Genomic DNA, 72,089 nt, shown 5'->3' with positions numbered 1-72,089 from the left:
TGAAACTTCCAGAGCCTAGCAGGCTTTAACTGCTGCAGCTCTACTTCTCAGAGCAAGAAATCATGAAACTTCTTTTATTTGTGTCTCAAAGAGCAAGGATTTATTATAATGCAGAACTTCTATATTTTTGTAATAGCTCTCCGCCCATCTTTCCCACAGAAAAGGGTTGCATTTCTGTAGGATTTCTTTCTACATTTTGCTTGAAAAGAGGCTTGACTGTTGGGGCACAGGTGGGTGCTGTGGGGGCACAACACTTTCCAGCTGGGGCTGGCATGCAGATCTCACTGGTGTGGTGGCTTTCAGGGCTTTAAAAATTTAAAAGAAGGAGAAACCCAGCTAATCGCATGCAAGAAGCACAGGCTTAAGATCAGGCACCAGTTATAACTTGCTTGTTAATTCACGTTCTCAGAGGAAAGTCCTTTTATCTGGATAAGCTGTACTTAACTGCTCCACTTCATAGAACTGGGAATTGAGAAGCTCTCCCCACTGGCGAGGCACTGACATAGGCTCGCTAGCTTTCATGTGCTTCAGACCATCTTTCATTTATTCTCACTTGGCTGGTCTGAGCTACCTGATCCACGTGAAGGCCAAGAGTAATGCAAGCATCTGACAGAGTGCTTCCCATATGGTAAGGCTACACCTCTTTCTGCAGGCTTGCTTCTTCAAACGTGCAAATTCAGAGCAGTGAAGTTGAAATGAAATAGGCACTGTTGAAACTTTGCTTTGCTTTGACTTTGCTTTCCAATGTGCCTAGATTTTCCAGTTTGAATAACCTCTTGAAATGGCAGTCCAGCCCTCAAAGACAAAAATCGGTGGTGCTGGCTAGCTCTCCTGAGAGGCAGAGCAGCAGGAAACCAGTCCCTATGGTCTTACCACAGTCATCTGGGCATCGTACCCCATTTGAGTGGAGCATCCCTAGGCTCTCGTGGCCATCAGCAGGGGAGGCGGTGAGCTCGGATTCCTCAGCATGTCTTGGTCCTGCTCAAGCCACAGTTTGAGAAGCTGAGCGAGCACCAGGAAAAACTGGAAACAAGCCGATGTATAAGTCCTTCACTTGATGCAGTGATGAACTAACCATAAAGCATGTTTCTTTGGTGATAATATCATACAAAATTAGGAACAGGAGCTTGAGACAGGTTTAAAATGATGAGGAGGAAACTGCAATTGTCCAACCAGAGCTGTTCTGCCCCAGTTCAGGAGGTGGGAGAGCTTTGCTGCTTCTGCTCTTCACTCGCTTTTGAGCGTGATGAAAGCCGGAATCACATACTGGGCATAAACAGCAAATATTTTTTAAAATGCCTGTCTGAGTCTGCATCCAATCACTTCTCCCTGTCCCAAGGCCTCCTAATTACAAAATTTTTTCTATGGCTGGAAAGCTGATACAGATGAACTGCTGCTGAGTGGATAATGGCAGATGTATTTGCCTCTGAGCTATTGGCAGCCAAATTATCACTTGACCCAAAGTACCTGAAAAGATCACGCCAAGTTTTCTCCTTACTTGCCTATGGATGCAACTTCTTTGTTGCAGAAAAATTTAATCAATGAAGGCAGCAGCACAAAATGTGCTGTGTGAGATCAGATCCAACCGCTGTCAGGAAGGGAGAGGCTATGGGAATCACTGCTTTTACAATATTGTGAATGCAAAATTTATTTTGGATCCACCCCAAATCAAAATATTTCTGAATTCTGCACAAATATAAAGACCTTCTTGAGTCAAGTTAAATATTGTATTTAACCCCCAAATTTCTTTTTAAATGCATTTTTTTGTCCATCAGAGCAACGGGCTGGACTTGCAACACTAGTATGGGGGGATGGAGTGTTGTATTCAGAGTGTGGTGGAAACAGTAGGAGGATGCAGACAGACTGAGGTTCTGACTTGGGGTAAAAAATAAATAAAAGAAGGAAATTTAAGTCACATTACGTCTCAGAAGCATGTCCTGACTGGCGGGAGTGCCTCCCCATCCTGTGTGGTTTTCTGACTGGCAGTTACACAAATTTTCTCAAGTTTTCTCTCAAGCAGTGAGTATTTCCCAGAATTCACAGATAATTCAGTCTGGCTGAAATGGAATTTTCATTGCCAAAATCTCGTTCCAAGCAAAGACATAATTCAGAAGTGATGCCGGGTACGAAGCAGAAGTCTGCCTGACTGTGCCATACAGAGGTAACGGAGCCCATAAAATGACTCCAAGGGGGATGTGATTTGTGCCTTCCCCCAGCCTTTGGATGCGATTAGCCATTGTCAGTCCTATAGTGTATTCATCTCAGAACTGCAGAACCTCTTTGTAACAAAGACAAATGTATATTGTATTTCTCCAACTAAAAAGAGATGAAGTAGGCAATTTATAATGTTGAATTGCAGCTTCAGCTGAGTTTGGTGGCTTGCAGAGCTTAATCTTCTTTATTTAAATTTTATTCAGTGTGGCTGCTTCATTCTGAGCAAATTTTTCAAATGACCCTCAGAAGATGGGGAACCATTTTCAGCCTTTGACAGATTTGATCTCTTATAATTTTTGAATGAGGGCTTTGGAGATGTAATTATTTTAATGCTTTTTTAATTTGAAAATTAAACTTGTATTTATTTTATCAATAAAAGGTCTAATGAGTTCCTCAGAGGGAAAGCTGTGCAAAGAAATAAGAGAAATGTACAGTAGAGAACACAGCCTTAGAGCTGGTTTGGGAGGAGCTGTCTTTGAGCCAACTCTAACATCAAGATTGTTGCCGTGTTCATTTTTGGAAGCCTCCTCCATTGATTTTTCATTTGTGTATTCATTAGACTGAAAGCCCACAAAGTGCAGTTGTTAATTACCATCAATGGTCTGGTTTTGAATTCTTTTCTTTTTCAGACTAAGTTGATAATTCAGCTAAATATCTGAATGGCTGAGGCTGGTTAATACTAGCCTGCTGCACTGCCTTTCATTTCTTTTCTTGAAGGCCTTTGTGAAGTGAAGCAAGGGCACGTGCACACATTACCCTCAGCTTTTCTTGGTGATGAGATGCCAGCTTCCCCATTGATGTCTATCATGTTTTTGTTGTGGGGCATTTGGGCACAACAGAATTGTTTTAACAGAAATTAACAATTATATACACCAAACCAGATTGAAAATAGTTGACTTGGGCAGTAGTTTAAAATGATCTCTCCTGCCCATGAATTAAAAAAGATTTCTACCATGGGGTATATGAGGACAGGGACGCAGCAGATACAGCTCTATTATGAGGGTTCCCATTCTTCAAAAGATGTAGTGTGACAAGAGGTCTCCCCCTACAAAAAGAAGGTGAAAGCTGATATAAAGTTATTTTAATGTCATGGCTTGCAGGTTTTTAATCACTATTGAATGGCAGTAATAGCTTGTGCTGGGAGTTATCTTCTTTTGTTTTTTTTTTCTTAAGATAGGGAGCTCCAAATGTGTAACAAAGCGTTTCGTGACAGAAGAAGCAACATGAAGGTAACCTGGTCTTCTCTGTCAGCCCACAAGACAAGACTTCACAAAGAAGGACTGGGAGTGAACAAGATTGAACCCAGTGCTGCACTCACAGCAACAGCTGTGGCTGCTCTCTAGGCACATCTCAAAGAGAACTGACCCTCACTTTGCATCAAAGACATCAGAGGCTGCAGACTCTCCCTGGGCAACGTGGCTCCAGCACATTCAAAAGGGGGGCTTTGTGGGAGACACCCCATCTCCACGGCTCACAATGGCTGCAGCCACCTTACAAGGCACTCTGCAAGGTGGGACGACACCTTTGTTCCCCGACCATCCTCCAACTCAAGACCTCATGTTTTGGCTGGAGGTCACTAATCTTCCTTCCCCCCTCCAGCTCTTAAATACTCCAGGTGCAACTTCCAGACTGCGGCAGGCTCTCCTCTTCCCCCTGCCATGCTGGCTGCTTTGTGGGGGTGGAAGAAACGGTTTCTGAATACGCAGAGCACTGAAAGATGCTCCTGGTTGAGACATATGACAAGCCTGTTGTTAGTGCGCTCTGCCATGTAATTACCCATATCTGGTTTTTTTAAAATGACTAGTTGAAAGTTTCACAAAATTAAAATAAAATTGGCTTGCTAATGAAAAGCAGAAAGATGCAAGAACTGTGACCTTGATAGAATTTTCCATTTTTAAATGTATCTGGTACAATGTATTTATGCCTAGTTGCAAGGAGTGCCTAGGGAAGGGTGCTATGAAGCTGCCAGGCATCAGCAACCAGATAAACCAGCATTTTGATATTTTGTGCTTATGTAGCCCACATCATCCAGAGATCATGAAACACCTCAGACTTCAAGCTACTCCTGTTCCATGGATTAAAAGAGAAAGGGGACAGCTATAGGTTCTCTGGTAACATGCTAAAAAATAGTGAAAGCATTTCTTTGCGTTATTTTATCATGCTTTAAATATGCATGGTGTTTTTTTCCCCCAACGATATGATAATTTAGGTAGCTTTCTGTACTGGCAGCCACAACACAAAAGGTATGGAGGAATTCACGATACTCCTTTTGTATAAAAGGAACCGTGCCTGAACATGTCAATGGTTATTTTTAATGTCTCAGCTCTGACACAGCACTTATCGAAAGACAACTCCTGCAGCACGCTCAGCACCCACACTCCCCCCGCCGGCTGCGGGTGCCGATGGAGGTGTGGGTCCTGTGGCAGCTGGTCTCAGGTGCGCCCACGGGTCCTTGCAGCTACCCAGCTGTGCCAGCCCCAGCGTCGCAGTCCCAGGCACCGGCTGGAGAGAGGAAAGAAAGGGAGGTTGGGATGGTCTGTCAGAGTGGGTTACACTGGGGTCAGTCACGGCAGGTTACGAGAGCCCACCTTTGGACTTCTAGTATTGTCCAAGTTTGTTAATATATTATTAGAAGAGTTTTAGACTTGTGTTGTTGGGCACATTATAGTCAGATTTTTTTTTTGTTCTGAACAGAAACGGAATCTCATAAAGCATTGTATTTTGCTAGCGTGGTTATTCTTCCAGCATGGGTCATTACCAAATCACTGCATTGCTGTCAACATGCCTGAAATATTTCACTTGCTTCAGTTACATTTCTCTCGAGCCCTGACTGGCTGTGTATGCCAGATAACCAAAGATGTGCCTGGAGCTTTGCTTTAAGAGCAGAGTTAAGACATATTGTGTAGGCTGAGGTGTTCTAGCTTCTGCATACTATTGCTCACGCCTTACAGTCCTTGGAGTCACCTTGCTGCCTTACTGTACAGATTTTTTTAAGTGCTGCAGTGCTGTTTGTTACTAAGTGGAGAACAAGACTGAAGACTGCTTTAAGGAGGAGATTGTTTCAGCTCTGGACTGGCAGAATCCAGACCCTATTTAGATTTTTCTTCTGGTCTCTTGTCTTCAACAGTAGTTATGCAGAAAGGAGCTGTTTACTTATTTTGTATGGCTCCCAAATGTCATTTAAGCATTATTAACAGGAGGGTTACTACCTCCCAAATTTCTAATTAAGGTCTTCCCTTCAGTCTATTAACAGTGCTTTTGTGGACATATTCTTTAATTAGTTCTGACTTTCTGACTCCAGTGCAAAGTAGTTTTTAACGACTGTCTGCAATGCCCACGAGTGGTGAGTCAACCTATTAAAAATTAAAAATCAATTTTAGTTTCACCATATAGAAGTTCACCAAATGAACCGAGTGCTATTTCATCTTATTTTCATTATCACAGTGGCTGAGCTTTACAAGCAGAGAGCAAAGACAGCCACCTCGCTGGGTTGCAGGCAAGAGAGGGGTTGGGCCTCTGTGGTCCTGCCAGAGCCTTGTCCCAAGCCAAGGAGGGGATGTGTAGTGGGAAGAGATGCAAGACGGGCACCACACACTTTGTAGGATGGGGATGCTGAAGGGCTTGGGTCTTGATGTATGCCCTGATGTGGGTGCCTACTTGGGTCCACCTGCCAGCAGCTCTGAGGGAAGGAGGCCCCAGATTCTGCCCCTCCCAGTTATGCTGCCCTGCAGAAGCATCCCATTCATTCACAGCCCTGGGAAAAATATGTCTTAGAGACTTAAGGCAGCAAAACCCTCAAGACAGCGGCTCACCCTGAAGCTCAGGCCATGTTTAGCTGGGTTCATATTTACCTTTTGAAAGCACACCCATGCCCTCAGTGCCTAGACATCAAGCCTGGGCCCAGTGTATGCTATGGTTCCTATCCTGGGCGTGACAGGTATGTGGGGTCACACTACATCAAATCCCAGCTAATGACTACCAGCCACCAAAAGCCACTCCCCTCCACCTCCTTCTGCTACCCTTGCACCCCTTCAGGGGGTTAAACTGGCAGAAAACTCCCATTATGCTGTCTGGGGACTTGGGCAGGGACATGGCTGAGCTCAGGCCAGGGCAAGAAGAGGAAGCTGGGGCCAAGGAGGACCACCATCATCCCTTGCAGTGGCTGCTAGTATTTCATTGGCTGTAATGTTGAGCAATGTGTGGACACCAGAGTGTCCAGAGGGGCTGGAGAAGGAAGGAAACCCTCCTAGGATGACTCCCCTAGCACATATGTGGAGGTTCACGTTCTAGATTTGCAGCTCTCAGATATGGAAAATTCTGAAGTACAAAGCCATGGCTGGGCTCTTCATTCGTGCTGCCACAACCGGTCACACACTGGTTCAGGAATCTGCTTAAAGCCACTCACAAGATCAAAGCCTTTCTTTGTAACCTGTTTGGACCAAAGATGGTCTCTTTTTATAAAATGCTTCACATCCCTGAGGCCATTGCAGACAGAGAAAATGGTTCCAGCCTACTGAAACATTCACGTGAAAACTTTGTTGGCTCAGTCTTGGTGTTCACTTTTGTGCTCAGGCTTGATTTTCTAAGTGCGCGCATAATTATTAATGTATTCATTAAAAGATTTTCCCGCAGTGTCAAACAACTCTAAATACATATCAGAACAGAGGGTCAATCCAACCAATATGTGTAAAAGGTACAAAAACATCCATGAAGAACAGGTCAAGAGCAGTCTAATTATGTGACGTATTTTGAAAGACATTCATTTCTCATTTGGGGGATATATTTTTAACTTTAAAAACCCCATAGTCCTTGTTGATTCTGCGTAAACCAGAACTAAGAATGAGTTAAGTTTTCATAGTTTAAAATATAAGGATTGTCTTGTGCATATCATTTAACACATACTAGAGCACATCAGACACTCTCTGAAAATAGTAAGCTATTCACAAATATTGACATTATTTGTCAAAATTTCATACTTTACTAGATAGTCTGCTGCAAGTAGAACAAAAAAGTATGGTCTGAATTGTTTTCTGGACCGTGGCAATATTTCCCAAGTATTTTTGATTTCAAGAAGTAGCATCTGAGTGGTAAAAGTTATGCACTACCGAATTATGAATTGCTGGGAAAGAAGGTTTAATTCCAGGACCTTTACTGTAATTTTGGCTGAATGCTTTTTCTAGGATCAGGGCCAGCAAGAAAGAGGACTTTCAGAGCTCGATTAATGGATTAAAAGAGGGTATAAAGAGGAACAGTTTAAATGCATTTGACATTGGAGACTATTTTGGGTGAAAGAGCCTGAAGCTGGGGCTGATGGGGTCTAAAGGAAAAAATACATACCACGAGGATAACTGAACAATGGGACAAGTTGTCCTGGCAGGTTGTGCAGTCGCCATCTATGGAGACTTCCAACACCCAACAGGTCAAAGCAACCTGATTTGAAGACAGTGCTGACCTTGCTCTGAGCAGAAGATTGGACTAGAGACCTCCCGAGGTCCCTTCCTGCCTGAGTGACTTGGTCCTTCAGAGTGAATGGTTCTACCACAGCCAAAAGTGGAAGTGGCCTCATAGCAAAAACCCCAAACCCAAACACCTGACAATGTCAGTTCAGAGTTCACCAAATCTGGCCAGCCGCTTCAAAACAATCAGAGCTTGTGACCAGGGCAGAGGTGGTTCATCCCTCACCAAGCAGGATCTGTGCATGGCAAGATGAGCACAAGCTCCCTGTCTGCAGTACCTACAAGCTCCATCACTAAATCCCCAGAAATAAAGTGGACCAGACCCTAGAGGTGACCCCATAACCAAAGGGACTCATTTAGAAGACCATTTCCCTCCCTCCGGTGGTGGCGAAGGGCCTCCAGAAGAGGTACAGAAGCAGAGGAGAGGGCTGGCAGGGCTGTCCTGGTGTCTGCACCTCCCTGGGAGCTGCTTCCCTTGGATGGAGGACCCAGCCCTGTGCTCAGGGCCTCTCATCTTGGCTCCAGCTCTGCCCCTTTTGCCTTCGTTTGCTTTCATGGTCCAGCACCTTCGCTGCTGGGGTCCCCTCTAAGATTTATGGGTGTGGAGGACCCCATACAGCAGATACCATCAAGGATTACCCTTGATGTCTGGGTCCTCAAGGACCTCTGTCTTCCTTACCCCAAAGGAACAGTGTCTTCATGTGCCGGCATGTGAATGCAACAACACACCCATGGTCCAGAGGTGGCTGAAATCATCAGTTACTGGGAGGTAATTTGGGCACCACTGCCTGCTCCCATCTTCTCAGCATCCCAAGGTTGCTTCCAGGGATGGGGATGGATGGGGCTCTGGTCTGACCCTGTGCAGGTCTTCTGCTCTTTGACACTGGTGAAGAACCACGAGGCATGCTGAGCGTTTGGACCTGGAGGCGCCGTGCTGCCCAGTCCATGAGGGATGACCACTGATGTCCCAATGGACACCAGCATCGCTGCAGCCAGGACTCAGCACAAATTAAACAAGCTCCTGTGAGGAAAGGGAAAAGCCCACCCACCACCTCTCCTGCTGCCTTCCAGCCTCTCGGCTTAGTGCTGCTGCTGGTTACTCAAGCACAGGTCGCAGGGAAGGTTTTATTTTGTCTCAAAAGAGAAACCCTAATTTCCTTGTGTCTCCAGCAGAACATCCCACCCGTTTTGCAAATCCTTTGACTCTATTAGTCATTTATGACTATCAGCAATGCTTTTCCAAGCCTCCCTTCACAGCTGGTAACTAGGAGGAAAAAAAAATTATTATGCCATAACAGAAACGGCTCGTGTTTCTAAATCACAAACATCAGCATTGTGTTATGCTAAGAGCTATCATCTTTATTTTTAAGATATTTAATCAATTAGGATGCTTTCAGATGCATTTTAGTCAGACCAGCTTGCTCTAACTTACCTCCCAATTCTGGTTGCCATGGCGTAACAATGATTTCTCTTTTAGCTAAAAATAAACCTTCAGCAACTAATGTATTAGCCACAAAAAAAAAAAAAAACAAAAACCAACCAAAAAAAAACCCCTACAAAACCAAAACACTATGAAAACAAAGCACCTCCCTATGCACCAATTCATGTTACCCCACACTGCTGCTGCCTGGGCATCCGTTGTGCAAGGCCCTGGACAGGCGCTCCCTGCCTCCCCTTTCCTATTGACACACTTTTATATCCAGGCTAATGAAAGGCAAGCAGCCAAATGCCTAAAACATTGCAAACATTTTTTAAATGGCATTAAAATCAAGTGCCATAAGAGAGACCGCCTGTCCTCAGTCAGGCAGAACGGCCTGTCCTCAAAGCCTCTGTAGCTCCTGGGCTCTGCCTGGAGATATCTCTTATTTTTTTCGTATAAGCCCAAGCATGGGAGAAAAACCTCCCTCCCCAAAGAGGCTGAGACAGCCGGGACAGAGGGTGCCTCTTGCCCGAGGGTGAGGCCAGAGCCAGCCCCAGTTTGCCCAGTGATGTGCCGCCTTGGCAGGGTGGCAGGGGATGGGGGAAGTCCCACAGCCGCCGGGTACAAGGCACTTCTTCCCTCCTGGGGAAAAATTGCTTCCATTGCATCTATATGTCTTGCTCAAAATTAAAGTGGTGTGTCACATATTTAACAATAATATTAAGTTAATGGAAACCAAAAGAGGAACAGGGTCACCTAGCAGCACCTCCACAAGATTTGTAAGTGTTAATTTAGAAGTGCGACAGGCTACAGCAACGCTCAGCTCATGAAAATTAATGTTGGTAAGTTCAGGGAGGTGTTTTCTTTCACATATGATTACAAAAAACTCTTCCCTTTCCTTACAGTCTCACTGTGGGCACTCTGCAACAGGAAGAGGACAAGTCTGGCCAGGTTTGTCCTGCCCTGCCCTGGTGCCTCTCAGCCCAAATGAGTTGGTAACCACCCCCCAGAGCCCTGGAAAGAAATGCTTCAACCACACAAATTCTAGCGTGCCTGCGCAAGGGCACGGAGGACAGCATGCAGCTTGTTCTGCTCCTTGCTACCAAAACGGCTGTCAGTCAGCCCCAGTGAACACAGGGCAAAGCGATAACACCGACATTTCTGAAGTTCAATTAGAGGAACGAGACCGAAGCAAAGAAATGACTTCTCGCCATGTCTTTGTGGAAGATGGCTGGGCTTTTACCCAAACTGTCTGTGTTTGCTGAGCCTCTACATTTACAGGTTCTCACACCCCTGTTTTCAGCAGCCAGTGAAGCTGATCCTTGCAGGGATCCTTGCCTGGATTTGTAAACTCAGTCTCTGAATAAAGGAGGGAAAGGAAGGACTCCTGCTCCCAAGGGCGACTGGGACTGCCTGGCTCCCATCCACAGACCAAGGCTCCCTGGCCTCATGTCTCTGTTAGACTGCTCTCATCAGCACCCTGCTGATAACTATATACATAATATATAAAAGTATTGCTATAATGCTGCTATCCTTTTTTTGTCGCTGCTTTAATAGCAGAAAGGTTAGTGGCTTTGTGAATGCTCGCTTGTGAACCTGCTTCCTCAGCTCTCACGGTGACAGCCCCAGCAGGTTAATGATGATGGTCCCATGGTTAAAGCCCCGCAGGTTTTGGGCAAGGAAAGCTCTGTCCTCCGAGGCATGTGTGTCAAGGTTGCGAAACTCAGCGGGTGCTTCCTGGCCTGCAGCAGAGGCATATGTTTGCAACATGCTTACGATGGGTGCCCAGTCCCCCTGCAATAAAAACAGATGGAGCATGGGAGTTTTCTGCAATAGGAAGTTCTCTTAATCCAGGAGGTGCCCTGGGGCTCACCACTGGTGTGAGAAGCTAGCGCAGTGGCTAACCGACCTGGTGGGCTCACTAGCTGAATTCCTTGTTTTACCTGTTGCTAATGCCAGCATTTTAGTTAAAAAAAAAAAACAACAACACACCTACCTGTGAGCAGGGTGAAGCATTACCAGAATTGAGCTGGCCTGAGATCCCACCCCAGATTTGTACCTTGTGTCCACACAGGCCAGGCCCTCACTCTCCTACTGTTCTTCCCAAAACACGATCCTCAGGCTTGGATCTTGGTTTTGGGTAGGAACTAAGGCATTTAGGCAGCTATCTGATTTCTACAGCCTTTGGGCATCTGTTGTTGCCCACTCAGCTCTCTTTTGAGAGAACAAGGCTCTGCTTTGTAGATGGATGGATGGATCAATGTCTTGAGCACTCATTCATCACACCATGGCTGGGGCAACATCAGCAGTTGTGACCTGGGAACCTGCAGGTCTGGAGAGGCTCTCCAGAGACACACTTGCTGTTCCTCCCTCCTCTGGCCCTCAGGCTGTGATGAACAGAGAAGGTTCATGCTGTCTCCTGTCCTTACTACTGACAGCAACCACCGCAAAGAAACCAACCTCATTAATGGTACTGATGGGCTTTTTGAACACTGCTTTACTATAGTTACGCTGTCCAGCCACCTCTTTCTCTTGTCTTACCATCACAGGTTTGAAGGAATGGAAGAGCACAGCAGACGCTTTCCACATGAGTCGTGCTGCTGGGCTCGCGGTGGAGAGACCCACTAAGTGAGCACGGACGATGGAGAAGACGGAGTGAGCAGTAAGGCCTGGGACCCTTACTGCATTTCTTGTGCCAGACCCATGCCAGTGACACCACACCTTGGAGGGATGGGCCATTTCACACAGCCTCTTCCTCCTCCAGAGTGCAGGAAGGGGGAGAAGACAGTCGGTCTGTCTGGAGGTCCAGGAGGTGGCAGAGGGGCTGCAGGTCCGTGGCTGCCTCCTCCCCGAGGGCCTGGTTCCTGCGGAGGGTAGGCACCAGCCCAACTGCAGGGAAATTTCTGGCAGGGCTTGTTAATCTTGAAATTGCTTTTGGGAAAGACAACGAAAAATGCAGATCCATTTTCTGCCCATACTCAGCAAAGCTGTCTGTGCTGGGCTTATGGAAACACTCCTCTGCCGCTCCACTTGAGCTTCTGTTTTGCTTTAGAGCTCACATTTTTTCCCTTTTGCTTCACAAGGTCAGCCTGCAGTTTAACAAGAGTTTTAAAATCCCCGTTGTGGTATTTAATGGTTTTCCCAGTGCATTTTCCCTATCTTTTATTCTGTCCCTCCCTTTACTCATCATATCCATATTTTTTTCTAGGGTATCTGTCTCCCATCAGTTACAGAAGCTCCTTCCCCCCTGAAATTATTTATTTCTAGTTCATCATCTTGGAAAACAACTGCTTTCCAGATTTTAGTAGGTGAGATACTTTCTTTTTGCAGCACCCCAAACCTGAGCTTCTGAGAACAAAAATCCTTCTGTTGATTATCAGCATTGTCATCGTTTGGGCTTTATTTATATTGTTTCTTTCTACCTTTCCCCACAAAGAGAGGCTAAACCAGCTCTGATGCACTGCCTGTCGCTACCATCAACTATCTGGCATCGTCATTAGTTTCACTGAAGCCAGAGGGATTTCGCTGCATTCAGCTAAATGCAGAGAACCGAGTGTGTGCATTTGCAGGCTTGAGAACAGAAGGAAAAAAAAAAGAATTACAATATCCAAAAACTTTTGATAATTAATGGGTATAGACTGACACCACGCTAATATAATCCCTGCGGAGGGTGAAGCAAATTGCTACTGGTCTGAAATGGGATCTCGCAAGCTAAAATAGCCCCATGCTGCCTCACTCCAAACTGCTCAGCATTTTTTGCTGCCATCTGACTAGTGGACCTAAAATAGCAAGGGTGCCTCAAAACACAGCATGTTTATGGCCAAAAAAAGCCCTCCTAGCTGTTTAGCAAGTACAAAGAGAATATGGGGTTAAAATCCAAGAAAAATTTTTACTTGAGTTTATCTCAAAAACCCATCCTGGTTGCTTCTTCAAGAAACGTGGCAGTGCGTAAAAAGAAGCTGTACGCTGGTGCACGCTCGGCACTCCCAGCGATAAGTGCATTACAAACATTACTTTAAGGTCAAAAAGATAGTAAATGTCTTGCATTGGCCTCATAAGGGCTTAAAAATCACAGGATTTTAATGGCCTTCTCCTCCCGTGAGCATCTCGCTTAGTCACTAAATCGTTTTCCTGCCTCTTGGATGTCAACCAGGAGTGGAAGAGAAATGCCCAAAGACTGTGTGCTGGTCCCCGTTTGAATGGGCAGCATGTGCCACTGCCCCCTTTGCAAGGGAAGAAGCGCTTCCAGATGACAGGTGAGTGTTTTAACATCACCATCAAGGCTGAGAGCCCAGCTCGCTCCTGGGCACGTTAAACATCTGCACAGCTGTACCCTTCAGCGCCTGGCCACAGGAATCACTGAACTGCACCTGCAAGTCGGCTCATCGCATGGCACTGCTGCCAAATCACCGCTGGAGGGACGTGTGGCAGCCAGGGGAGGGAAAGGTGAAGCATTTTCCATAGGTGTTCTCCATCAGGACTGCATGTTGGCAGGACAACTTTGGTCCCTTGGTCACTACGGGGCTGGTTGGACGGCAAGGATTCTGCTTGGAGGGGCTGGACATCACCCCAGGGCAGTCAGAGGCTGCCAGGCAGATACTGTACCTGTGGGAGAAATACCAAATTTTGGGCTATTTGCCAGTGGCCTAAAATACTCACTGTGTTTTATCTAGTTGCTCGTACTGTTCTTCTTCCTCTGGTTTCATTCAAATGCCTGTATTTCTGTTCAACACTGTAAGGGAGGTACTTTCTGTAAGGGAGATGCTTTCTTTAGCTTAGCACTATCCTTTGTAAAATCATATCCAGAATAGGTATCTAATGAGGTCAGCCAAAATACGAGTGTATTCATGTGCTTAGATGTCTATGACTCACCCTGACCATTCGTGATACAGCCCTTGCTAAGGGTGCGACTGCTTAAAACTACAGGTACCATGCGTTCTATCTATCCATAGGTAACTGTAAGCAAGCATATTCATATGTATGCATTTGTGTGTGTATATATATACACACAAAAAAACCCAACAGTGCATAAATCTGTATTTACATGAAAAAATGCATATGAAACTGGATATTGATAGTACCACAGTCAAACGGATTATAACTCGGCTGCAAAAGTACACATTGCTGTTTGGTGGTGAGTAGTTTGGCTATTGGTTAGTCACTTTGGTGCGTGCACATAGCTACTGAATTAAGAAAATTGCTGCTTTCCCTGCGTAAAAGTCTAAGTAAAAAGTACATAATGGGGGATGCTCTAATGACCTTGCACAGGAGAGCTGGTACCCAGGGCACCTGCCTCAGCCACACTTACTCTTCTGCACAAGCAAATATTATTTCTGAAGGACTGATGAGCTCCTGGGAGATGTCAGCCCTGCCTGTTCATCTTCCTCGGTCCTTTAGAGGTGGCAGAAGGGAAGGAGAGAGCCCTCTCCAGCAAAGCCCAGAGCTGCAGTTGCCATTGGTGTGGTTGGAAGGCAACGCAGGACACCTCAGCCAATTCGGAAACCTGAAAGAGAGCATCCAGCAGGTTAAGGAGGGCTCTTGGCTGCGACTTGCCAGGGCTTACCTATCCCAAGGAAATATGATGCCCCTGTGTCCCGTTATCAGGAGGTGGTGCTGGTGGGCACAGCTCTCCCAGAAGTAGCACTGGGGGCAGGTTTTCAGCTTTTTCCACCTCATATGGTGAGGAATCTGCTGTGGGGCAGAGCAGCCCTCCTGTATCCAGCCTGCTCACAGGGGATAGAAGTCTCCAAACTCCTTTGGTGGGAGTCCAAATTTCCAGCTTGTGACAGATTCCAAGATTTTTGACATTGTTTTCATTCCAGATTGAAGCAAGCTTGAAGTTTCCCCATGGACTACATCCATAGTGGAAAAAAAAATCTCTTCAGGGTGATAAAAAAATTGGTTTTAATTTAGAGCTAGGATCTTTTACATCACAAAAAGATTTTGGAATGATTATTTAGAAAATACACATCAGAAAATGTCTGTTTTTCTACACATCCCTATATTAAAAAAAAATATTTTAGAAGATAACATCTCAAGCTGCTCAAAATATTTAGGGTTTTATTCTCTCCCCCATTTAAAAAAAAATCAGAATGTTTTAATGGGATATTCTGGATTTATCATAATGCTTTCAGGCAGAAAATGCCAAATCAGAAAGATCCTAACTTGGTTTTGGTTCCTAGAGGCATCCCTTGGAGCTTGGTCCCACGGGATCCCCTGGTCACCCCTGTGGCAGCCAGCGCTGCCTCCTCCTGCTGCTCTGGGCACAGCGGGCAGCTACAGGAGCATCAGCAAGGAAAAAGTGGCTGCAGCCCCTCAGCCAAGTCCCACCTCAAGCCGCAGCTGCTCTTGCAGCTGCAAGGGAAGTAAATGCTGGCCTTGCTGCTCTCTGGGATGCTTGGGCTGGTCAGGCATGGAGCTGGGAGACAGTTTTTACAAGTCAAAAGCTAGTGGAAATGTCCTTATAACACAGGCACCTTGACGAGCAGCACCCTGGCTTTGGCAAGCGGTTCTGGTAAGCGGATGCGTACCCCCCTGAGCTTCTTGAGCTTGGGTGTAACAGGGGCTCTGCTGTTAAATTAAAGTAGCAAAAGTGCAAAAAGCCTTAGAGAAGGAGGGCAGCGAGTCTGAGAAACGCTGTGTCTGGAGCAAGGAAAGGAAGTGAGGGGATATGGGAAAGCAATCCCTCTGAGAGCCTCCCTCCAGCTGTCCAGATCTACACAAGGATCCATCGTGTGTGTTTACGGAGATGGAGATGTCTCTGTGGGGTTGGTTTTTTCCATTTTTTTTTTGATTTGAGATCATGGGTCAGTCCAGAAAAAATGGGGTTTGGAGAAAGAGCCACAGCAATACTTTCTAGTATTTTTACTTCCTTTCCCTTCATCTTACTCTAACTTGTCTTTATTAGTAGAATTAATGCAGGACTAAACCCTTAATTCTCTACATACTTATTAGCTACAGTATTGCTGTCCATGGGGTAATTATGGCAGGGCTAGGAGGGAGCCACAGAGCCCAGAAATAATTGACTAACATAGCAGCAGAAGATCGCACATTTCATTTTGGTGCGCACTTTGTTGAATGAGGGCCAACGTGTTTCGGCAGTGATGTGCAATGAAATGTGGGACAGTCGGGAGGATCAGCCCCACAGAAGCACTGGGACATACCGATACTCTCTGTACAGCTACACCAGGCTGTAAATATAATTTGCAGCCAAGGCTTTCTTGTGAAGAATTATAAGGCTTGGAAAATCTTCTGTTCAGACTGAGACTATCTTGGGTCATGACAAAAAAAAAACCCCGAAAATGCTTCCTGGCAGTCTGTGCAGCACTGGTGGGATGCAGGAGCTGGGGGTCCAGGCAGCAGCCACATCTCAGGGTTAGTGCAGGTTGACACTATTTCACCTCCTCCCCTTCTCCTGTCACTCCTGCCTGCCACCTCCTAGCACCAATGTTTGTGTGGCCTGGCAGTGCCATTGGGCTCACAGGACACCAACCAGGAAAAGTGTTTATAAAGCTGCCAAAGTCAAGTTAAGCAAAATTTCCATATTAAAACAATAAGTCTCCTTGAATGTTGCCTGCCAGTGGCCTCTGGAGAAGAAAAAAGAAAAATCACTCTTTACAGTAACAAGAAAAAATAAAAAAGAAAAATCACTCTTTACAGTAAAAAGGAAAGAGTTGCTGAAATTTATGCTAGGCTTGCATATAAAATCTATAGATTTTTTGTGCTGGCAAACACCAAGACTGGGTATATCAACAAAACTGTTTGAAGTTGAGTTACGGAGCATCAAAAATAAAAAAAGTCCCCGACCATGGAGCAGGGCTCAGTCCTTCCCCCATAAGCTTGAGACTATACAGTTGCCTGTTTATTACAAATGCAGGTCCAGGTTTCAAGTACCCTTGCTCTTCAGAAAAAGGAATTACCTTTGAGATGGGTGTTTGTATTTACAAGGTTTGAAGTAGTGCCTTTGCTTTCACCCAATAGCTCAAAATACCCATGTGCTTCCTGACCAAATTGCTTCATTTTTATGGATGCTGTTTTCTCCAAGCCCAGATTTACTGGAATAAAGGCGTTGCTTATTTGCACAAGGTGACGTACTTGGACCACAGTAAAGATGGTCAAAATGGCCTCTCTCATGGCCCTCAATTACTAGTCTCTGGCAATGCCAGGCTGCCATCCTGGAGCAAGGTGTGTGCCACCACCACCCTCCTGCCTTGTCACCAAGGCTTAGGAGTCCAGGGACAAGTAACAAGTTTCCTGTCATGTTTACAACAAGTGACCTGAAGTTATCCTGCAGGTCTATGGACACTGAGCCTGTAATGTTGCCATCTGGACGGCCTTTGGTTCGACTATACTGCATTTTAGCCTCACTTCCTGCCATGTCTTCAATTATTCGTTCACTCAAAATTTGTTTTACAGAATGAAGCTGGATTAATGATTGTGTAAACAGCTTGGATCACTCCCTCCCTCCCATTTCTCACACTAGCTGGATTCCTGTGTTATGGTATCTATCTCTGATTTGATAGATCAGAAATCCTTACTATCAGACTGGCAATTTCATGGGCCAGTTCCCTCAGCACTGGGGATGGAGATTATCTGGTCTTTCTAGCTGGAATATATTAAACTCTGAGTTTAGCTTCAATCTGTAGCAGGGTAATTTCCATTTCTCTGAACATTTCCATTAGTCATCCTGGCTCTGACCCTGCAGTCTAGATAATTATTCTTATTGAATTGCAGAGGCAAGCTAGTCTCTTATTTTTTGATACCTAAATAAAATGTTACTCCTTTTAACCTGAGCAGGAAGCTGAATGTCAGGATCTCACAGATAATTTTATTTCAGAGGGTAAATCAACAGGAGGAATCAAGTGGCTCTGATGCAGTTCTGTTTGCTTGCTTGCACGGATGTGCAAAGTCCAGAATGAAAGGCTCTGGTGGGTTCCTGGCTGCCTGGCTCATGCCCATATGGACAGCAATCCGTCTGCCAAGCCCAGGCAGGGCTTCCCACAGTACCAGAGGCTGCTGTCACTGGGGCCGCCCCACCCTACCAGCAGCCAACTGCAATGCCTCCGGTCCCATGGACTCAAACTCCCACGCAACATTTTGTTCATCTTTGAGAAAATTTGCTTATTAGCATCTTCTTTCAAGTCACTTAATTGAAAGGTTAAGCTGCTGGTTTCAGTAGCGGTTAAGCAATCTGACAACCTTAGTTTTTGTCTGATCCCTGCTTTGCTGAAAGAGTGGACCACCTCTTCTTGACCCAGTTGTACACAGCATTTGCACATTGTTAAGCACTTCTAGGCGGATGCAATGGCTACGGAGGGCTCTGTTATTTCTTTTTGTTTCTTTGTAAGGTCTAACCAGACCTGACTGGGGTAATTTCTCACATTAGCCACAGACAGTCTGATCTCAAATGCGTGGTTTTGTTCTTTTCCCGTTCCCTTTTTTCTTTCTTTGTCTCCACTCACAAGTCCCTTTGAGATGGTTATGTCTTGTTAAGCCCGGAGGCTTTTCATGCCCCTTTCCCTTGCTGCCTGGGGTATCATATCCTGGTGTCCTTCGGTGGGTTGGTCAGGATGGAGCACAGAAGGATGGCGGTGGTGGCAGCGATGCCTTCTCCAGCCTCCATCTGCCATGCCTCAACCTCTCCTGCCTGCCACAGCTGAGCCAACCTCACCAGCCTTTCACTTTCTGCCAAGCACTCTTCTTCACCATGTTGTCTGCCTGGTCCAGGGCCATGATGGAATGGTACAAACCCCTCTGTCGATATGATGGGAAAGGTGGCACACGGCAGGAGCAAGAGACATGGCAGGATACAACAGCCATGACAGTAGAAAGTGAAAGCCCCCTTCCCACAGTTGAGTAGTCAAGATCCCCATCCAGTTCACTTCATTGACTTGTTTCCTAAATACATGAAAACATTCTATTTTAAAGTAAACCATCTTGTTATAGTTCACTTTTGTTATCTTTCCATTAACTTAAACCAAATCTGCTCATGTCCACTTAGCTCAAGGTCATCTTCTCAAATGAATTTTTCTATAACCAGTTGCATGGCTAACAAAATAGGTTAAGGTAACGTCACCCTTGGTTGGCTCAATGGCAAGTGAGCTGTTGCATCCAAGGATGCCTGGGGCTGCTGATTATTAGTAGTATTACCTCCCAGTTAGTAACTATGAACTTTAAGTCTTTGCAATGATGTGACTCCCAAGAGCACCTCTTTCTGATGAAACTGCAAAGCTTTCTCCCACTTCTAAATCCACTACAAGGAGTGTGCGGCAGAGCTCTAGTACTAATTCACTGAGCCTCTTTAATGATCCCTAGTTCCTTAATTATCTCTTGCAAAATTAGCACATAATACCACACTCCTCTTTTTACTTCGGTTTCTCTGTTTCCATAACAGCTCACAGTTTGGTCACTTGTTTTTTTCTGTCTGTCTGTCTATCTATATATCCATATATCATCTTCTATCTCCCTGTTGTGGTCATTGCTGTTGCTCCACTGTTGTCTGTACAATACCCACATGTTCTTCCCACCATTAACTCACTGACCAGCTCCCCAGCAGGTATGCAAACACTGTGGTTGTGTCTCCCTGACCATGTCCACATTCCTACCCATAGCAGGACCATCACCCTCTGTGTTTCTGGCTACACTAAAGCTTTTTTCAAAAGTAGGATTTTTCTCTGTCCTTCCTTTTTTTATTCCTTTGTCCATTGTTATCTCTGCTTTTAAATTACTTGTCTGTCTGTGGTAAAACGAAGCACATGGCTTCCCTAAGTCTCGCCTAACCTCCTCCTCCAAGTTTTTTTGAAAACTCTTCTGTTTCTAGGCCTGCCAGCATTTATCCCACCAGACTGGTAGCTTAGGCGTCCAAGGGGAGGCCCTTAGCCAAAAGGAGTCCTGTTCTTAGAAATGTCTCCTATTGCAGCAAGAGTTTGGTGATGTCCAGTCTATGCCCTGCTGCCATGAGGGATGGCACATGGGTTTTCTTTTTTCTGGATCCCTGAGGAAGTGCAACAATTCTTTTTCAGTGTTATTATCAATAGCTTATAAGAATTGCTGATTATTTGGTATGAGCTAATCAAGTGGAAAAGTAGATTAACTGCATTAATTCACTTCCATTTATCTTCTATTGTTTAGTTCTTCAGCAGTTAGTTGCTGAACTTGAAGATAGCTTATTTCATCCTGTGAGCAAATCACTGTGTATTATCCACTGCTGGAGGTGCCTGTTGCTTTTCTGGTTTAAGGCTATTGAGAGAGGTGTAGAGGTACGGGGCACAGCATCTTAACTCATATGCTCTGGACCCTGGCTGTGGCTGGAAGTGTTGAGATCGCAGTGCCAATGACTCTTGTTGAGATCGCATGGACAGTTACATCTCTTGGGTTGACCAGTAATAACCCTGGCAGGGAAGAAGCGGTCCAGTGAGAGTAGGGGCAAACCCAATTGGTGTGATAATGTGAAAACAAGTCTTCAGGCCAGAAGGCTTTTGCAGCCATAGATTGAGCTGTTTGAGTAGTCACAGTCCCCGGTAGCTGACTGCTCCTCCCACTTGCTGGGGTTGTCACCATGACAGCAGGACCCCATCAGGAGGCATGTGAACACTCATCAAGTAACTGTGGCATTCCTTCTTTACACTAAAATCCTTGGGGATGTTGCACTGAAAGGGAGTAGGTGTGCTCACGCAATCCTTTCAAAGCTGCCTGTGCGGCTGCCCATCAAGGCACAATAATGAGCATCTGGGGTGGGATTCCCCCTCAAAATCTGGTCACCCAAATATGCACATCTAGGTGTGAGTCGCTAGAGGCGCACCAGGTATCATACCCCACTGTGGTTAATGGAGCCTGGAGAATGATTCAGATGATCAGATTTAGGTGTCCACTGGAAGGTGAGAGGAATAAATTTAGGAGTCCACCATCTGCAACTGAATCCCACTTTTGATGACTGATAAAACCTTCATCACCTGCAAAGGTTTTCCAAATGACTATGCCTATAAACCCAGGCACTTTGTAAATAGGTGGAGGCTTTTCTGCAAGTTCAAGCCAGCCAAAGCTAATGGTTACTCCCCCCCCCACACTTTCTCCATCTTTCCTTGGGCCAGAGAAGCTACTGATGCCTAGCCCCACTCCCCACCCCATGCCTCTCATGCTAGAGCTGGAGGAAGACCAGCGGCAGCTCCTCTCGTGACCCACATGTTGTGCCACAGCTGGGGCAGGTCAGCACAAAGGCTGGGTGGCAGACACAGTGGCTGGGAAAAAAATCACTATTTTCTTTCTTTTACTTGTGCTGTTCAGTATCTGGGGAGAGAGCATGTGTTGGGTTGGGGATGGCAGCTGTGTAAACTTGTGGTCCTGTCCCTTCCTCTGTTTGCCCGGGCAGAACAGCCTAGTGCTGCTTCTCCTTTTGTCCAGCTAAGCCACAAGGGAGGTACATTTTTCTTGCCATTACTGCCTCCTCCGATCCCTGCTTCAAAACCAGCTTTTTGAAACTCGGGAGGAAAAACATTCCCCTCCCTTCTGAGCACAGGTAGGTTTTACTTGTTGAGGCAAAGGTTTGCAGTGCTTCTCTTTCTGCACTGCAGTGCCAGCAAATATGTCTCACAGGAGAATTTACCCCTGAAACGGACATTCAGGCATCTATTTGCTTGGAGATATGAACACAGAGACTTTTATTTCCACAACTTAACCTGTTTAACCTTGTTTGACTACTAACAAATCCCATTTAAGTGCAGTTCTTTTTATTTTGGTTGCAGTTGCACAGAAAAAAAGTTTGTCAAGAGAGACGACTCTCTGCTTGTGCCAGAGCTTACTGAATAAAAATAGGCTTGGGGTTAGGGTTTCATATTTTTTTTCATTGCAGAGAAGGCCAAACCAGTCACAGGGATCCTCATTTCCATCACTGAGCCTGCAGATGATGCCCTCTGGGTGATGCTGACTGAGAGCACGGGGACCTCGCTGATGGGTGCAAACCATCCATTTCCCGACCACCTGGCAGTGATGCAGCAGTAGCACTGGGGAAGAGTCACAGCGGGAGGAGGTTGGTGTCTTTGGGCATGTTCATCAATCAGGCAGGTTGTCCCAAGGCCATGTGGGGACAAGGATAGCCAGGCGTGGCCTGTGCACTGCCCAGCTCATGCTGCTGCACCAGGTGCCAACCAGGGCCACGTGCCATGCATTCCCATGGGAGACATCCACCCTAAGGGGAAGTATGTGACTGGCGTGTTACCATTTTCATGTGTACGTTAAACAGCACTGATTGCAAATTAACAATCTTTTAGCCTGGATTAGAGTATTGTCATTGAATAACTGCACAGCGTGAAAATTGCCATTGATGGCAGGGCAATTTAAGGATGAAAATAAGCACCCTTCAAAGCAGGATATGCACAGCTATGTCTTCTGCAAGCAGATGGCTTTCCCAGGGTAGCCTGACCTGGGCAGATAACCACACCGAGCAAACGTGGGTCAAATGCTTTCAGCAGATGTTGGGGAAAACAGAGAAATGCTCAGGATTGTTTACCGAGCAGACACTTGGCAACATGGTCTGAGCACCCGTGCCCAGTCCCAGAGGCGTGCCGCACCGAGATGAGGTGCCCCGATGGCAGGAGCCAGGATTTGCCCCCAGGTGATGGGGGCGGCTGCATAAGTCATGGTGCTTCGGCCAGCTCTGTGCCATGAAACTGCTCTGGGAACTGGAGCTTGTGCTCCTGAAGGGTTGTGATGGGCTGGGACCAAGAGCTGGTCTGTGCTCCACATGGGCACCGAGTATTTCAGCAATACCTGTGGCTCTGTGCAGAGTACCTTAGGCAAAGGGGTTTGGGTGCAGTACATCCCTCAGAGCACCCATCACGCTCATGCAAGGCAAAAAAAGGGGGTGGAGGGTGGAGGCAGGGGAGAAAGGAAACAGCTGCCTCGTGTATGAAAAGATTTGCCAAGCCCCCATGGTTAGATTTAATAGCTGGGTGCAGCGAGCCCAGGAGAACAATGTAATTTATGTCATTACTGCTAAAAAGGCTGGTTTGATGGTGAAGGCTTCATCTGAGTTGCCTAAAACGTTTAACAAAGAGGAAAGTGAAAACAAACATGAACGTTGTAATAAAAATGATGAGGATTTTGGGGGGACTGCCAGGCACATTTTCCAGGGGTACAAAGTTCTCTCCTGAAAAGCAGCTCATTTTGTCTATTTTAATTCTAAGATATGAAGCTGGAGTTAGAGGTAGAAGAAAATAATTAGGTTTTGCTTTAACTACACAAGTTGCTGGAACAGTAGTTAAGTCACCCTGTTGTGCTTGAATAGCAGAAGCCACGGTGTGCTTTTTTTCATTCAGAATTAACTTCATTTTCTCGAAAAATGACTTCTTAAGCATCTTTTTAAAGTATTTTGGGGACGGGAATGGAAGGAGACAGAATGGGTCCAAAGGGAGGAGGTCACGGTGTTTGTGCTAAACCCAGCTTTTCTATCAGTACATTGAATACGACAATCCTGTCCTCACAGGGGTAAAAGCAATGTGTGTGGCCAACCCTGCTCTTTCTGTTTGTGTGTACAGTGCTATTTTTAATACATCATCTCGTCCACTCGTTCCAGAGTGGAACATGGTGGGGACACAAGTTTAAAAACGCAATCAGCAAAGCAGCCTCATAGCGAAAACCGAGCCAGCATCAGCTTCTGATTTACTGTTTGGGCTGAAGCACTTCTCTGGGGCATTTTTGCCCTGAGCAGCCGGTCAGCATGGGTTGCCATCCTAGCCAGTGTCCTCCTCCAGCATCGTTTAGGGTGGTGGTGCTTAAATTACTGATATCAGGAATTCACCACAAAGCTCCCCATCCTGCAAAGCAGGCTGTGCCTGCTTGTATTCACCCACCATTTGGCACCTGTGGGATCACTGGGAAAAGGCCAGGTGCTGCCAACCCCTTCCCTGCAGAGACAGGTACTCCTCACACCTCTCTCCACTCCCACCATAAAGCCCTTTTCCCTGGCACAGCCACGGACAACTGCCCAGGGGGACATTTGAGATGAAGGTCAGCCCACCTCGATGCAGCAAGGCTGATCTTTGCTTGCTATTAATCCCAGCCAACTGGGTAGCAACGATTTTGCAACAGAACTGCTACCAAACCCTTTGGATTATCTGCTCCAGTGCTTTGAGGGGCAGCTGGTAAAGCAAGTAGTAACAATCCAGAGAAATTACCTTTATTTGCCTGTAAGCATAGCATTGTAATGCGAGGCTCAAATGAACCTCTTTTTTTGGCACTCAAGGTCAGTGTTGCCTTTTGCATATGGCATATATTAGAGTAAGTCAGAGCCAGGCGTAGCATCTCTTTACCAAGAAGCTGTGTTTAAAACTTAGATGCATTTGCTGTTCTTGTCAGAGATCAGCTTATGGAACATGCTGGCAGTGAACTTTCCAGTCTCATGTGTGCGAATACTTGAATACTTTTAGATGACTTTCAAGAATACTTTATTTCACTTTTTCTTGCTTTAGACTTGTTCCTACACGCAGGAGATGACGGTCACCAATTTCCCATCAGCTTTAACAGTACAAGGTGAGGGATGTGCACCCCAGGAAATCCTACCCGATTTTGATGATGCTGTACAGCCCATTCCCCGCCCCTGCTTCCCCCTTGTTAATGTTCTTCCCCCAGCTAATGTTACATGGTGGTTTCTTATAGTGAAAAATATGCAAGCCAGAGCCACGGACTCTAAACATCTCTAATTTAAGGGTTTGCCAGTGATTTCCTGTGCCTTTCTTTGCACTGGCATGTGCTTTGTGGTCCCATTCCCCTCTGACTCGACAGCTGAGGAAACACAGAGGCAGGAGGGACATGTTGCAGGCAGGACATGCAGGCAGCAGTGCGGCTGCTGGGGCATAAGCATCTCAGGCCATTTGCAATGTGCCATTACACAAGACCTCCACAGTGGTGGGGCATTTTTATTAGGGTCCCCCAGGAAATCCCCGCCTGCCCTCTCTCTCAGCTGGTGGGCCCCTACCTGAGCATCGCCAAGGGCGCTGCCCAGCAGCAAGGACTGTGTGAAGACAGGCACAGCATGCGCAGACAGCACCGTGCCAACCTGCTCGCGAGAAACTTCTCTTTTAGTCAGTGGAACTGTGGTCCGTCCTCTGGCTGGCTCCTCCGTGGAGGTTTCCAACACGGAGATGGCTTTGGTGCTGGAGCCAGCTCGGAGCAGGCACTGCATGGAGATCTGACTCAGACGCACAGGTTGCCAGATACCCACCAGCTGGCAGCATACTTCGATCATTAATAATTGCAGGACTAAATGAAAAGCAGAAACCATGTTTCCAGAATAAGCCAGGGCTCTCAGCCTTACTGCCTCTGAAAACAAGTTGTTTTTCCTTAAAGGGTCCAGATCCAGCATGTATAGTGCTCCTGGAAGGACCTTTGCTCTCCTTCAGGTTCTGGTCGTCACATTTGTACCATACCTGTGCTGCCACTGTCGCTGGGTGAGGAGGTCACCAGAAAGGGTCAGGCGCTATTCCTGGCACCAACATATACAGGAACTTTGACTGACTCCACTGGACCATCCCAGCTGAGGCAGAGCATTTGATGCACTTTGCACTGTTTCCAGCAGTAGCTACTGAAATTTCAAGACATTGGTTTGAGCTGCTCTGGAGTATTATGGCCGTTGTTCTGCTTTTATTCCTTCCCATCACTATCCATTTAAGCGTTGTATCCATTTCAGCGCTCAGTTTCTTGACTGTGGTTATCACATGCATAAGCTCCACTGCCTTGTATTTATGTTGCTTTCAGATGTTTTCCCTTTGGTGTTGCTGCAAGAAGGTGCATGGACTCTGCTGGATCTATATTTTGCTGTACAACTCACCGATTGTCACATCTTCACCTCTTAGTCTCATTGTATTAGTCTCATCTCTAACTCGAACAATTCTCATTTTTTCACTGCTGACTGCAGAAGTTTTGCGTATCGCTAATCCCTCCCATTCTTGTCTCTGGCTCACTTTGCTGTTTCTGATGTGTGCTGTGAAACGGCACGCTAATCACGCTCTACAGTATATCAAGTGGGGGTACAATAAATTTATAACAAAGCTTAATAATTTGTCAGTTTTCAGATTTGCTGGTTTTTTTGAGGCCAGGTTATTGAACACAGTAAAATGCAATTATGCCTGGGTCAAAGTGACTTGAATTAGTCTAGGACATACGGTCTGTATATGATGAAAACTTTCAAATCATCCCTTTTCACGTGCATCTCGAAAAGGATTTCAACCCACTGTTGTGCTATGTATCTAGTTTTCCAGTTAACACCAGAGCCCCCCAGTCTTCCCCAGTATTTATGAAGTTAGCTGTATATTTTGCTACCAGCCAGTTCTGCCCCCGCACTGCTGTTCCAGGTCATTAACAGCTCTATTTTTCACTGTTGCCTGTTTGGAAGGAGAGCATACCTGATTCCTCACCTCCCGCTGCATTAAAGTGAATCATTTTTCCCTCCTCCTTTGTCTCCCGCCTGTATCAGTTGATAATCAGAAACATCTTTTGCCCGCTCTTGCCATTTCAGTGCCTTTAGTACCTTTACTAAGCAAGTGGGAATGACAGGCTTGACAGTGCCAGTGAGCTCTTCTGCTGGGTGGTTTTTGCAGACCACATCCCGGAGTTGTTTGTGCCGAAAAGGGCCCCGGCAGGGCACAGCACCTGGTTCTGAGCAGAGCGGGGAGCGGTGGGAAGATAAACTCCTTAGCAGGTTTCTACAGTGTAAGTAGGATGGCTTTTCATTGAAGCACTTGAGTGTATTCCCCATTCGGCACTAGCAGTACTATTTCCTGTGTTTACAGCTGGGCAAACAGTCCGACAGCCTGCCTTGAAGGCTTGGCGATCACACAATCTGTGTTCATGAATGTCCAGGGTAGCTCCATGTGGGAGATGCTCGATACTTCCCATCCCACAGCCCTGGAAGAGGCTCGCAGAGAGGAGGGCAGCCTGCAAAGGCGTATGGCACATTTGCTACCCAGGAAGACAACCAGCAGGAGGGTTCACAAAACTGGATTTCAAACGCCCGCAGAACAGGCACTGGAAGTGCATTTCAAATTCATGTCAAGCACAGGCAGAAGGAAGTTGCTTCTAAAAGCCATACTCAATCAGGGAATAGATATACCCTGCGACCTTGCATCCCATCAACACCGCCTCGGTGCCATGAATCTCAATTAGCACTGGCAACGCTCACAGCAAACGTTAAATAAGCATCTCCTGGGCTGGAACAACTCATTCAAAAGCTGTTGGGTGGGGGAAGGAGAGAGCACGTTGTCACTAAAACTTATCACCCGTTGCAATTGGAGAGAGTGACAGAGTCTGTGAGGGCTTCAGCGAAAGCTGCTTTTAGCTTGAAAATATGAGGAGAAAAGGAGCACAATGAAATACAAAGCCCGGCTCCCAGCACGCACTTAAGGACGCCCCTGCTGTATCTGTTTGAAGGAGGTCAAATGAGGGGGCCGTGCTTTGCTGCTTCCAGTTTATAATAATTATTGCCTGTGCAATAGGTGATGAGCACAGGTTTTGCAAGTGGCCTCAGAGGAGCTTGTACCCACTCTCTCACCTGAAAACCAAAGGTGTCTCTCTTCACTGAACAAGAAGAAAGCAAGGACACACCAGCAAAATTTGCAAAACCGACAGGGTCACTTGCTCAGGCTGCAGGCACAAGAGCTTCCCTGACCACAACCTTCATTTAACAAGTTACAGACAAAACTGTATTTGGCAGATGAGGCTTTCATCACAAGTGATGTGCCAGCGGAGGTGGCCAGAGGCCTCCGTACGTGCACTGGTTCTGCCACGGTGCTCGCCTGCACCGGACAGCTGGGACCTTGCAGCCCCTCGGGTTCCTCCCCTTTAACTCCCCCCCACCAGCTGCCATCGAACTGTGAGGGAAACCAACAGTGAAAACCCAGACACGTGCCATCTCCTCTGCTCAGGCTGGGCAGAAACCCTTCCGTGTCTCACCAGGCCTGGCTTGACAACATCCAAATTCTTTGATGGCCTCATCTGCAAAGACACTTCTGCATGTGCCTTCCTCCTCCTTGCCCAACCCAAAGGCATGTAGTTCTGAGACAAGATTAAATTTCTTCTTTTTTTTTTCCCTTGGAAGTAATTTCAGGCAAACTGATTTTACTAGGAGATGTCAGCTGGCCTCAGCCTTAAAATGTTTTGGTTTTTTTTTTTTTTTATTCTTTTACGGAAAAATTGTTTTTAGCAGCTCTAAGAAAGTGTTTCCCTACAGGTACATGCCAGTGGAAACTGCCTGCTTGAATCACCTCACAAAGACCCTTCGGAGCAGCTCTCAGACGCGGGCAATTTTGACGGTGAGAACAGGCATTTCAGCTATAGCTTTTGCTTTCCTCTTTAGGAAAGAAAGAGCATTTAGTGGGGTTTTTTTGGTGGATTTTGTCGTATTGCCATTGCTTCTGTGGGGGAAGTTCACACGCTGACTTCTCTCCTGTAGCCATTTTCTTACTGCTCCCTCTCCAGCTGCAAATGTCTCCATCAGTCAAAGCAGTTACTAGTATTACAAACTTTTTTCCATGTTTCTCCTGGGTTTTGCCTGACAGCCGAAGTCTGTGGAATCACTCTTCCCTCAGTCCGTTCAGGGTATCCCGTGCACTCATAAGCTGGAGTGCACCATTCTTGTCGCTTAAATAATTGGCTGTAGGAAGATTGGCATCCCTGGGTAAGGGCTGGTGAGTCCCTGAAGGGGCTCACTATTCATCACCATGCTGCCAAACAGACCAGCGAGCTTGCTTTTAAGTATGTGGCCTCCAAGATCAGGGTCACAACGCATCGCTCAGGTTTTTTTTTCCTTCTGCTCCACTACTTAAGGATCAGGGAAAGCATTCAGCATCTAGAACCAAGATATGTGCAAGAGACGAGTTCCCTCCTTGCTTCCTCCTTTCCCACCCACAGAGCCAGAACGTGAAGACCACCCCAGCCCCCCCCCCACTCCCCCCCACAAAAGAGCATCTTACGTTCCCTTTGACCATTACATTTGTGAGCAGAAATGTGCTGCTACACGCAAATGCATCTTTTGCAGTTTATAACAGCCCCCTTAAAAGAATTCTAGCCAATTTATTAAGCCTGACCTCCTGTTTCCCTGGCATCGCAAAGGCCGGCTCTATTCAGGCTGTCCCTTTCCAGAAGATTCCCCATTCAAGCGCTTGAAATGCTTTTTGTCTCTTGCACCATGTATAGCACTAAAAGGACTAGAGTTTATGTTTACCCAGACTATTTTTATAAGTACAAAACTTACAGAGCTATTTCTTACTTCATTGGGATTTTTCAAACAAGGGAAGAAGAAAGATTGAAGCTCTGAGTTTTTATAACAAATAAAGATAATACAAACTTCCTTTCCTCCCTGTTGCCTCACACTTTGTTTATGTTGATACGCTTAGAAGCAGCACAGTTCCGAAACCAATGGTTTTTCAAGTTCTTTTAGTTTCAGAGTTTAATTTTTATTGTCATTTTTCATTACTACAGGAGGGAATTTTGCTAAGACGCATGAGTTTGGGGATCTGTTATGCCGGGGAGTGTTCCTTTGGGCGAATAACTGTCTCTACGACTTCCTTTCTGTAAGCGTGAAATGAGGATGTAACGCATCCATTTTGCTCAAGAGTTTAAAGATCATTGCCTGAGAGCATGATATAACTATAGACTATAAACCCAACAAAGAGAAGCAAAAAAAATATCATGTTTTTTTAAACAAATTTCACTGCAAGTGTCTGTTAGCCCATTAAAACGAAAGGCTGATGATAGAGGTTATATGCGTGTCCAGACAAATTACTAATAAAGGGTCTGTTAAGTATCAGCAGAGAAAAGGATTTCTTATTCTCAGACATGAACATGACACGTGTACAAATGTGTCTCACTGATGCAGCAAAAACACAGCTGGGAAGGACGACCCATTTGAGACCCTGTGCCCCTGGGGTCCCAAGTTTAACCCAGCTGACGGAAAAGCCAGTGCTCACCTTTTCCATAGTCTTTTTACAATAATTGTGCAGAAGAAAGAAGTCAGAAAAATCAGTCTTATCTGGAAACTAACTTCATCTTAACCGAGGGTCAACTATTACCTTCTTAGAAACATTCAACTGATATTACCAGGCTATTTTATTTTTTACAGACTTTTAAGATAGGACTTTTAAGATAGGACATCAGCATCTGGCTGGTCCTGGAAGAACTTTTTAAACACTGTAATCACTAGATAAGGAGCCTTGCCAAGTTTCACTAGATTTTAATTTTACTCTTCTGTAGGAGCCTCACAAACTCTCTGGTCTCCATGACTCTGCCATTAACTACAGGGAAAACTCCTGTCCCATGCTGTCAGCTAGTTGCTTCAGTTGGCTATTAGGCTAGCTAACACCGAGTGTTTTACCAGTGACAGCAGTAAGTTGTGCCTGTTGAGGGGTGGGCAGGTAAGAAATACCCCATCCTTTGAAGAACCTCAGATGTGCTGGTAGAGAGACATTCAGAGAGAGGAAAAACATCCTACGCATTACCCTGGCACAAGGTTTCCTAGCACCTCCCATGCCTTCAGTGACTTGCAGGTGTCCAAGTCCTCTTCTCACACCCTGAACAACTCCACATAGAGCACTGACTTCTGCATCTCGCTTGATGTGTGCAGAGAGGGTCCCCCAGGACTGCAACATACCATTTCCAGCACCAGGACACAGCTCTGGCTTGGACACAGGGCAGGCATGCCAAGGGCCAGGGCCTGAGCCACCCTGCGAAGTGGCCCTGTCTGCAGCTTGACCGCATGTAGCAGCACATGGGTTTTGTTAAGGCTGTTGTCAGGAGGGAGCGCAGGAGGCACATCCTGGAGAAAGCCAGCTAGAAAAGCTCCCACAGTGCAGCATTATGGGCATTTCATAGCACTAGAGATGAACATAAGCAAGGTGTAGCGCTCTGGGGCACCAACCCACTTTGCTCTTGGTGCAACTCAGCAAAATTAATGCATCCAAGCATCCTAACAAATCTGACAGCACGATGCTGAATTACCCCGCTGATACACCTTTGGCAGCATGTTTATCTCGGCCAGTACACAGTTGCTTCATCAATCAGGCAATGGCCAGAGCTTTTATGGAGTCTGTCCACACAAAGTCAGGGCAATGGGAAGCCTGCTCTAAGGGGATTAAAGGGAATCTCTGCTTAATTAGTCTAAGAAGGCTGATCTCAAAGATTATTTCTTACACAGAGCAAAAAGAGCTACCAACTGATCTTTGGGTCAGTCAATTACTGCATGTATCAGATGATGTGACAGAAAACAGCACTGGTTAAGAATTTTGATCCAGAAGTAGTCTGGTAGCAGAGATATTTTGGGACCATACTGACACGGAGCTGGTCAGGAGGAAGCACAGGCCATACTCCTTTCACAAGGTGGCAGAGCAGTAACCTCTGAAATCACATCAGCCCGATGAGCCCAGCTTATCTGGAAACATCCTCCATGGTGGCTTCTCGAGGCAGAGCGAGTGCTTATGCTCTGGTTGCACAGTTCCTGACCAACACCTTGAAGAGAAGGATGCCACACCACCCCTCCTCCACAATGAACAACACTTGAAGGTTGTTTTTTTTAAAGGAAAATGCAGGTTTAAGAGTAACTACGTGATCAGTTAAAGTAGCTGTGTGCTTCTAAACATGCTAAGTCCCAGCTGCGGTCTGCAGGGACGCTTTGCTAAAGAAGGTGAATCTAGCAGCTGCTGCAGTGCTAATCCAGCTATCTCAGTGCTCGCAGCACCACTGCTGGAGCGTGCTGCTTGTCACCCAGCACGTGTATGATGTGGCAGGCACTGTTCATTCGAGCACTTCCTTACAGGGAGGCTTGTACAGGCAGAACAGTGAACTTCCATTTCTCTTGAACTTCTATTATTATTACTACCATCAAGCCCAGAGTGAGCACCTGCTTCCATTACCTTCTTTTTATACTTGATTAGAAATTTTTATGGATTATTTTGTTACGGCCATCCAAACTCAGTGAGCAGTCAGAACCACCACGCCCTCCCAAGTCTTCTCTTTTACCTTCTTTTTATTTGGATTTATAGGTTTCTGGACACATATAGGTAAGAAATGGTAGTTGAAACTTTCTTCATTGGCGTTACCAAGATGTGGAAACCTGAATTGGGCTTGGATTATTTTCTACTTGGTTTTTAAGCTTTAGACAAACATGCCAAAATTTGGAACAAGTGAAAGATTTTAATGAGGCGGCAGTATTACAAACTTTTTAAAAATTGGGTCTTCAAAATTTCTTGGAAAACTTTGCATTTATAAACAAGCAAACGAGGTTTATAGTTTTAGCAATACATAGTCTCTCTGTACATTTCTAAATCAGAATGTCTCCTGAGAGCAGGGGATAAGCGGCTTCTGCCGTGAACTATTGATTCAAGAACAGAGAGTGGCTGTTACGTGCAAAGCCAAGACAAGATTAAAAAAAAAAAAAGGACAGAAAGGGGGAAGAATCTCTCTTGTTCTATACAAAACATGTTGTTTTCCGTGTAGAAAAAAGCTGAACATGAGAACAGGATGCTTACCCAACGGCAGAGGTGACTTGCCTAGGGTGAAGAGCTGCATACCTTGATGAGCAGTAAATCTTCCCTTGTCACTATCCTTCCTCCACACTGACAAACATGAAGTTTTTACAAATATATGTTTCTGGACAAATCAAAGAGCTCTGAAACTGGAGCTACCCTCTCCTAATAGGGAGAAAACAATATGTTTATTACTCTTCCGACTTCTTGTAACCATCACCTGGAAAATGGGCATTTTGCTTTAGATCAGAGACAAAAGACCCCTCCCCGCTGTCATCTCATAGAACTTGTCTCCAGTTGGACGTTGTCTTCCTGGATTAAGGATGTCCACCCGATGGGTTAACTCTCACTTTAAAAGCAGAGATTAGGTATTATCTGAGTAAATTATTATGCACGTCACACATAGCATTCCCCTGCTGAAAAGGGGAATGAGCAGACAACACGGTGTAAATGCTTCATGGTCTCCACCTGTTCAAGTAAACACGTTCCCAGAAATAACCACAAATACCACCTTCATCAAGAAACGGTGCTTGAGTTCGCCTAGTAAAGAGGTGCCAACTCTTATGAAGACTTCTGGCAAATCTTGATCTTCACAGCTGTATCCTTCTCTGAAAAATTAGGCAGAACTAGAAGAGGTTTTGGTTATCTCTCTCCATCTTAAAACACAAAGTTAAATATGAAATCAGTACTGCATCTGACTCACTTTGAGGGCTGCCTTCACCAAAGCAAATTTACGATAGAGCCACACAGAGGAAAATGTAAACTCAGAGAGACTCACTGAACTAAAGCTCAGTTAAAGAAACACACAGGTCTTTTCAGAACCCTACCCCTTTAGAGCAGCATCAGATACGACTCTTGAGGCTCCGTGGAGAATTTGAGAGGTGTGTTAACTCACATTGCGTTGAGAGTCCTCATCCATTTACTTTCTATCAATAGGACACTTACGTGTCATCCGTTTTGCTTTGCAGAATCCCATCATCTTTGGATTAATAAATTACTTGTGTTCCTGTAATTAAAATCTCACACAGCAAATACTGTAAAGGTTAACTTATTATTGCCTTAAAGGGAGCAAGACTTCAAAGTAAAATTACACTAACACTTTTGGAAAGCTTTTCTAGTGTCACTGTGTTGGTCACAAGCCATCAAGCAGGTTGTGATGTTCATGCGTTCAGACCAGTCCTCTACTGCTGGTGTTCATGAAGTCTGCCTCTGAATCTGCTCCTAGAGGACTTCACAGTCAGCAAATTTGATTTCGACAAGATACGTTAAGATCTACAGTTGGAAATCTTCCCTGCTGAACAGTCTCATCCTACTCTTTCCCACTCCGTCAGCTCCTACCCAGTGCATACATATATGTGTGTGTATACACACACACACACACGCATGCACACAGACATGCATGAGGACCATACCTTGAAACCAGCAGTTACTATATATTAACTACAAAGGGCCAAAAGCATATCCAGCAGCAGTTGAAGAGTTTGGATGCAGACTTCTATCCCTCTTCACACTAGGTAAACCACTTTTTCCAGAGGCTTATAATTTGGCCAAGTTTAGACCCATGTGCTTAGATAGTGGGTTTTTAGGGCAATCTCCCAATGGTTCAAACCAGAAAGGTCTTACCAGAATGTTGTCAAGAACTTAGCACATGTAGAATGAGGCATCTTCTTTTGTTTTATCTTTAGAAACATCAAGAACAGAGGGTGAATAGTAAAAAGAAGCCAATGTAATAACCGAAAGAGCTGTAATCTAGAGTGCATTTTGCTGTAGGATGAAAGCATGTTTTGTTTTTCTAAATTGTGTTGTACAACCGGAAAGCTAAGGTGCCACGTCTCAAGTTTTTGGGGATAATGTCTTTTGGTTATTAAACTGTACAGGGATTGTAAAACAAGAAAAAAAATTCCAAGTATTCAAAATCTTTCCCTTCAACAACTCAAGAAGCAGCTTTATACTCCTTTCAGCTAAAAGAAACATCTCGTAGAAGGCTACTCTTAAGATCCATTTCTCTGATTTACCTAGTAACTTTAGCTAATAAGTGTTTTTGCATAGGAACACCCACAGTCTTGGTCTGTAGTAAAAGCTGTATTTCTCCCTTTTAACATAACACACTCTCAGTCTACCTACATATTTTTCTTGAACAATCTTTCAGTTTTATATTTGCACCTCTTTACCTAGATCCATCCTCATTCCCATTCCCCTCCACTCCTGCCATTAACCACCTCACTTTCCCATTCTTCAGTGAAAGTCTTATGCGGCTGTCTGACCTTGCAAACACTCCTTCGGAAGCGCAGGCAGGCATGTCATCCAGTTGCCTACATATGTGGTCAGTGCACTGTGAAAAATTTGAAATAAATTCTCAGCTATTTCATATTCAAGTCAAACCAAAACGTGCGAACTTGAAAGTATACAGAAAAACAGTTCCAGCAGAGTGGGATGAAGATTTGCTGTTAGGGATTCCAGTATTGCACGGTGCCTGGTTTGCAGCAGCATTGCTTTTCCTTCCACCCACTCGCAATCCAGCCTGTAAACGCAAGCTACCGTCTGAACGTCAGTGTGGGCTCTGCCTGGTCTGTGCCTCAGGGAAAGAGCTAGGGCAATGCCAGTTCCTGCTTCCAAGCCGGGTTGGTTTTGCTAGGCAAATCAGCACAAAACCGAGTAAAGCTTGTACGGGTACAACTCTGACTACAGTTAGGTAGCCCAGCCATTGAGATAGTACAACATTAAAGATTTCTTTTTTTTTTTGCCTCATGTGGTCCCTTAATATTTTGAAATGGCACTTTTACTCAAAAACTGACCATAAAAACACTAACTCGATTCTTTTTACCTCCAATGTAAGAAGAAAACAACTTGTGTCGCGTGTCTGATGGCCCAAGCCCAAATAAGTAACAGCCAGACCCGGAATCCAGATGTATTGGCATTAACTGACCTCCCCATGAAGAAAGATGAGAAACCTGCAGCTCAAAATGTCTGCAGATTCAGTGACTGCAATTAGCACAGAAAACCAGAAAAGGTCTTTCTGCAGGTTTTATGGCAAAACAGGAATGATGTATAAGACCACGACTGACTAGGGCACTAGTGCATCCAAACAGAGCCAGCGGAAACTAGAAATTTGTGTCTGTTAAGGGAACAATTGAATTGGTGACTGCAAAAGTAAGACTTGACTACATACCGAGTACGCTCATGTGAGCCAGACAGAGCAACAAACAGTTGTCAGCAACTGCAGAGTAATTCTTCCTGCTCAAAGAAGGATGCTGTTTCAATGGAGAAGAAAGCACAAGCCAACAGGTAAACAGCAAGGGAGAGGATGCTACTGAAGGTAACATGGGAGAGAAAATGTAGCCCGGTGACTCCCTGGTCAAGCAACAGTAGTGACCAAAGATTGGTGATCCAGTAAGACTGATACCCATAGAGGGCTGATAACAAGATACTTATTTCCAGTCAAAATATTTTACAAAGCTTTCTCAGAGAGTTGATGAGTTTCTTGCTGTAGCCACATACAAAAAAAAAAAAAAAAAAAAAAAGGAAGAGCTCAGAGAAAGCACTTGTTAAGAACACAACATTCAAGGTTTTCTAGTTGTTCAGTACTTGAGCACATCGCACACTGGCATTTTTTTTTTAACTGGTCAGAACAGGCCACTGAATTCCTGTTGTCCCTGTATAGGTATCTTCTCAGGCAAAACAAAAGGATATTACTAAATTAATGAGACTGCAAGAACATCAGCAAAAATTCCCCTGGAACTGGTTTACAGAATGAATGGGCAAATAAAAAACAAAATTAGCAGTATGTGTCAGCCTTCTATATTATCCATAGAACTAGGAGCTTTTAAGATGTGCCAGCCTCAGGCTTCTTGTTCCTTATGGCATGCAAGACATGATAACAAGAGACCACCAAGCACCCATCATTACTGAAAACAGGGTATTTTAGTGATACTGGCGTGACTAAAATGGAACTGCTGATCAGTGCCAATTAGCTAGAATAATCCTGTTAGCATTAGCTCAACTGTTCATTTATAAATCTCTGCAATGCTAATTGTATTTGAAGTTCTTTCTAACACTAACTCCTTTTGTATGGTGCTGAAAGCCTGCAGAACACTCATCAATTGAACAGCTGATACAACAAACAATCCTTTCTTTAACCCTTTGCAACTGCAATGTTATAAAAGTAGTTCTTCATATTAACTATATCATACATTGACCAAGTTTGTACATAATTTTGCTGTATTTTGCAATAAGCACGGTTCTCTTTCCATAGCAAGAGCCATATCTTATCAAATACTCAGTCTTACTGATTGTTGTCAACATATATCCCTCTCAGAAAAGTAAAACACCCCCCCACCCCCCTTTTGCTATGGTTCTTTATCAAGCTTATAACTTAAATCACAACAAGCATCCATCCATAACAGTTGAAGTGTATTTGCTTTTCACTTATTGCTATTTAATTTGCACCAGCAGAGCATTTTGGCAAGAAATACTTAGCTGAACCACAAATAGTTGACAGCGTTGTTTGAAATTACTGGGTAGCTTTTGTCAGCTTTGGATGAGCTTTTTGATCAAATCAAAATGGACAATACAGGAAATGCAAGGGAGATTTCATTAAATAAATTTATTTGTTAAAATAATTTAACTCCAAATACAACTGCTGAGTTTGCATTGAGTTCTATGTACAATTCTTGTTTTATTTGAAACATCAAGGTTTAAACAACTGACATTGTTACAAAACAAACTGTTGCCCCATTAAGTTGCCAGTTGTATTAGAGCTCAACAATTAACTGTGAAATACATTAATTCACCCCTATGAAACTCCAAATCAACAGCGTTAAGCCTGATTCCAGAACCCACTTCAGTCTTTCTTCAAACCCTGATCAAGAATTAACAGATGCACAACAATGCAGATAAAAGCCTCCTGCAGTTGTCAAACATTTGCTTTTGTTGTGGAGTTTCACAATTAAAGCCTAACCAGTGCTTTGAGGGCACACTGGTAAAAAAAAAAAAACAAAAACAAAAAATAAAAAATAAAAAAAACAAACATGCACAAAACCCCCCAACCAAATGGCTGACATTTTTAGGCAACATTCTATACAGGAAAGCAAATACCAGTAGTTTTCCCACAGAAAAGTAATGGCAACTGTAGCACTGGGGTTAGGGAGAGGCTATAGAACCAGAACAGAAAATGTCACCAAAACTTTTTTGATGCTCTGAAGGGGCAGGCGGGGGGACGGACGTGACAGGAAAAAAAAAAAAAAAAACTAACTAAAACAAAACCCAATGCAATTATGTTTAACACTCTTGATCTGATTCTGGTTTGTTTGCTTTGACTAGTTTTTGTGTATATTTTTAAGGGAAAGAGGAAACAGTTGCTCTCACTATCATAGCTTAAAAGAATAAAAGTTGCAACATTTTTAAAAAACAACAAAACTGGAGAAATGCTGTCTTTGTAGAAAAATACAAAGCTCTACAAGAACAGCCAAAGGAAAAGTGGGTCTTTGGAACAAATCATAATGTTTTAAGGCATGTTATAAGAAACTTTCAAATACTATAATTGGTAATCCTATCGGGGTACAAATGAAACAGTGACCCAAGACCAATGACTCCAGCAGGGTGGCCACGCAGCTGCTGCATAGCTCACTGACCTCCCCCTTTTCTGCTACCCCTATAATTTGAAAAATCTCTATCAAGTGCAACTGTCATTGATTCAAGCTCCACTATCTTCACATTAGTGGAAATACAAATAGTGCATAACTACTTCCTCAGAACTATACAATGAAAAACAACACTTACGCTTTCCCCCCCGCCATGTTGTGTGGTAGCATATTTACGGTTTAAGTTTTTTGAACATGTAAGAGTAATGAAGAAACAAGACTGGGAGATATTTTCATTAATATTTTGTGTTAAAAATTTTACTGTGCAATTTTTCCTGTATTAAAAGCCCATCTGTTTTATATTATGAACTTCATGTTAGGCTGTTCATGTTGTACCTTCATGCCGTTTTCTTGGCTGATGAACAATCTGCGAGGTAAGATTCTCAACATCTCTGTAAATAACATTGCATAACATGTACTTCCAACTCAGTTTCAAATTTGGGTTTGGTTTGGGGTTTTTTGGTTTGGTGGTTTGGTTTTTTTTTTTTTTTTTGAGTGCTTATGCAGCGTATCTCACACTGACAAGCTCTTTTACAGATAGGTTGTACTGCTCAATAAACCATTTCCCAATCTAGATATTTTGAACATTGAAATATCATTAATTCAACATCTCGCATCTGGCCTAAGCATGGTGGCTGACACTCTGGGCGGGCGGGGGGGAAGAGAACATTCATACCATCTAGTTTAGGCATAAAAGTTGTGTGACTTGGAGGACCAAAGTTAAAAGCCTGACTTTGCTATATATAGTCAATGGAAAGAGGTAGGTGCCTCTAGGAGGGCAATTCAGAGCACCCAAAACGGGCATTCAGATGCCAGAAATAAATGGTGTGCCTATCTCCTTAAGAGAACAAAGTACAGTAACGAAAGCTCTGCAAGGTAGGTGGGAAACGGGCTACATTTACGTTCTAGTAAGGCTTAATGTTTTGCGACATCTAATGCCCTTTGATACACATTGGTTGTGGAAAGGTCTTGAAAGATTAAGGGCAGAGATGGCCAGTTCTCTTCCATTAATGTGATTTCCTTTAGTTATCAACCACTGAACTATAATTCAAAGTGTTAAGGATATTTATGTATGAAAATCTGCAAAGCATTTTGTACTCAAGTTTTGTTTGTAGCAGATGAGAGCGTTTTTAGGAAGTTCTGCGGATGGAGGCAAAACTCTCGAACCTAACTCCAATTACAGCATTTCTAAGGGCCATATACACACACACATACACGCTCACCACACACACACACACCCCCCAGCACCCCTGTTTTCACTCATTTAAACACAAGGAACTACACTGTTACTGCACAAGATTGAAAAACTAATAATTAAACGCATGGTGTTATTTAGACCACAGGCTCAGTGACTCTATTTTTATGGCCAATTTTACCTATAAAAGATCCAGCTCAAGACAATCTCTCCAGCATTTAAAATCTAAACATTGTGATTGAAAACTCTTCTATACTTTGATTGTAAGACTTCGGAATAGGTATTTCTGTGCCATTAGTCATGCAAATGATAAATATTTCACTGCTATGAAACTAGCAAGTCAGAGCTCGAGCATCCCTTCAAAATAAAATATTTGCTCCCACCATTTAACACTCCAATAATTGGGGCAACCTTGGAATAGTGTGTCAGGCAATTAAAGAGCCATTTCCACACTCACCCAAGGAATTACAACCGTAACTATTTCACCTCTGAACCAAACGATTTCACATGGTTATTCAATTTCAGTTTTCAACATTAAAGCTATCGAATAGCAAACTTGATTTTCAAAGGTTAGTTAGGGATCACACCAGAGAACGTAGCCCTTAAAGGCAAGAAGAACTGTTGTCTTTAATAAACTTAAAAATGCAGGATGTTCATACTGTCCCATGAGGTTTCTGCAGAAGGGAACATATGGATGCAACATGGCTTAATTTTCCTTACAAGATGGTACTAGTTAATCTATTAAAGTGTTCCTTGTTAGTAAGGCTCAGCAATTTTTTTCATCACAGTTGCTTCCTCCTGGTTCAGTAAAGTGATAAATAAAGATGCTTCCTGCTTTGTAAACAGAGGGTTTGTTTGGCTTTTTGCAGACCAAAACCTGAAGCGATCCTCCATTCTTGAGCAGCAAAATAAAAGATTTAAAACATTCCAATGCCAGACTGTTTCTTCACCCGCCATTTGTTTTCAGATCTTGCTTCTCATTTCACACACTGATGCAATGTTTTCTATTTCAAGATGTGGGATAAAGTGTAGAAATAATGGCATCAATTTTGAAAAAAAATCCAAACTATATAGGTCTCTGGTAGCCTCTTCCTCTAACACTGTCAGAAGTTCTGGTGAAATCAACATATTTGACTGAACAAACTTGGCCACAAGTGATAGCGCACGTCCTGAAGCACGGTAATTAGACACTGAAAGACTTGGCTCTCCTTTCGCACTTACGCTAGTCATGAACGGTATTCAGAGATATTCTCTCCACTGCTTTTGTCTCCCCATCTCCAAAAGTTTTCCAGCTTCTTTGGAAATAGTTGCTGTTGTTGCCATCTGACATGACAACACACGTACGCTCGACCGGAACGACTCTGTAGATCAACTGGCTATGCCATAAAATTGCAGGTGCTCAAAGGGAAAAACGGGTGAGATGTGGTCATTTAACCCAATTATATTCAGAGTCAGTGATTGACTTTCAATGCTCAGCTCTGAGTTAATGTTGCTACTTCACTACAGATGTATTTCAAGCGACCCACAAACCAGGAAGTGAAGTAGACAGTTTTACCACCTTACAAAATTTCTGCAAATTAAGTCCAGGTTAGGTCATTTTTAATGCTATTGTATATTACATGCAGAACAGCATGGATCATCTTTGTCTGGCTGTGCTGCATAGTTCATTTGTCTAACAATTTCCGCAAAGAGCTCATCCACCATTGTTTTACTTTTAGCAGAGGTCTCCATAAATGGGCAGCCCCATTCTTCAGCTAAGGCTCTGCCTTCACTTGATGATACTTCTCTCTCGCTTTCCAGGTCCACTTTATTACCAACCAGAATTACTGGCACCTTCTCATACCTACAGTTTAGAAAAAAAACAAAACAAAACACACACACACAACAAAAAACAACAGCAATAATTATGTTTAAAGAATGGCAACATTCTAAATGTAAACATATATTTGCAAACAGTACAGACTATACAGGAAAGAAACATTTGGACTATCTTAAAATTTTACATTGAAAAAATGCTTTGCGTATTTCATATTCTAGCAATTTGTTGCACATCTCTTTCCCCCCAGGACTTTCCTAGAGTTCTAGGGCACGCTTACTCCTCTGAATTTTCTTTCCCACCAGGAGATCTGCCAGAAGCACTTCCACACTACAAAAACTAGGAATATAATAATATTTTCTATGTTGGCAATCTCAGTTAGGGTGTAAGAACAGGATGGATGTCCAACTCTCCCTTCAGCAGGGAGGGTTGTGTCCTCCTCCTCCCTTTAACAGGTATCATGTTGTATTTCCTGCTTGTGATGAGAATGCATCGCTCTCCCTTTCAAAGGTACATTTATCTTTGGTTAATATATACGGAACTCTCAGATTAGCAATAAAAAGGAGAAAACCAAAGGGTCAGTAAATTAGTTTGACATTTCAGGAAACGCAGGCCACTTCAAGTCCTGTATACACACACAAAACTATTGTCATATAAAAACATGTATTAGCTAATACAGAATATATAACTCTCCCTTGCAGCATTCACACCATTATGCCAGTTAAACAACCTAAAAAAAAAGTTCCAGGCAATACTATCACAGTTCTGTTTCATAATCAACTTGGACAGCACAATAGATCATAGAAGCTATGAAGGAATTTATTACTTTGCACCTTTTTGTGAGAGGATCCTTGCCAAATTCTTTTAAAAATTAAAACGCCTGCCTTACTTTTTTTCCCCACCCTCACATTAATAAACCTTTCTTCAGACATAGAACTAAATAAGTGTTTGGTCAGGTTTTAAATTTACAACTTTGCCATAGCAGAGAAGAAAACACTGGGCCTATTTCCAAAATATTCTTACATGGATTTTCTCACAAGAGCAACAAGTACTGAGAGAAAAAATTATTATGGCTTTTAGCACTTAAACTAAACAAAGAGAAACACGATGGTTCCCTCTCTATTTAAACCCAATTTTCTACTTCATATTAGCTTAGTATTACCGCTTTGAGTCAAATCATTTGGTTAAGACTGAGATGTGGACAGACAACACTCAGAGCTGACACCTGGAGCAGCTGAAGATGTCGCTATCCTTAAGCCACTTATTCTTCCTTCTCCATCCCTCCTGCCCACCCTTCCTGCCTCCCAGCAGGGCATCGGAGCAGAGCTGGTGCATGTGCCTCAGCTGGTTGACGGAAACATCCAGCAGCTTGGTCTAACCTACGAGCCATGATGAAACTCAGCTGTCAAGACTCTGCACTGGAACAGGGAACCCATGTGTTCCTATCAGCCCTACAGCAGGGATGGTGAGCTCCCACAGAGGCAGGGGATAAACGGGCAGTGACTTGTCAAACCACCTCAGCCACTCTTACACCACCACAGCAGTATCAAAAATTGATCCAACTATGTCATAAGATGCAGCTGAAATTCTAAACTTTGTTATGTCTCTTTGCTAACTATGGGGATGTCATTTAATTCACAGTCTGTGCTGTGGTCAATAATTGTAGAGAATAGCCCTCACTTTCACCACTTAGCCTCTCCTTGTTTACCACCTGAAGAGACACAATCCATTTCTTACTCTGTGGATATACAGAATTTCACAACAACAACAACTTTGGAACTCCTGCAAGAGCTATGCTGCCATTAAGTACCAAAATACACAAGCATCTTGAAATCTGTCCTCCCGCGTTTAAACACGTGATAGCATAGTCTTTAATTACAGAAGATGGATGGCATTCAACAGATAAGACAGCAGTTCAGTATTTCTTTTTATCTTTATTGTTCAGATGCATGTGTCCTATTGTATGTTGCTGTACAGCATTAAAAACCCTTCAGTGAAAGTGGAGTCTGGTACACCTTTACTGCATTTTGTGATATCTGAGGGTCTCAAACTTCTCCCTGCCCCGCTGCCAGCTCCTCCAGGTATGCTGTATCTTCTCAATTTTACCAGTGGGAAAAATTGAGACATTCAAAGCAGCCACTTGAGAAGCATTCAGTGAAGACGTCGATGAGCCAGAATTAAAACACAAGGTCACCTCTCCTCTCGTTCTGCAAGATCACTCCAATTTGTTGAGAAACATATGAGGGAACCCACACACAGACTTGTTGCAGATTTATACCCAGTTCTGCTGAAATATTCAAGTGCTTTAAAAGGTTTAAGAACCCTAGAAAAGCTGGGCAACTAAATACCTGAGGATCTGTTTACTACAAGTACTCAGCACCTGGGAAACGGAGCAGCGGAAATAATAAAGTTTTGTACTGCAGGACAAAAAGAAGAACTGATGAGCTGACAGGATAGATGTGAAAAGTCTAATTTAATTTATTTGCACAGAACCATCTAGGAATTATTAGGTGGAACAGATAGAAGCACTTTTCTGTATTGCTTTTTCCTGCATTTGCCTCTTGCATTTATCCTGTTCACTACCTACCTTCAGTACTTAAAATGAGATGGGAATTTTACAGTCAACAGCCTTATTCACCATATAATCCAGATTTGTCCAATAACCGCTTGGCAGCATTCAATTGTGTAAGAAGGTGTTTCTGTAAAACTCTCATTATGTAATCCTATCAAATACCTCCTCACAGGGCAAAAATAAAGTTGCTCTTGCAAAATACATCCTTGTATTACCTAAATTTTGAGTTGTCAACTTTACAGAGAAAATACTTTTTATATATGTATATTCTGCGTGACTTTATATATATCAATATAAAATATATAAAAATATAGGTACTTATGCATGCCTATAATATATAAAAACTGTCTGTAATATATATACGCACACATCTATACAATTACACAGTTTGTCTTTCTACATAGAAAAGTCAGTATCCATTATCCAGAATAATGGAGGTTAGAATAGGGCAAATAATGGGAAAACAGTCCGTGGATACTGAGCAAAAGACTGGATCCAGCATGGGCTTATGAGCTCCAGTACAGTGTCAGTCCTGCCAGACCCAAGCTGAGTATGGGAGAGCCAGACCAGATGTCTGTGCACTGTATTCTCCAAATACGATGATGATGGATTGACTATGTGTGAACTAATAGGCCTTTACAGAAACGATGTGGTTCCATGTAGTGGGGTTCCAGCCCCTGCTTGTCTTCATTCAGAGTCCCTAAGGGTCTCTGTACTACTTCCCAGCTTTCTGATTCTGGTAACGCACCATGGAAGCCCTAGCTCTCAATTAAAACAAGCTCTACAAGCTCTGAAGTTCAAGCTGGCTCTCCACCCTTTACCTCCCAACACTGCCAGAATTTCCTGCCTCACTTCGTATTCTGGGCAAATTTATTTCTGATGGGTATGGGGGAGATCCCTGGTTCAACGTTCTCCTTACCACGGCTGCTGATCTTGCTGGAGGCGACTTCTGCCTGCCCCTGGAGGTTCCACTGGCTTTTTGCAGAGCTTCAGACTTCCCAGATGTTGGCACACCCACTGCTGAGGTGGTATGCAGCAGCACAGGCCCCCAGTGGGAAAGGGTGATTTCTCAGATGTGGCAGAATTACATGATTCTAAGGAAATTTGATGAGAAGAGGTACATCTCTTCCCCACAGGTGTCTCACCCTGTTGAATTTCAGTGGCCCAACAGGAAACCAGCTTCTTTACAAAGGAAAAAAAGAGCTGTCTTTGCAATGCCCAAGCAGCAATACAGAACCCTTCCATACAACCACAAAAAATCAAACCCAGGAATTCAAAATCCTTCCAAAAGCTTCAAGTAAGATCTAACCTACTCACAAAGACTTTCAGCAAAGCAAGAGAGGCTAAAACCCCACCACCTATACCAGAGCCCTGAAAAGCCATACTGCTGCTGCCATCACAGGGTGTGCGAGAGGGCAGCTCAGCCCACTATGGGAGCTGGACAGACATCTTGCCTTTCAGTGCATCAGTGCAGCCCTTCTTCCCCTGCCTGTCCCCTTAGCACTGGAGAAGTGGTACAGTTCTGCTCCTCATTCCTGGAACAGGAAAACCCAATTTCCTCAGGACTGCTGAAAAGCTTTGAGCAGCACTAATCGTTCCTAACGAAAAGCATGAGGGCTACCTGAAAATGAGAACTGCTGCCAGTTTCCTCTGTATCAGTGCAGCGCAGTATGTATTCTAGGGCAAACGTCATAGCAGAGCCTGTAAGAAATCTACTCAAACGCAGCACGGGAAGGCTTGACTTTTCAAGACCTCTTCAGGAACAAATTTTTGCAAGACCAATTGCACGTGTTTGCAGAACACGTTTAAAGAACAAGGTACTTCACCCTTTTTAAGGCACTATCTTAGGCTCTAATACAACAGATACTGAGCAGTGGCAACTCATAAAGAGATAACACGACTGCAGTAATTTATAGCCCTGTGAAAGACACTGGTGCAGAGTCAAATATCATCATATCTAGGATATCACAACTGGCAAGATACAGTTGTTGCTCCATAATAGAAAACCAGCATGTCTTTCCCAGTCCCAGATAACTATTCAGTGCTAAAAACCACCCTGTTATCCATCTTTAATGAGCTGCTGGGACCAACAGGCCACAGTAAATCCCTCAGTTTTCCTGAGGATGGACACCACAGCCATGGGGAATCAATAAACACGCAGACTTTAAATGTTTTATGTGGCCCAGCTATGCACCACTGACTACACTGCCTTACATATCACACAGTGATAAACAATTTCTACATTTTATCTTACCCCACATGGCACATAAATCATCCACACTTCTGTTTAGATTAATATGTACACTTTGAAGAATAGCTTAAAACATTTCAAAAGGCTCAAGATAAATGGTATGTAAATGATCTTCAGAGATTTTTACCTCCGATATTATTCAGAGAGAGAGAAACATGGGCGGTACCTGACATCACATCGAATCTCTTTTACAAGGCACTTCTCAGATTTCTTGTTAGAGCTGTCATTGGATAAAGATAAAACTGAAGATGACGTGCAGTGAACATATAATATGAAGAATTAAAAAAGAATTTAAAAAATTATACACACCAAGACTAATAAATTGATCTTATTCCCTTAAACTGTGCTAGAGATCACCCAGTACCCCTAAACTGGGGGTGGGTGGGGGGAGAAGTGAGCTGGACCAGTACAGGAGAAGACATTAAAAAGTTCAAATGAGTTCCTGCTTTCTAATTTCACATTCTGGAAATGTTGCATCTTTTCTAGGATTTTTGCCTGAGCTTCATATCAGAGCCAAATACATTCAACCAAAATTCAGAAACTTTCTGTATAACAACAACAAATTAAGAGGAAAAACCATGCATTTTAAAAGACTTTTTCTTGTAACTAGCTTAAGTCCCATTGAAGTTTATGGAAAGATGTATTCCTAACTTTACAAGTTAAATACTGGGACCACTGAAATCAAAAGAAGTCTCCAGTACCAAGCCACATTTATTACCTTCTTCTACTTGCAGGGTGTCTTCCCTGCCCTCCCCCTCCCCCCCTTTTTTTTTTTTTAATGTATTTCTGGCATTTTTAATAGTATTTCAAAAAGGAAAGTAATTTAAGCGATAAAGATACTAGGGACAATGATGCAAATAAGATCAGAAGGTCAGTAAAAGTAAATATTCTTCATTTTAGACTTATAAAAAAAATTGTGGTAAGAATCCTGCCAAAATACACAGTAAAAGAATTCTGGGCAATATGAAATAAAGTATCAAAAAGAACAGTTAAATCTATTAGGTTGTTTACAAATTCATACAAAATAATGTTTAGTACCTTTTATGTAACATAACTTGCAAACTTTGATTGCCTGCAGTAAAATCTGTCATAACTTGAAGTTTTCTCAGCCAGAGAAAGAATATATTCCAAATGTAACTCTCAAGACCATTTCTTAACCCTTTCACACAATTAATTGCAAGTTTAATGCAGAATCCTCAACAGTTAAAACTCACATCAGCTTCAGAGGATAAGAAAAGACACGGTGTTCCCTAGTCTGATTCTGAGCCTCTCAAACACCAGGAAAAGGAAGCAAGGCCACAGAATTGTCAAGGGGAAACCAAACAATCCTTAACCCTTTGTTGAAAGCTTCCAATTCTTGAACCAAAGCAGCAGGAAAATATGTACATACTTCTAAAGCAATTACTGCCTTGTCTTAAGAAATTTAGGCAGAAAGGGCACTTCCTTTTTCCAAACCTGATGCCTTGTATTTTGGTAGCTTTAAAAGTTTTAACATTATGAGTTAAATCAACAGCAGGTGCTCAGTCTGCAGAGCTATACCTTTTTCCATGGAGTCCTGCAAGTATAGACCAATGAAGATGTGCCTATACCTGTATACATGTATAGAATGTGTCAGGAGATAGAGATATAAATCTAAAAATAAGTAGGTTTCTGCAAAGTTTGAGCACTTTGCTCTCTAATGGAAATTATTACAGCTTCTCAGGTAAACCCATACAGAACAGCTGCAACACCCCCCACGCCACCCACCCCCACATTCTGATGCAAACAAGTCATTCCAGTTTACCAATTAATTGCATTTAATATTCAGTTCTGTAAGCTATATTGTATAAGGATTTAATTACTTAAGCAACAACTCTCAACTAAAAAAAGTCTTTAAATAATTTTTATAAATGAGTAGATTGTTAGAGAGCTTATTGGAAGTCCCACTGCAATTAGGTGGCTGAGTCATTAATTATTTTGCTATAAAGAACTGTGATGGCCTAATTGCAGGACTGGGGATCTAACATTTTATTCTAGGCTTTGACATGAACTCCTCCTATAGCCCTTGGGAAACAAACTCTTCAGATGGACAGACTGAGGTATATAAAGTCAGGATAATTGTACTTACTCATAGGACAGCAAATTAAATAATAGTTGTAAAACAACTCAAAGAATAATATTATAATAAATAACCACCATACTGTATCGCTTTTGAGGAGGCTTCAGAAACTATCTTTGCTCTTGTACATGAAACTTTCTGGAAATAATCACCTTAACTTAAATAAAATAGTTTAAAGCCAATTCAGTTCTGTGATTGTTATAGTCAGTTTACACTTCCCAGTTTGGTCGTGAGGTCTGGGAAGTCTCAACCAATGCCAGTTTTGCTGAAACTGTTTGGCAGGCTCATCCTTGGTACTGTGCTTGTAAGTAATTAGAGGAAATAGTTCTCTTCCAAGCAAGAGCCCAAGAAACAACAACAACAAAATCCAATGTAATGAAGCACTATATATATTTGCTTCTCAACTGTTACTATAAGCACTTTTCAGCCAAAGCACTTGAACACCTTATTTCTAGGCAGCTTACACCTGCAAGGGACAAGAACGGTGGATGGTACTATCCCATACACGTACTCAAAGGCTATCTAGTAAACCTACATTCCTTTGCTGCAACCAAGGCAACAGGATAATGCATATCATTTCTGCATGAAGGACACTAAAGAACTTTCCAGGTTATTTCCAATCACTTTGGAGAAAAATTCTTACCTATAGAGGATTTTCCACATCTAAGATCTCATGGGGCAACTAAGATAATGATAAACTCCTTCCACATGTTCAGTCTGCTTCTGCAAGTCACTGCAGATCAAGCCTATCTTCAGCTCTGCCACCTGCTTAAATGGTAAACCAATAAGTATACCTGAAAATTCAATGGCTTGCTGACATGCCCTATTAAGGGTTCCACATTCACTAAAGGGAAGTCCCAAAGGAAAATCCCTGATCATCAAGATCTTAGGGAGTCCTTTTCTCAGCAAACTGGCAGAACTCCATGTATGTTTAAGCTTCGTCCAGTGACATTATCAGTTCCCCCCTGCAGTAAGGTGCTGGCATAGCAAGTGACAGGCACCAGCGCTTTGAGCGCTGGGGATAACAAACAGGACCCTATGACAGGAGTAACAGCAGTTCTCATCCACTGCCATTTCAGATGCTCAAAAGCCTTCACAAACAAGAGCTTAGCTTTCACCTTAAACAGGACACCTCTCCCTAGTTTCTATTGTTACAACTCATATCTAACACTGAAGTCTGTTATCAAGACTGAAAAGACTCTACACAATATATAACATCTACCTGCTTAGCAGCAGGTTTGCTGTGAGCATATCCAAACAATATTTTAATCCTCGAGTTCCCTCTCTATGCCAATCAAAATTCTCACCTTACACAATTAAGCCTCAACATCATCTTGCTGAAATCCTGAAGTGCTGGCCACATTTCCTATTCTTTGGGATAGTTTAAGAAGAAATAACCACAAGTTTCAATTCTATATAAAATGCAAGGCAAGTGTTTTACCTGACTTTTTCCATCATGACTAATTCTTTTGTTTTGAACAGCAACAGGAAAGTCGGAATGTCCTACAAATCTGGGATTCTCACAGGTGGATCGATTTCACTTAGTTCCTGTCTCTATACTCAGTTCACAGTGAAAGAAGTCTAGTTGTCAAGAAAACTCTGAAGAGATTATGAGGCACAGTATGATTGCTTAAATACAAAGTCCTTGCTCAAAATTTCCAGACGCTAAAGGTAAGCACCTAATTTTTCAAAAATTGCTGCTACTAGCTGTAGTCTACTAGCTCAATGTCTTGAAAATTAGGCCTCAAAGTATTTAAACTTTGGGTCCATGCTTGAAAATTATTCTTAATGACTGTATAAGTTTTCTGTCCTTAAATAGTTTAAAACCATATACCATGCTAATATATTAATGTTTATTCCAATACAATGAGGATGTCCAGGTATGTCAAGGTTTTCAGTACCTACTAAATGTACAACATATGGAAGATACTAAAGAGACTATCTTAAAGTCTTACAAAAAAGACAATTCTTTAAGATGACCATTTTTTCCAGACACAACCGCTTTTAATTAAAATGTATCCTCTAATACCTTGCAGAAACACATTAAACGCCAAGCAAGAGGAGTGCTGCCATGCTATTTAAGAGATGTGGGTTTAGTTCCATACCCCACTACAGACTTTCTGTGTGATTTCCAGCAAGCCCCTTGGGCTCTGCACCTCTGTTCTCCACCTGAAGAAAACAACAGTCATCAGATTTAACCTCTGAATGCCTCTGGCACATAAACACTTCTGAGGTCTTCCATCCTTAGCAAAGGAGGCATCTTGAAGGATGCATTAGCTGTTTTGCTCACTCTTCAAGAGAAAAACATCCCGCATCCCAGCTATTCTCAGCAGTAGGCTACATAACCCCACAAATTTTTGTGTTTTCTTTACAACAACAAGCTTGCAAGCAGAAAGAAAAAAGCTATTGGGTTAGGTGTGCCTCAGACCAGGAGCAGGAACACCAGCGTGGGGGACAAAGCCAAGGTTGTTACCTCACTTCAACTCCACCAGCTTGAGCAGAAACTGCAAGGGCTCACAATATCTTAAAACATGCTGACATTGAGGGATTTCTCCTCCTCCTTTCTTTTCCGTACAAAACTTCTACAAGGTCAAAAAAGCCTGCCTGTTCAGATGATGTGGGATTGAATAGGTCCCTTTGCAAAGGCAATGAACAATGTAGATGACTATTAAAAGCAATATAAGCCTCTTGCACATCATACAGCAACTCTACAGATTCTGTTTAATATTTTTAATTTATTACATTGCTGTGTTCAAAGAACTTAACAGTGACCCTAACATGCATTACCATTTATCTATCACTACATGCTTCATCACAAGAAATTTCTCTCAGAAGGAGATCTCTTGACATGCAAACCTTTAGATGAATTACTGCAATGTTTTAAAATATACCATACTGCACAGGAAGCATTGACAAAGGACGGGGGGGGGGGCGGCAGCGACAGAGAAGGAAAGTGACCAAACAGATTGGTACCAACTCAGATGTGTCAAAGTTTATGCCTGTAGCTGGGTTAAAGAAAAAAATCTTAGAGACAAATACATTGTTAATACTCCATTTGGAAAACCTGAGGCAGCATCCAACCCTTCTACAAAACAATGTCTGGTAAGTAATTTATTAGAACAATGGTAGGTCTAGTTTCTTACAGATTCGGTCAATGCTGATATCTAAAGCTCTAGTTTTAACCTCTCCCTACAAGTCTTCCCCTCACCATTCTCCAGTCCGTAATCAGGGCTGGGCTCATGCCCATTTTCTTCCACAAGCAGAGCAGTGACAGGGTCTCTTTCCCACCAACAATTCTGATAGAACTTAATCATTTAGATTTCTAATTTGTTCCAGATTTTGAACCACAGAACCCCTAGGGCAGGAAGGGACCTCGGGAAATTCTTTAGTCCAACCCCCCGCTCAAAGCAAGATCGGCCAGGAGATCTCAACCAGTTCGCTCAGGGCCACATACAGTGCAGTCTTGAAAAACTGTAAGGACAGACCTTCCACAAACTCTTTGGGAACTTGTCCCAGCATTTAATTTAGTTTAGTTTAACTTTGCCACAGAATTCAAAACTTACTGGCAGGTAATGGAGGAAGATGAGACAAGCAGAAAACTGAGTTGCATAAGGCTTGTTTCCATAGAAAATGGGCTGAGAAACAAATGCCAAAACTACACAAATATTTATAGCTACGCGTTTATGTAGAGGAACCGATAATTGTACTTACAGGACTCAAGATAAACATATATCCTAGCATTATGAAAGCAAAGGGAATAAACCAGATTTTACAAAATTAACTAAAGCTCAGGCATAAAGTTAATGACAACTTCAATCTCTTTATCCTTGTTTATTTAAAGTATAGAAAGCAAAACTTTTTAGTGGATACAAAAAGTAAAAACTTTGGCTAGCAAAAATAGTCAAATGCATGTGCATTTTAAAAGGGCCAGAAGACTATAGTCCTGTAAGGTATTATTTCACTCTTCAAAGCGAACACATTCTTATATTCCTTTAACCAACTTATAATCATGGATAAAAATCCCACTGCAACACTTATTTAAACTATTCTAATAGGATTTTCTCTAGGTCATTAAAATCACACTTTTACAGTCTTCAAGAATAGGCCTAACAACTAATTCAAAACCTTCTTAGCAGCATCACCTGCTTCCAAAGGATTAGAGTTCAGGAATGATCACGTCGTGCTGCGCCGTCCAGTCAGAACCACACAAAAAGCAACAGCTTCTCCTCCATGTCAAGGTAAGAGCCTTCTTACTCCAAGAAGTCAGAGCTGCTGACTTTCAGCACTACCCAGATTTAGTCTCTGAAAACATACGCAAGCCTGGGTCACAAAATTCACCTCTGGCAATTTGATTGCCACTATCCGATCTGTAGAACTGAGCATTACATATGGATATGAACTGCATGTTCATAATAGCTTTTATTTGATTACTTTTTGAAGAATTTGACCTTTTGCAGTGAGCCTAGTTCAGGTCACTTAAAACTTAAGAAAAAGTAAAATAAAAATAATGGGATTAAGAGGCAAACAACCTGGCATAAATTTCTGCTCCCTCATCAATCCCTGTGTAGAAGCTCAAGCAGACAGATACCAGAGTTTATATGATATTGCATAGCCTGAAGAGAATTTCTGTGTCTAGTACGAAGCAGAGATTTCTTTGTTGCCCTAGTAACCAAAGAAGAATACAGCTTAATGTCCTTCAAGTTAATAAAAATATCCTACAATGCTTATATGAAAACTTTGCAAAAAATGCTCTGTTGAGACATATTTTCCTCACAAAGGTACAACTGGGTTATGACTCCAGGTATTTTTCAGAAGACAGACTATTTTACAGAATCTCTAAGCCACTGGCCATGTCAGTATAGTGAACCAATTTAGGAGAAAATAGTACTAGTTCTACCATTTTCTCTTTTACTTCAGAAGTAGTATTATGACTTCATATCCTTTTTGACTATAGTCAAGCCCTCTTTTACCAAAATAAAATTTGTCACCAACAAAGAAAAAAACAGACATGAATCCGAAAGCCTTGACTAGTTTCATTAGCAGATGCACTGAAAGCCTGTTTGCTCCTGCTAAGTTTCTACCAGAAGATTTGACTTCTGACTTGGGAAAGAAAACCATTCTGCTATGACAGCAGAAAGTTGGTGGCACTCACCTCACAGAATAATTTACCTAATTACCGTAAGCCTGGTTTAAATAAGTGGAATGTTTGAATGAACAGAGCACCAAGGTTTTCTCCACAGTTTTCAGAAGTGACTTCCATCTTTAACAACTCAACTTTGTAACTACAGGAATTTGATTCAAAAAGAGCACACCAGCTAGTTAAGTGAAACCACTTTCATATCTAAACATGAATATACAAAAATAAGAGCTTTTGAAGTCATGTGGGTGTTTTTTGTTTGGGTTTTTTTTTTTAATTTGTTTGTTTGGGTTTTTTTTAAATAAGTTTTGGTTAATCTTCAAGTATAAAATACTACCTCCCAGCATACTACCTCTATGCAGCAGATATAAAGCATGATTTACTGATAATCTCTCTTCTATGTTGAACATAGACTTCAGAAATTATTTTCTTAGGAACACTTTTCATTCTTCCTACAGTAAGACAGATACCAATTACAGAAAAAACCCAACAGACTATGGCATTCTAAATCAGCATCGCAAATACACTGGAAGACTTGAAGCTAAAATTTACCCATTCTAGTATCTAGAACCTTCCTAGTAAGAAGTTGTTTATAAAATGACATAAGATATAGGGTATCTAGCACATAAAATAGTAAAATCTAAACATTTTATTCTTCCTTACATGTATGTATGTATATCTCAAATCTAATATTTGAGAAACTATTAAAATGAAGCCAGCTAGGATGAGGAGCGAGATATCCTTATCATCTCAGATATTGAGCTATTTATATTTTAACTACTATAGAAATGGTAATTTCTTTGGGTCTACTCTAGGTTAGAGAAAGCTCCCTTTTCCCAGAAGACTGTTACCAACCTGTCTGACAGCCATTTTATTGTCTATGAAGACACTCTGTGGCACTCAAACACCTTGAAGACCATTTTATACACGTTAACCCTATCAGCTATTAGGCCACGCCTGCACCAGCCAGGTTAGCCTCTGGGACTCTGTCACCACACAGCTGCCCACGCCGATGCATCTCTGGGGCTTTAGGCACCTGGCTGCTTTGGCCAGTGCCGAAGTTGTGTCACCAATGGAGTGGGTGCTTCAGGGTCAGAACCCAAGGCTCCCAGTTGTCAGCATCCCTAGGGCACTGGAGTGCCTCCACGCTGGCATTTTGCCCGTGGCTGTACACCAGCTGATGGCCTCTGTCACCCAAAGAAACAGTTACTCAGCTAACGGAGAGGATGGGTTTTGCTAGCTGATAGAAAAAACAACACATGCATACGTGCGTGAGAAGGAGGGAGAGAGAAAAAGGATTAAAACCTTCACAACAAGAGGCTATGGCTAATATCGACATTTTTTTTTTCAGAGAGAGGAAAAGCAAACAAGCCAGGCCAATGTAAATTATTTCTTTAAAATGTTGTGAATTCCCATATGGACACCAATTTTAATATTGCTGAAATTAGGGAAAAAAACTATGCGGCTTTACTTTGGTTTAACCAAACTTCTTCAGAAAGTAACTTAATGAAAATATTTTCAGATGTGGACAAAGCCTATTTTAAACTATTTTAAATAGAAGATGACTGCAGAACCCAGTGAAATCCACATTTTGGTTTTTTTGTCCTGATGCCTGACCCCACAGAGTAGAAGACTGAGCAATCCATCTACACATATATGCATATATTTGTGTATACACATACACTTTAGCCATCTGTCTTTCTGTGTAAACTTATTTTTGAAGTGGCAACGTTTAGGTAGGTAACAGTTTGTGAAAGATGCTGAACGATAATGTACTTTGTTTTATGCTGAGAAACAAAATATCACCCAATACTTACATGTCTATCACATTCCAGGTACGGAAAGGACAATAATTTGTATACCTAACCCTCAAAAGCAACAGTAATAATGGTAAGAAAATATTTAAGAAAGTTGGACTTCTTTTAAGAAAGAGCCTATATTTGAAGGTATCACACACCCTAGTGTCCCTTACACCTCCTTCGTTGAATCACTAATTGGCAACTAGAATTTCCTGAAAATAGGCCACTAATTATTTTTCCACATTAAGTTGTCCTATGCAGAAAGACCATTTCAATTAATATGAAGGTATATGCAGGGGTGTGAAGCCCAGACTGTTCCCAGTCCTTTTAATCTAACCACATTTCTTGCAGACAGACAGAAAGTCTTTCAAAGGAAGGCGTTTTGATCATCTCTGGGAGAAGAATGTAGACTTCAATTACCAGTCCAATTATCCCAACTAGGAAGGCAATACAATTGCTTAATTTTAGAGTAATAAGGGACTTTCAAGGTGTGCCTTCTCAGCTTTCATCCAAGATTGAGCTTTCCATTGTCCCTCTCTGGCAGATGAAGCTACTGTGATAGCAGTCACTATTTCTCAATAAAAACCATCTGGAGGAGAATTAAACATGCGCTAGGTTCAGTGATTTCACACCTTTAGGTGATTTGTTTTCTTTCTTGAATATGCTCATCTCAATGTAAAAAAAGGATGGTTTTTTGTATATTTTAGCCAAATACAGTTTACTAGGGTTGGAACAAGATAAAGAAAAAAAGCAATATCCTGCAATAAACAGCAAATTGTATTGAATAGCCAAGTTCTTGACAATCCATGGAAAGAATACAGGGTAAACTATTCCTCCACACCACACCACCCCCCGCCCCCAAAGTCGGGTTGTCTTTCCTATGTTGAGTCTACAAGGTAGCAATTCTTCCCAGAGGCGAAAACTTTGTAACCACAATTTTTTTTTCCTCAGCGTATTCGTATCAGGCCTAGGGATACCCCAGTAAGCCCTGCAATAAATAGTAGGCACATCAGCCTCCTTCCCTCTTCCGTGTGTTCCAGAGCAATCTGGACCTTTTAAGTTCAAGTACCCTTTCAAGTACAGCTTTCTGTAAATTTTATTTTCCTTTTCAGAACAGTTACATTGTAAACTTTGGTAGGTAAAAACTGAATTATGTGGATTTCTCTAATCAAAGAGTTTCAGAAGTATAGTAGGAGGAAGCAGTCAGGAGAAACCACCTTTCCATCATCAGATCAGACTACCATGATGCTTATCTTGAGCTTCTGGTGATATAATTTTAGGCAGGTAATGGTATTTTGAACATGTCCACTACAGCTTAGTAGTATGATTGAGGGTTCATACTGTCTGCAAGTGCCAGTCCCTTCCTTCCCTTGAGAAAGGACCCTGCTTTTAGTTAAACATTCACATTATGTGTCCTGTCTATACACTATTACAGCTGCCCAGCAGTTGAACTCTGGGCAATTACAAACATAACAGACAGTGTAAATCAAAAATATGGACAGAACAGTAGCTTCAGTCCATCAGGAGGCTGTCCAAGGACTGTGTTTGCTCGCTATGGTTCCTGAAAACCACCCTAGCACAGATGTGGAACAAGTCCAGCAGTACTCCAATTACGTGGTCACTGCAGAATCTGAGGCATAGGGCCTGATGGCAGCTGGACTAGTTCCACAATAATGCCAGACCTTTTAGTAAAAACTGGTACTCCTGAGAGGTAAGAGGAACAGCATTACTTGCCAACAGTTGCTGACAGACTCATCTGATGGGTAGCAAACTTCTGACTTTGGTTGCTATGAAATCTGGTTACAGAGAACACTAGAAATAAAAGGGTTACAAGAGGTTTGACTAAAAACTGCTAGATGGTGAACAGACTCATTAGAAATTTGCAGCAGCTACACAGTAAGACAGTGATACTTTGGTAAGCAACAGAGGCTACACAATCCCAGATGGAATGACTATAATGTATATAGTGCCCGATTAGAGGCAAGACCATTAGATATCCAGTCATACAGTCCAGGCAAAATTGTCATCTGATCCATAATGTTATCTTTAAAGGCAGCAGAGGGTTCTTCAAACCTAAGTCCATCAAAACATAGCCACTCATTCATCACATCAACAGGCAGCTTAACTTCTCCACAATTTGAATAAAATTTGGGAATATTTGGATTGAGTGAAATTCCAGAACGTGCCATCATGCCTAAATTTTATGGTACACCACTGAGGATCAAGGAGCAGAAGGCTATCTATTCTCATATGGCCAACCTGTAACAACTACTGGAAAAGCAGATGATATGAAGGTAGCCTGCTGAGTGTCTGCAGCTTTTAATGTTAAGTGAGGCTGCATAGCCAAACTAGGAAAAACACAGAAAAGATGCCTATGAAGAGTAATTAATCAAGTTCCTTCATGTTTGATATTTAACATTAAAACTCTGTGGACTCTCGGCAGGCTATCTTGATATCACCTGCTTCTCCAGTTTCTTCCTAGCAAAGAGTCTATCATGCCTCACACAACTATTTGTATAAGGATAGCCACCTAAGCAGATTCTACTCCAAATATAATGTTATAATCAGCTATATAATATAACCTGTGGCTAGAACTCCCTTTCTGGGGAAGGAAGGCATCTGAAGTACAAGGATGGTCAAGCCCATGCTGTGGATGATGTGATCATCAAGTCTGTGGTCTACTCCATATTCTGTACTAACAAGAGCCATACAAAGGCATTCAGGAACTCACTGCTCAAAACGTAGGGAATGAAACTGATGTGAAAAAGCAAGAGGTAACTAGAGGAAAACATTCTGATGGACAATATTTCTGGGTTTGAATGCAAAACCGAGGTAGGTAAATATACTGGGACACCAAAAGAATTTAGGGACCCGTGTCCAAAAGACTGCTCCACAAAATTTCTGCCTACCCCCTTAATTTCTTGACAAGCCACATCCATCTAAGGTTTTTGTCAAAATAAGGTAGCTGCCTGAAGGCCTGCAGCTGTGCAAGCCCAGCTGAGACATATACTGGAACGACAAGAGTGTCACACACCTAAGCTCTCTTGGGATTTAGAGATGAGGCATGCACGCAGCCAAGCCCCTTGAGAGGCCTAATTCACTAAGCATTCCTCTGTGAATCTAGCAACACACCAACAGTAAGATAATAACAAACACAACAGATATCACTTCCACACAAAGCCATAGGAATAAAAGCAAGTAGTGGCAATGCTGTTTCTCACATTTAATGTGGCAGTACAGTGATTACAGCACCAATCAAGGAGGTGAAAGACATGCACCATACATCATCTTTAGTCCTGGGAGTTAGGCTATAACTCCATAGGACAGAAGACTGCCCTAACCACTAAGCTACAAGCAAGGTTGAGAAAATACTCCTCAATCTTCCTGTTGAAGATGAGCCACTATGAAGGTAAATACAAATACATGAAGGCAAACACTCAAATCCCAAGGGAACAACAACAGAAAAAGGCCAGGTATACAAGTTGAAGAAAGGGGACTGAAACCCAGGGACTTCTCAGGACTGCTTATTCACTTTAGATAGAGAAGTCATTGCAAAAATACAAAATAAATATCCCATATAGTGAATAGCCACTAGAAGACTCCACTAGTCCAGGTGACCACAAGATTTCAGGAAAGGCCAGCTGTTGCTCCATGATGACACAGTGGTTTCCATTTCTCTCACATTCTTTCAGAATTAAGTGTTTTGATCAGTGAGTGGGCCTGCCTCTTGAGAAATTTGACATACATAAGGAGATAGTCCTGTTGCAGCAAACCACTTGAACTACACACCTCACAGCAAAGCAGATTCCTAAAGAACTGACAGAGAAAAACAAGAAGCTATTTTGCAAGACCCATTTCTCATCTATTTCTCAGTGAAATGCAAGAAAAGAGAAGGCTGACATTGATGGAAAAAAAACCAAACTAAACACCCAAAACTCCCTGCATCTCCTCCAGTCCATTGCATGTTCCAAAGAGGAATGCCACAATACCCTGCTTTGGAGAGCACCCTGCACACTTGGCACAAAACCAAAACCAACCTCTCCTACCCCCAAAACCCCCACTGTATACTGATGAGGTTATGGTTAAAGAACCTGAGGAGATCAATCAGATTTAAGTGGTACTACACTGACCTTCCCCCTAACAACACACCCAAATGGACAAAAGCAATGGCAGAATTAATTCCAAATTACTGCTTAGATTTCAACTGTGGACCGCAGTGTCAACCCAGCAGAAGGTGACTCATGCTTCTCTCTTCCAGGCATTGTAGGGAGTAACCTGCATGTCAGCTACTAAGAATCTAACTGCTTCTGAGACTAGCAGAGCAGATGCCTTCTTTAAGCAGTGAGATAGAGAGCCTGGATTTGATCAGAGACTGAGAAGCACTCAGACTAGTCAGATTTCCCCCCTCCCAGGGATTAGGTGGGGGTATGAAAGGCATCCGATAAAATGGTCCAGAAGAAATAGTTCAAGGGGATCATGTTCTGCCCTCCAAATTCTTTTAAAAAAAGACATTTAATTCCTAAAGTTAAAAAAAAAAACCAAACCAACAAACCAAAGACACAAAAAACCCCACCTTTTGACTGGTTTTTAGCAGACATTACAGCAGAAGAGGGGCAAATTTTGAACCTGGAGACAGAAGATTACTACTAGTAAAACCCTTTACAACATCAAGTCCTTTTGGCAGTAGGAAGTAATCCACAGACTGAAAACACAACTTCTTAAAAAGTGTACAAAAAGCAGTACACAAATAAGGACTGCTGTCCTGTAGTTCAGAAAATACACACCTCAAAGATTCTCCATCATGGCCAAGTGCAACTGAATACCGGGGGTGGTGGGGGGGGAACCAAACAAAAAACACAAACAAACCACACCACAGATCTTTTTCCCCACTCATTTATAACTTTTGGGTAAAATGGTATAAACCCCAAATATCTCATATTCATTGTTTTGTTCTGACAAAAACAACAAGCTTCTAAAATTTAAAAATTAAATTGGAAACATGGAAAGGGAATTTCAGAAGAAAAACAGTTCTTGAAGAATTTATGCATTTCTAGATAGGTCTTACAAAGTCCATAGCTTTTTCAAAAGAAAAAAGCATTCCAATTATTTGCACATTTATAAAATGTTTCAAGTAAGATTTTGTACAGCAGCTAAAAGGATGTTATAGCAATGTGGGAAACTGCAACCAGATCTAATCAGATAAAGTAGATTGGTCAGTCCTGGCTTATCCTCCACACTATAAAAAATATTATGAGTAACAGGGCAAACAGTACACTCTCCTACCAAGACTTGCACTTTACAGCAAGTGCACATATAGCCCAGAGGTGATCTATGTGGCTCTTTCTTGAAAGCACCTTTTCTTGCAATTAATCTGAAACCCATGACCAAAGATGCTCTTCACAACATTCAGAGCACTTCCAAGTTCAGTGCCCTCATCCAATTCATTTCCAGTTCAAATCAAATTGTAGTTGAGTTGATACTCACATGGGAATCTCAGACACTGTTAATCTTTTAGTTAAGGGGGCTACCTGTTAACCAGAACAATAACAGGAAGTCACCAAACCATTCTATAAAGTAAGAGTTACATTTTATTTTACCCCAGACCACCACCCCTAAGCTATTACTTTCTGATATTTTAAAATGCTTTAATGTCTGCCTCATTACCTGTATTTTTTCTGAAGATAATGACAATATTTTAAAAGACATTAAAGCTCTATCTACATGATGCAAGCAATGTTTCAAAACAAACTAACCAAGTATAAAAACACTCCTTTCTTCTGTCCTTCATCTGATCTTTCACCTAGTCTAGGCCTAATCAAGACAAGAATTAAAACATTGTCACCATTGCATTTTTAAAGAGTACAGCACCAACTAACTGAACTAGCCCCATGACATTAAAGTTGAGAAAGGATAACATGCTCATACCACACCTTTAATTCTCTTGTCTAGACTGGGATTTAAGACAACACATCTGCTAAAATGCAACCCATTGACAAAGAAAGCATTCTGAGTTGCATTGTAAACTGTACCTAGACTATACTGTTTGCCTTAGTGCAGCAAAAACTAAATAATAGTCCAGTATTGGAAACCTCTGGGGGAAAAAAAAACCTAAAATAACAGACCAGCAGGAAGCTAATGAATAAGAGAATATGAAGAAGCAGATAGCTATAGTTCTTGTACAAAGATTTACGTGATTTTTAAGGTAACAAGTCACTACGTGCTAGGATAATTTTGCACTGCAGTCCCAATTGCTTCCCTATTCTCTCAAAACCTTATCATCACATACCACCTACACAATTTACAAGAAGAAAAAAGTGGGGGGAGAAAGGGTGTTTGAGCAACTCTTGCAATATTTCAGAAATGAAATAACCAGTAACCCCAGGTTTGTCTTAGGTGCAAAAAATAAAAATCGAACACTGAATTATTAAGAGGAAAACTAGAAAAGGAATGGATTTAATGACTTTTGGGAGAGCCACCTACTCGGTCATTGCAGATCTTATTCATCTGAAAACTTTCAGTCCCCCAAAAATGTCTATATTTGAAATTTCAGTCCAAAAAGTATGCCTCTAACATAAGAGCTTTAACTAAAAATACTGCTACCCAGAATGTTTTCTGTATGACCAAACAACAAAATTTGTTTCTATCCACATACTATCCAACTGAAGAGTAGAGAATCATGGTTATTTTGAAAGAAAAGATGCAAGTTACTGCCAACTGTGTTGGCTATAAAAAACAGTATTTAAAGAATTATTGTCCTCTCGGCAAAACAGAAATTCAAAGCAAAACAGAAATTCTAATGAGCAATGATTTTTTTGGATAAAATTTTCCAAATATTCATTGCAAAAATCTGTGTCAAAACAGCTTAATGAATAGCAAGATAGCAAACATTCAACCCCAAGCATTAATACTATATTACTGTACTAAACTATGAAAGCCATTAAAGTCACTGTTATATTTGGTTGTTAACGCATTAAATAGCATTTTTACAACACAGACACGATCAAGCAACACTGCACAACTGCAGACAAATTTAAGAAGTCTTGCCACATACTATTCTACTATCTGACAACTGTGGCTATCCATATTTACTCACACTCCTCTACAACAACGTGAGCTACAGCAGCAATTAAGATCTGAAAAGACAAGATGCTGCTAAGTGATACAGGCATCATTAAAAAAAAAGATATGCTAGACTCTAAACTATCACAATCTAAACTAAACATGCAAACAAAAGGAGTTTGCCTACCTGGCTTTTTCAATAAAAGTCCAAAGAACACCTAAAAAGCAGGAGGGGATAAAAAGATTTATTTTCAGTGCCCACATGTGAAGCTATTGTGTCACTTTACCTTATAAAGGAAAATAAATCTTGGAAAGAAATACCTATACAATTAGCTGGGGGGGTGGGGGGAAGCAGCAAGGCAGGGAGGGGGGAAGCAGCCAAAAAAAAAATAAATTAGAGGACTCTGGTTGTAATCATGGTCTCAAATTTTATGGTTTCCACAGAAAGTAACTCAAAGTAGCATGAATATTTCAGACTATCAAGAAAGTGTGTGTGTGTGGAGAGTCAAGAGAACCCTGCAAATATGGAATTCAGTTCAAAAACTTCTACAGGAAAACATAAAGGTAATAGGTACCGAAGATGCATGAGCACCTTGAAATACCTGAGTTTAAGACTAAGCCAAGCAACTTTAAAATAATATTCTACAGTTTAAAATGGCACACTGACAGAGACATTTTTTAGAGGATTGTCTATGTATGAATTCCCCAGTTAAATCAAGAAACCTATAATTTTGTCTGACAGAATTAGCTCATTAATTTCAAATTAAAACAAAGGTAGATTCCCTAAAAAAAAAGTCTAAACTCTATAGAGCCAGAAAGAAGTGTTGTAAAGCTATTCTAAAAGCACAAGAGCACAAAGAGAAACAAAATCTGAGTTTAAAACTAAATAAATTTTACAGTAATGTCTTGTATCCTGCAAACATGTACTCTATTATAGACACTTTCTAGGGGACGGTCTACATTTCAGTTCCCTAGTAAGACACACGAGATGGCCATGCAGCTGGAGTTTGTGATGTTATATACAGGGTCAGTTTGATGTGACTGACTACTTGTGTTTACCACTTCTTTACATCTCTACAGATGCTTAAAATATTTATATTTTCTTCTTATAAATTGATATGGTTCTTACCTGAGAAACCGCTATCCATAGGTCTCCCTTAAAAAAACAAAACAAAAAAAACCCCAAACAAACAAGAGGCCAGTACAGCTCTTCTGTTGTACTTAAATATTTTAACACAATGGCTGATGTGTGCACCATGTCAGAATTCCGTTCAGGTTCCTACGCTTTCTTAGAAATATGTACAAGTGTTTGAAGGGATTTAAAATCCATTAATCTGTTCTTGCAATGAAGTGCTAAGTTTCATCTGATGGGTGCACAAGAGTGGCCGGCAGCTTGGCCAGGCATCCTGTGGTGGATAGGGACCGTTCTTAATACCTGCCCTGCCTCTTTCACTTAAAGATGAGCACTCTAATCAATCCACTACATTGAGATTATTGCAAAGGAAAAAAAAAACCCAAAAGAAAATAAAACAAAAAAAACCCCAAACTCATGCTAAAAAATATTTCAGGATTTCAGTCTGTTCTTACTTCTAACATCTCTACACGGCTAGCACCTATGAAAGTTCCTGCACATTTGTCAACCTTTTGTGTGTGGTACTTCAGCAGGAATAGTATTTTCCAAGTTTCACTTCTGAATACTTCGGTATTTCTTCCTGGAAGGCTGGAACTGCTTTTGTGGTTGGATGGGTCAAAGCAGCGTTTATGAAGGTTTCTCTAAATAGTCTCAAAATCAGAAAAAAACTTTCTTAAAATAAAAAAAAGGTGAGAAATATGTAGAATTTCAGAAAACTAGTAAATTCAACCTTGCTTAAAGAGTACAGTGAAGAGCTAAAGAACAAACTAATCTATTTCGTTTCCTCAAAACTGTCTGTTTACTGACAGTCATCTGTATGATCATATTAGCTAGTTTTAATGAGGATCTGGACCCCAATGTGCTAAGTGGTCTGACTGAAAAACATACTTAGTTTTCACAGTACGTGGAAAGCAACATTTTAAAACTCGACATTTGAGCAATTTGTAATTTCGAGTATAGTTTTTCAGACTTAATCACCATTAAGTCACTAAATACATCAATTATCATTGACTCAAGATGCTGATTTCACAGTTAATATATTTCAATAATTACACCCTTTGTATGTTTTAAACTGCCACACAGAATCCCTAGACTGGGAGGCAGACTGTCATCCTGACGATAAACACCACCACAAAGAACATTCTGAACTGGGAGACACATTTCTGTGATATTTCATAGCAACACACCTATATCATTTAGTCTGCATTTTCAGCCAATCTACATTAATAAATTTTCTGGTCTTTGCTAGAGAAAAGGGAATAGATTAATGAAAAGGGATTTTTTTTTCCCCCACTACTTGAAATAAAGCGTTTCTCAAAAATACTATGTTAAGGAGAACCTAACAGATCCTCTAAAACCTGAACGCAATGGTCCTGTCTTTAAAGCACTTGTCAGACATCTAGAGAAACTATTGCAAGTGAAGAACTCTGAATTAACTTTGTGAGTTCTTTTTTATCTCTGTGCTTTAGTCTTCTGCTTGAATAGAAATAGTAATACTTTTCTGTTTCATGGGGTTCTACTAAATATATATATATTAAAGTCTGTAGGACAGGTTGAGAAATTACATTATTGAAGGCTACATAAGCACCTAGAACACACACCCAATGAGGTTTAAACATACTTTCGTGGGAGAAAAACATTGGGAAAGTCATATCCAATATTAAATTTCAGTATATGGTAAATATCAGCAGATTCTCTTCATCGAGCTTTCTAATCACACAAAAGACAAACACAAAATTGTTAGAAGTTACCTAACTCATTTTTCCATGAAAAAAATTACACTGCTTAATCTGGATGCTCACTACTTATGTCTAAACCTTGATATCTAACCAGGGTGTACCACTTCCAGTCTGTTTCATTTGACAGCTTCTGTTCTTCACTACAGACCTTTGCTGGCATGGGCCCACTCATCCATTTTAGCCTTGCTCTCACAAACAAAAGGTTTCTCCAGAAAACAGCTCATTCCGAGGCTACAGTGAGTTCTGTCTGCAACATAAACAACAGACAGTTCTTTGCTGCCAAGCTTGCAAATCCATTTTGGAGGGAAAGAAGGTGTCAGAGTTCAGCACCTACAAATGCACAGATAACATATTTTGTGTAACATCTCACCAGGAGGCAGTAAAGCAGCAGTTGATTCCCTTTACCCTTCTTGTATACAGAAAGGAGTATCCTTCAAAGCTATCATAGAATTATTACGTATGCACCATCTTGCCAACACTACAAGCCCTAAACATGTGCAAGAACCAGAAGGAACAAGACTTAATGGGCATATTTGGCACAAGTGGGATCCAGAAACTGGTACTAGGTGCCTGAAACACTCAGATCATGGGGTGGAACAATGCATTTCAGATATGCAGTCAATTGTACAGTAAATAGGATCTGCCAAACTGTTTACTTAGCACCTATCATTAGCAGTGATAACAGATTCAAACAAGCACAGAGGCACTCTTAAATTCCTAAACCCAAAGACCAGCCTTATATCTTCAGCCTCATTCTGCACAACCCACCACCCTACATTAGGGCACGATCCCCCTGTCCTCCTACCTCTGATTACACTCCTTATCCAGCAAAAAGGACATCCACAGCTTCACTCTCCTGGGGGACATCCGCCTTCATCAGTTTCCTGCCCCCACGTACTGTTACTGAAGCACACATTCCAGACAAGCAGGGCTAGTTGCAGGCACTGCAAGAACAGCTGATTGCAGAAGCAATTGCTTTGTACAACACAAGCTAGAGCCAAGCCACTCCTTGGGTAGAAACTATTGTAAGACACAGCATCTGGAGACACAAGAACAGCAGCTGTGATTTTGTACCACTGAGATCCTTCATCCAATGCCAGCAGCATGCTGCACAGCGGCAAGCTTTGGCCCAGAGTACAGTGAGCACTTCTGAAGCCTTTTCCTTCTCCTCACCCTATGTGGAGGCAGTGCTGCTGCGGGTGCACCCATCCACTCAGAACTGACAGGGCTCCCTTAATGAAGGTAAAGCACCTTGCCTCATTCTTAGAAAGATCTAGACAAAAAGGTTTTATTTACTTTGAAAAAAAGAATACAGTTTACATTTAAGCCATTTCCCAGGAAAAAACATTAATTACCTGTTTAAAAACTACGGAGGCATTCTCTGCTCTTGTTAAAGATGTGCACCATGCCTGAAAGGGATGCAAGGCTCCCACACCACACAAGGAAGCTTGGCTTCATAGTTTTGCCATTAGGAGAGTTCTCCACAGACTGGGAGACCCGGATTTCGGTCCTGTTTCTAAGTCTATTCATGCATTTTTTAATATTAAATAGTCATCTAATGAGAAGAGAAACTATACTGGCAAGAGTGATCTCAACCTCTTCTAACCACTGGCTTCAGAGTTAAGTAAAGGTCCACTTGTTTCCTCTCTTTCATTCATGAACATGTCATTCATTCCTATAAAGTAACTCAACTTCATCAGGTGGCTTGAAGGACTCCCTTCGCTTAGTTTGGCCTCTGGTATGTGGTGGTTAGACCAGGGAAGCATAAGGCTCAAGCGTGCATCTCAACCCTAAGAGGGAGTTTCACCTGGCTTTTCTACTTCTTGGGAGAGTAATTTTAATTACTCTAATTATATAATATCACAGGGATTCTTTCATCCAAAAAAAAAAAAACCAACCCATGGACAACATGTAAAATGCAGAGACACATACCAGTTAGAGACCTGGCCAATTGGTTTTCAGGTACAATGAAAGTTCAGAGCTTTTTAGATCATGGTTTTGTATCAAGATAAGCATATAGTTGTAATTTTCTGGTACGTCTCATCCAAAACTCCTAAGTAAACAGGACTATGAATATTTGTCTCTCAACATGGATTAAATGTATTTGTGCAACTGTAAATTATAATATAGAAGTCCTCCTACAGAGGCATATTATATCTGTAAATATGCAATCTTCCAGTTTAACTGGTAAAAAGGATGCAAGTGTAAGTCAACAGCACATTAGGTCTTACACTGCCTGAGAACTTAAGTTTCAAAACACAACAACAACAACAAAACCCACAAATATATGATAAGGTAAGTTGACGAGGAAGGATCTGGTACACTTGCTGAAACTATATCTTTTTAATATTGCAAGTCAACAGCACGTCCCTCTCAACTACCACTCATTTAAAATTTTCAGGACTTGCTAAATTTTTCAGGATTTCAGCTGTTTTTAGTTTGCATAAAATAAATTTAGGATTAAAACACTGCTCATACGTCTCTCACAAAGTACCTAACCAAAAGCCAAAAGTTGAAGTCTTGCAGTAAAAAAGAAATGGCATAAGAAAAAGAGCAGCGTTTAGACCCACTCTGAGCAGTGCTGAGTCAATGTAACTATGGAAGTGCAAGTTACTTCCTATTCTGCTTCACACCTATCTACAGCTTGACAGCTGGGGTCTGAATGCAGACACTCCATTGCAAGGAACAGCGTAAGCTGCAAAAGCCACAGCTAGGCATTCAGCCTAAATGAATTTATATCACTGATTAAACATAGGAAAACCAAAAGCATTTATTAATGAAAAAAGTCTACTTTAACTACTTAAAGAAAAACTGTTATTCTGTAAGGTACGTGTGAACAGTAAAGATGGTGAGGATACAGAAAATGCCTTTTCCATAATAGATTCAAGATAACTTTGTTACATTAGCCTTTAGAAATCCCCAGTGAAAAAGTCAGGGCACACATTAAGAAACACCTACTACGAGGAAGCTGCAAGTCTCCCAAAAGACCAGTGCTTTGTCTCCTCCCTCCCCTTTCCCCTGCTCACCCTCCTCCCCAATTTCAAAATACATCTTCCCCAGGCCTTGGTCTGGAATGGCAATTTCTGTGAACAGACTGTACCCAACCATATGATTAGCCATTATCACCTTTTTATGCTCCGCTCTACGTTAAGATGCAAATCCAACAGCTGTGGTCCAACTAAGTTATTTCCAAGGGTTTCCCTTTCAGATGTCCAAGCCAAATCTCAACCAGTTCTGTGACATAATTACAACCTCTCTCCACGGTCAGTAACAGATCTCAGTCTGCGATGATCGGGCCAGCGGCATTTTCTCATCCACGCTACAGTTCAAACGGTTGCTATGATTTTAAATGGTGCATCTACCCTTATTTTAGCGTGACTGGCTACATCTCAGCTGCTGACATCTAACTGATTGACGCATATCTAAACAACAGAGTGGTTATAAAAACAAACTGGCGGTATGCACCAGTGTTTTGCCGCTATGGATTCACTCGTAATAAGAGTGGCTGGCAACACGACTGTGGGAAATTTAAGAGAAACGCCGGCATAGGTAAGGCCTAAGGCTCCCAGCCGTTATCTCTTTACCAAGAAAGAGGCTTTGCGTTCTGCGCTTTTTAAGAGGAGCGGGAAGTTCACGGAAATACCTGTGCAGGTATCCGAAAAGGCAGATCTCTACCTGCCTTTGAAGAGACGCACCCGGGCGCTTCCCTTGCAAATCAGGTCCACTGAGAAAGTACACCCGAGGGCTGACCCGATGCAATACTGGGGAAACTGCTTTCCCCCCCACCCCCCCGGATACCGCCCTGGCACAGGCTGCCGCCTGCCATATTTCACACAGCAGCACCCCAAACTTATCGCCTCGTAAAAGCAAACGGGAGACACGGGGGGGGGGGGGGCCGGGGGAAGGGGGCGAGCAGGGGAAACCGCCGGAGCCCCCTGCCCCCGCCCTGCCACCCCTGCGGCCGGCGGCCGCCCACGGGGAGCCCGGGGTGGGGGGGACCAGGGGATCCTCCTGCCCCCCCGGAGGAGGAAGGGAGGGCGGCAGGGAAGGAAGGAAGCGGCGGGGCAGGCACCTGAGCGGGCAGCGGGCAGGGCGTGGGCAGCCCCGGCGGGCCGGAGATCCGGGCACCGCGGGGCGTCCCAGGGCGGGGGAGGAGGGGACGAGGACGAGGGAGAAGGGGCGGCCCACAGGCCCCGGCGGGCCGGGCCGGGCCGCAGGTGGGCGTCGGGCGCGGCCACCGGAGGAGCGGCCGCCGGGCAAGTCACCTCTTGACGCGGATGATCTGGTCGCGCATGGGTCGGATGTCCTGGAAGCTCTGCTGGTTGACCAGGCTGTAGACGAGGATGAAGCCCTGCCCGTTCTTGATGTAGAGGTCCCGCATGGAGGCGAACTGCTCGGTGCCCGCCGTGTCCAGGATCTCCAGGACGGAGGGGGAGGCGTCCACCTCGATCTCCTTGCGGTAGAAGTCCTCGATGGTGGGGTCGTACTTCTCGATGAAGGTGCCGGTCACGAACTGCACCGTGAGCGCCGACTTCCCCACCCCGCCCGAGCCCAGCACCACCACCTTGTACTCGCGCATCCTCCTCCCGCCGCCGCCGCCGCCGCCAGCGCGGACCGACCGACCCGCACCTGCCGATGGTCCCTCCTCACCCTCCCGCCATGGGCCGGGCCGCGCTGCGCCGCCCCGCCCTGCCCAGCCCAGCCCGCCGCCACCCCCGCTCCGCTCCCCTCCCGCCCGCCCGGCGGATGCTGCCCGGCCGCGGCGGCTCCCGGCGGCGGGGCCGCGCTGACGGGCTGCGGCGCGGCTGAGGTGGGGCGCCGGCCCCGCCCACTCTTTCCCCTGTCGCCACAGCAACAGCCAACCGGCCGGCGCGCGCGCGCGCAGAGCGGGCGGGGGGCGCTGGGGAGGAAGAAAGAGCGGGGAGGCGGGCGGGCGGTGCCTCGTCACGTGGCACCTCCCCGCCGCTTCCCCCCCCCCCCTTGCCCGGAGCGCGCCGGCCAACCGGAGGGCGTGGGAGCCGCACGTGACGCCGACGGCAGCCGCGACTCGGCGGGCGGCGGCGGCCCGGCCCCGCCCCTCCCGTCCTCGCCCGGCTCTGTCACCATGGAGACAGCGGCCCGCCCCCACTCTCCACTAGCCGCTCTTCGGGCTGGCTCCGCGACACGCGCTTCTCGGGAGGCCAACCAGCGGCCGCGCAGAGGTCACGCGCCGGAGGAGGAATGAGCCAATGGGAGCGCGGGCTGCGGGAGAGCGGGGTTGGGCGGGAGTTCGGCGGCCCCGCGGCCGGAAGTGTCTGTCAGGGGCTGCGGTGGCGGCGGGGGGTGGTGCGGTGTGCTAACCCCTTGCCCGGGAGCGACCTGTGGCCCGGGGAGGAGCTGCTGTTGCACCGGGGCTGGGGAGGGGTGCAGGGCGTTTGGGTGAGGCGGCGGCGGCCCCTGCAGTGCGGCCAGTCCCGGTAGGTGGGCGGGAGCGGGGGGGAAGGGCCTTTCTGAGCCGCCCGAGGGGAAATCCCCGTGCAGTCTGAGCGGTTCCGCTTCCCGGCGTGCTGGGGAAGGGCGTTCCGGGGTGGTGAGGTCTTGGCCGTGTTAAGCCTGGCGGTTCTCTGGCGGCTGAAGGTGGCTGCGGCCGGGCCGTTGCGGCGGGTGCGGAGTGCCCGAGGCCACCCCGTTAATCCCACTCGCGTGTATAAAACTAAATAGGATTCAGAAAATCTAATGCACCGATCCTGTGAGAGTTCCCTTTGAGTGCGCTGTGATCGCCATGCAGGCGTGCGCTTGCAAGGGAGGCCGTTATGTGTTCGTTACCAATGTGTGCCTACCTCTGTGTTCTCAGAGACTGAGAGCCTGGAAAGATGGTGGTCCGGTTTGAGAAAAATACTCCGAATAAACAGCGACAAAAATGAGGGTGATTGATGAGAAAACAAACAGTTTCTCTTGGGAACCAGTATCACTCTGGAAAGATGCTCACATCTGTGTGCTTGTCTTTCCTACTATGAGACAGACTCTTTAACCCTTCACTTTTTTTTTTTTTTTCCCCCCAAACATTACTGGGTGGTATGATTTGATACAGGGAGAAAATACTTTATTTCCATTAGAGGCTAAAGTTTCAGCCAGAGTTAGTCTGCTGTTCAGATACTTTCCAAAAGCTGTCAGAAAAGGAGCTCGCTCCTGGGGTTGCATTTCTTGTTGTGCTGTTCTTCCCTCTGCGTTGTCACATCTTCATCTTAGGTAATGCCTAAGGTATCAGCCTGCTTTCCAGGCAAGTCCAGTTCTGCTTCCTTGTTGACTTGTTTTCACGTTTCTGAACCAAACTGGAAATTTTTGAGTGGCAGATAAGTTTGTGGCTTTTTGGAGCCCATTTGTCTTCTGTGTCTTTTGGTTAAATGCTTGTCCCATGCAGTGCTTTAAACTTTCTATTGTTTTGCTTGGGCTTTCTGCTGTTACAGTTTGTTTTTTCCTTTGTGTGTTGTTGTCTATTTTGTTTTGGGTTTTTGTTTTGGTTTGTTTGTTTTTTTTTAACTGCAAAACTTCAAAACATTTCTTTCAGTAGGATGCCCATAGCTTTGGTCTGTCTAGAAGAAAGAATATTATTCACTGGCTTCTCGCAATGCCCATGTAGTCAAAAACCACCTAAGCAAAACCAAAATCCCACACATCTGTGATGTAAATACACTCAATACCAAAGAGAGAACACGGAATTTTTTTACAGGACTGTCAGAATCTCTTTGTAAATGTTGCAGAGTCTGGTAGATCTAGTCAGAAATGAATAACAATTTCAATGAATAATCTTAATTCCTGCTGGGGACTCAAGACCTTCAAGTAGTGGAAATGAGCCTACCAGAACATGTAAGAGCACAAAATGCAAGATATTGCACGCATGGATTAATAGGTGTTTGTAGTATAAATCCAGGAACCCTCCAGCAGAGTAATGGGAAAATACCTGGGTTTATTAGTCAACGATGAAGCTGCCAATTTAACGTGGTTGTGAAAAAACAAATGTGACTGTGATGTGCACACAGTCAAGCTTCTGGGTGACCAGTGAGATGTTGCTCTAT

At 43.2% G+C, this 72,089-nt stretch overlaps 1 protein-coding gene across 1 annotated transcript; it reads right to left on the bottom strand.

The window, feature by feature from the left end:
- Positions 1–36,084: 36,084 nt before the first annotated feature.
- Positions 36,085–69,708, bottom strand: RAP2A (RAP2A, member of RAS oncogene family). Its single transcript, XM_075089844.1, has 2 exons — positions 69,300–69,708; positions 36,085–41,274 (listed from the first exon to the last, which is right to left on the bottom strand). Exons 1-2 carry the CDS (start codon positions 69,611–69,613, stop codon positions 41,037–41,039), a joined length of 552 nt encoding a protein of 183 aa, XP_074945945.1. The 5' UTR covers positions 69,614–69,708; the 3' UTR covers positions 36,085–41,036.
- Positions 69,709–72,089: the final 2,381 nt, after the last annotated feature.

This window comes from Phalacrocorax aristotelis, chromosome 1 (genome assembly GCF_949628215.1).
Source record: "Phalacrocorax aristotelis chromosome 1, bGulAri2.1, whole genome shotgun sequence".
Taxonomy (NCBI): Eukaryota; Metazoa; Chordata; class Aves; order Suliformes; family Phalacrocoracidae; genus Phalacrocorax; species Phalacrocorax aristotelis.
Note: the sequence above shows the minus strand (reverse complement) of the source record. Positions and strands in the feature narration are given on the sequence as shown.

Coding starts and splice junctions, on each gene's coding strand:
- RAP2A (XM_075089844.1), bottom strand. CDS start 69,613: ATGCGCGAGTACAAGGTGGTGGTGCTGGGCTCGGGCGGGGTGGGGAAG. Junction 41,275..69,299: donor CAGATCATCCGCGTCAAGAG/GTGACTTGCCCG, acceptor TCTAAACTGTAG/GTATGAGAAGGTGCCAGTAA.